A 72089-nucleotide genomic window follows, 5' to 3' on the forward strand; every position below is an offset into this window, starting at 1 on the left:
CTGTGTTTCCAACAAGCATTTAATAGTGTTAAGATCATTAAGAACTGCTACAGCAAGTGTGTTCACCCTTTTAAGAGTCATCTTTAAGCCAAGATGCTTTTGAAAAACCTAGGCCAGAATGTGTGTGAAACAAGTGTACGTATGCAGCTTTACCATTTTTCTTAGTACATATTCACACAGGATAGTGGATATTCATTATATGGGAACCACATCAAATTAATGTTTTTTTTTGTTTGTTTTTTTTTCCAACTTTTCCCATGTAATTTTAGTCCTAACTGAATATGCCTGAAGAGACAATTGTGCATTTTATCCTACCAGTATGCTAATAAGTGAGGAAACAGGTACTGTTCAGGGTTTATTATTTATAGTGTTGACCATCTGTTATGCTTAACATAATTAAGCATTTTCCCAGAATTCTTACAATTGTTACAGTTACCAAGCGGTATATATTTTGACTTATTACATGTTTTCAAGAGCTCAACTCTCAACAAGTAGGCAGCCAATTGCAATAAATAATTAAGGTATTTCTAAGCCATTTTGCTGTATTAAGTCTGTTTTTACATAGCATTGAGAAAGTGGCATGCAAATATGTGGGTTCCACTGGCCAGTTTGTTACCTTGAAAAGCTAAGTAGGTAAAGATGGCCTGTTTTTCAAAAGTTCAAGTTAATATTTTAAACAAAATTACTTGTATTTTCATAAAAAAGAAAAGAGCCCAGAGCCCTACATATTCAGCACTTAGTAACACTCCTTTTTTCTTGCAAAAGGCTTCTAGTACTGTGAGATTGTTTTTATTTTCTCCAACATACCTTTATGATTGTTGGAAAAAAGTTTAAAATTCATCCTTCCACAAGACTTGTTTCCAAAATTCATTAGGCTTTTGTTTAGATGTTGCTTAGAAAACTGATTGATTTTGTGAGGAAACAGGAAAAGTTCATTTTGGTAATTTACTCTAAAAGAGTCCAGAACTGGACCCCCACTAATTACATTACAAACTGAGGAAACAGCTACTTGAAAATGCATTGCTATCTTTTTATTAACTTTCCCTGAGACCTAAGCAGCCATTCAGAGAAGCCCATGGCTGCTGCCTGTTGGGGTATTTAAGGAGTCAGGAGTATTTAGTAATCATTGAAAAAAAGAAAGCATTGCATCACCTGGCCTCACCTAACAAGAATTGTATGATATAAGGTATGATACCGTAGTAAAAGCGATCTTAAATCTCTATTGGTGCTTCTCTCTTTTTTTTCTTTTTTTTCTCTTCCTCAAATTGTATAAAAAAACACTTGTCTTGCTAAAATGTAGAAGACTCTACGTAGTTTCATGTTTAACAGCTCTTCAGATCTCCTACTCTTTCACAATAACAGTTTCTCCGGAGAAGCTCAAAGTTTTGCATGCCAGTGTATATAGAAGTTCCTCAAAGCCACTTCAAGGTGGCGCCAAGCTTTTTCCTAGCTACAAACATTCCCCTATCAGCTTTGTGCAGTCTGAGTGGATGATTAAAATGACTTTTTAATGACTCGTACTGTGGTTATAAGTTTAAAAAGTACATGCAATAGAAGTATGGAACCAATTTTCCTACTTTAATAAAATTTTAATTAAATTTAAGTTGAAACTTTAAACCCTAAATGTAAACGTATAGATAGTTAATGTAGCAACATAGCAAAATATGATCTAATGAGCCCTTTTAACATCATATTTCTATATATGTGATGTACGGTATGTGCCTTCAGTGATCTTGCCCTCCCCTCTTTATTAATATGAATGTTAAGTCTCCATGTGGCCTTGATGCCCCATATTTTGTGCATTTAGATTGAGTGCTTGGCTTAGCAGCACCTTTATCCCCTGCAAGGGTTTGCATGACTGGTGACACATAAATGACCTTATGTACAGTGAATTATCCTATGCCCTTCAGAAATTCATCAAGATTTAGGATAGCCCATTATAGAAAGAAGTTTAGCCTTTAAATTGATTTAGTTGTGTTTTGTAATTTGTAGATTTTTTTCTCCAAAATAATCATTTATTCAGGGATAATAACTTGTGCAATGAAGATGTTATGGGACTGTTTTTGTAGATATGTGGTTACTATGCATCCATTGTCTTGGTTAGAATCGAATACCGTTGTTATGTACATAGAATAGTTTTTTTTTTTTTTAAATAAAGAAATCTCACTTGATGTAGAACTGTCCAGATGTACAACCGTATGCCTTGCACTCAGCTCAGAATCACTTTTTTTTTTTATTATTATGATATTTTTCATTATTTTCTTGTGCCATGTAAAAAGCTGTGTCTTTATAAAAGTTGAGTCAAAGTTTCCATTTTATTGTAGCATGTGTGTGTTACATTCAATTTGGTGGCATATTAACTTTGCTATATTTGTTACAAAGCCTCACTCCTCAGCCAGAGCACACAACATTTAGTTCTGGAGGTTTGAGTGGGTTTGAATGGAATAGCATTTAACTCTTTAACTGGGAAATTTTGATTCTTTACTTGTTCGGCAGTCTAGGATGAATGAAAAATACCAACAGTCTTGGGCTGGTCCTAAGAATGTGTTGTGAAATTCTGTTGTATTTTTGTCCTGTATATTTACCAGTTGGGGCATGTTGAATGAATTAATTTGGTAATCTAGTGTTGTAGTTTACATATGTTTACCGTGTATTACAGTATTTACAAAACACACTAATTTAACCCATTGCATTTAATCAGTTACTGTATTGTTAAAGATTTCATTTTTCCCTCTCTTGATTGCAAACAACATTGCTTGTGGAAAAGGGATATTCTGAGCTCTTTAATAGTAATAAAATGACACAGACACATTGTTTTGTGTGATTTGTTTGATTTCCCATTTTCCCATGTAATTTGTAAGCATGTAACAATTGAAGAAATGTTGTGGTTATGCATCCATTAGCTTGGTTAGAATACGAATACAGTTGTAATGTATGTAGACATTTCTTTTTGGGTGTATTACTGTCCAGATATACTACCATATGCCTTGCACTTTTTTCTGATATTCTTCATTTTTTTTTTTGTGATGCCCTGTAAAAAGCTGTGTTGTCATAATAATAGAGTCAAAACATTTCAGTTTCATTGTCGGTTATGTTTAATTTGGCAATGCATTAACCTCACTAAATATGCTACAAAGCCGTACTACTTCGCCAGAACACGCATTTAACGAAAGTTCTGGAGGTTTGAGCTGAATAGTAGAACAGATGTTGGATCAGGTTTGACACTAGTGGTATGTATGACTCTTTGGCAGAGCTTTCTGGCTCTACTTTGAAGTAGGGTTTAGTAATTATTATTTAAGACTTGTAAACATCCAAAGCCCATGGAGGGTGTGGGACAAATTATTTCTTTTTGCCATCAGTGTATACAATATAGTTGCTACAGTAAGAGCTGGCATCCTAGGTTCCATTTACACTGTATTGTCAGTGCATTAGGTATCACTAACAATTTTATTAAGGACATCTATTATGTAGATGCAATTGCTGACCCAGTGTATCAGACCTGCTTTACATCTTTGCACTGGTATGATCTGTACAGGTTAATTTTTTTCACACTTACTATTACACAAACATTTTTGTGATGCGTATTGTTGGTGTACTATAAAAAATACAGCTCAATTAATCCAAGAACAATTTAATTTAGTCATTATCTAGCCCTTCAGCGTGGGCCAGTTTCGCACCACGGGATCACTGTTGGCTGGATATATCTGGTTGGCAGACTATTCTTAACCCAGCAGTGACACTGAGGTGCTTAAAAAAACTCTAGCAATGCTGCTGACCCTAATACATTCTATCACAACATACAGTATACTACCATGCTAATGATAAGAACTGGTCAGCAGTGGTGCTATGGTGGTCAGGATGCAATAAAAGAGGTGGAGGGGCAAATCAGTTGTGCAGCACTAGAACAGAATCATGCTTTACTATGCAAGTACTCTGTATTTGGACTACAAAAAAAGTAATTCCAAACAGAGTCTACTTTTGCATTCAGACCAACCTTAATTCTTAATGGCAAGGGTTATACATAACCTCCATTGTGGGTCATCTTGCATGCACAGCATGTTTAAAGTCTATCTATAAACATCTGACATATTTTGGTCGGAGGGATTTGTGAGTGCCACTTCGAAAGTTACAGTTTGTGTCTCTTGAGGTAGGCCATGGTGACTTTTATATGATTTGGATCCTTAGCCTGGTATTGCTTGCTCTATATCACCTCCTACAGCCAGGGAGTGTAATATGCCATTTGAGCCATCCCTAAAGGACATGCTTTATACATGTATTTCTGGAGAAGAAAAATACAGAACCATAACTGAAAGTGAAAGAAGCATGTGACTGACAGAATTAAATAATAATTATTCTGTGTTGTCCTGCCTGCTTCACCAATAGTATATAGTGCAGTAGCAGGGTGTTGAGTGGCAACAGTAGAGATGCCATCAATTATATTACAGTAAGCAGAATGTTTGGCTATATTTAAATGGCCTTTGCCAGAGAAGATACTCAGCCTCCTGGTGATTGAAGCAGCCACTGCATGCAATAGATGTGTAACAAAGTCCATACAGTATCGCTGCTATGCATTATGGTGCCCTAAAAAGGGGGAATGTGGGAAAAAAAGCATTGTTATTTCAATATGAAACTGAAACTTATGCAAATATAGTTATGTCTGATTGTCTCATTTTAAACAGTCGAGCAGAGGGACATATCAAGGGAAAAAAAGGAGGGCACTGTATGTATCTGTGTGTGTTATGTGTTCTTATTGGGTAAGAGGGTAGAGTTATGGTAACTGGTGCCAAATAATGTTACATAAGTAACATAAAGTAACATAAAAATATTTTTGCAAATATGTACAGACAGTAAATGTATGTTCACAAAATGCACTTTTTATGGTAGATGTAGTATGTCTATGGTACCTGGATAAAATTTGGATATGGATAAAATACATTCCTTCTCCTCTCATTAGAGGTGTTCAGTGAGGCATATTACACTTCACTTTTTTGTTTCTTACAGTAATAATAATAATAATAATAATAACATAAGAAAAAGTCATACTTAAACAAATTTTAAGAGTAATGATTTTTTAAAGGAATAAATACTATTCATTTATCATTCCTCTTAATATTTGTTTGACCATTATTAGCCATAGCCATATTTGAACACGTTTAATGTCGAGCATAATGTATGGAATCATACATACCAAGTTGCCATAACATTCTGATGCCTGTGCCTATACCAGTGTCAGGTGAATGACACCCTTGTCCACAGGGGCTTAAATGTCCGAGGCTAAGATATCCCATATAACATTCTCCACCCTGGCATCACATCAGCCGCCGCTGAGTGGCTATTGCAGACGATGTGACGTCACTCCCGAGCTTCACTTTCAGCTCCTTTCCTGCTGCATCACAACATAGAGCACTAGGCTCGGATAGCACCCCTAATTCTTTTTAGTTTTAGTAGGACGTGTTCTATATCCTCAACTGCTATATTAACGGACTGAAAAAGAACGCGTAACACCCTGTGAACAGGGAGTGTCTGCAAGGGTTGGTTTGTGTGTCTAAGTAACGACGTCCGAATCGCTGGGATATGGCCAGGCCAGAGCAGGTCCTGCTTCTAGAACCTCAACACGAACTGAAATTCCGAGGTAAGACACCCACTCGGGGCAGGGCGAGGACTGTGATAACCCGTGGGCCCCGCATGCAGGTCTTCATGTGTCTAGAAAGGAGCAAAGACAGGAAAACGTTTTTGCATGGGAGAGGTAGGGGGGGGATATGAGATGGCGTTCACGATAGGCCTCAAATTCTCTAGCTAATAGATGGGGGGGGGCACCGCGAATGTCGCCTGTTCTTTAGCTAGCTTGCTCGCTTGATTGCTAGGTTGACATCAAATGTCCTTCACTGCAGAGAATGAGCGATAGTCAACAGGCTATTTAGAGCTTACAACAGTTGGTTTCACAGCTAGTGCTAGCTAGCTTGCTGGCTATATATATAGCTACATGTCTATTAAGGAGGAGCGCTAGCTAGCTAGCTGACGTTACTAGGCCTCTCCCCTCAAACGCCTAACCTAATTCTAATAACGCAATCTCGTAATATGTGTTGGATAAACTAAGATAGCGGGTCTTCCCTTAGACAATTACAGTTAAGTCTCGTAATTTAGCAAGTTACGGATCACATCTAGTTAGTTGCATGACAAACACGCAAGTTAACTGTTTACCAGTTTTGCTGTGCCATTTACCAACATAATAATAAACTTAAAGCTAAAGCTTAATGATCAGCTCTCACCTTGCTGCATCTGCCACTGGTGTCTAGCACTAGAGGAGCTGGTTTCACAACTTAAGTTATAACTTAACGACATTGTCTAAGTCGCAGTAGATACTGGCTAGTTTTTTAGTCATTTTGAAATGGGCACAGATTTCGTGTGTGAAAATACAAAATACCGATACAAGCCCAAAGTTAGTTGGCCGTGGTAATGTTCGTCTTCTCGTCATTGCCACGCCTAAAGCTAGTGGTAAACTGACGTGCTTGAGAGGTACCACTGAATACGCACTGAGAGCGAGCAGTGCAACGGTACCATTATGTAAACCCTTAAACAGACACGCGAGAGTGTTCAATAAAGGAGACCTGCAGTAACGTCTATGCACAACACCAAATCTTCATGCCAAGGTAAGCTATTTGCTTACCTTGCATTGGATAGCCCGTGTTGCTTTGTATCCTTAGATGGCTTCCCCAGGATTTCCCCCCTGGTTCACTTGGGCCTGGTTAAATTTAATAAAATGGCAATTGGAACATAAAATGCAAATGCATAAATTCAATGCAGCAAGTGTTTCTGCAGCAAATGTGGGGCAGCATTTCAACATGGTCAATAAATGTGCAATGACTGTCTTATGTACTTACAGTATGGCATTTAGGCCTAGTAATAAATATCAGCATTTATTATTGCACCTCTACTAGTAAAAACAGCATTGTATGGAAAGATTTGTGTAGACAGCTGCACCATGTTCAGTTGAATAAAAATGCTGAGTTTTTAAAAGGTTGTTTGTTGTAAGGGGCCGGTCTGATTTTCTTATAAATAATTACTATTGCTTTTCAATTAAGCAAAAGTATTTTTTTCTCAGATTACTTGATTAATCAATGGAATAATTGCTAGAATATGTGATTACTAAAATAATTGATGGCTGAAGCCCTTGCCTGTATTTCTATAAATGGATTGATTGAGGAACTAACTGCAGGGTCCTGTGACCGGAGGGCCTTGCACAACACTGCATAGGATTCGACCATATGATTTTGTTAAAAATTGGCCAATTGGTGGATATCAATACATAGCCAATCAATTCTTCCTTCAATAGCCAAATGGCTTTTTTTGTGGCACAATACCTACATGCCAAGGGGTTCATGTTTTCGGTCTGTCTCTGAATCTTAATTCAAATGTTCCCAGCAATTAGGAAGCACCTCTCTGTGTCTCTGCTTCCTGTGTTGACTTCTTGCAATAGCTCGTATTTCTCATTGTGCCATAATATCCTTGAATCTCATGTCTTTAGACTAAAAGTAATGCAATATATGTTTTACTAGTATATGAAGGATTCTCCTTCTTATGATGATGATTATTATTATTATTATTATTATTATTATTATTTTGAAGAATAATAATAATAATATACATTATTTGGAACTTCCTCTCTTACATTTTGTTGATTGACAACATTAGCCATTACCCTATTTCATAGCAGTAGCCAGTTTTGTGTAGCAGCGGTCTGGCAGTTAAGTGCAACAATGGCCAAATAGCAATAATTGATCTATTAGGATGAATGAGAAAGGGAAGTAGCAGACACTTTGGGTTACAATTAAAAACTTGCGTCTTGTAAAGAAGGAACAGCAATACGTTTTCCGTCTTCAGTTTTGAGTGTTTGCAGTTTCTGTGAGTGAGGGAGCTCTGAAATGTGACAAATGTTGATTGTTGTAACATGCTACAGTTCCTTGATTACCTTTTGAACAGATTATACTTTTTGGAAGTGTTTTAAGGTTAATTATACTCCTACTCAAGTAGATTTGTGGCTTTATTCAAACATGTCTTCGATAGCTCTGTTCACCAATCATGAGCATTTTACACACATCTTCAAACAAAGTCCTATTTATACTGTAAACTACACGTACTGTAGCCATTAACAGAGCAGTGGGTTTAGTCGTAGAACTACAGATTTTGGCTCAAATAGCAGCAATGGCTCAAATAGCAGACGGTGCAGTAGAAAGAGAGCACCCCTGTCCTCATATATGTTCTCTACAGGCTACCACAACCAGTGCCCTGTCTGCTCTGTCTTCCTAAAGTGGACCTTTATGCATTTGAATGTTAAGAACTTAACAATAAACATGGAAAACATGGGAAAACATGTTGCAGTATGTTATGGGTTAGGTTAAAGGGGTGTGATTGAGTAAGCAGCTAACAGTAGTAGGGATGGAGATAACTGGAGAGTATCATGCACTAATGTTAAAAGTTGTTTCTTTAGCTATGGTGCATTAGTAATGTTAATAGTGAACGCTGAGCATGAAATCATAAATTTGCAATTGTGATGTTCATGCCTTAACTTGCTCTCGCTGTGTCCAAATGTTTGCGGACACCACTTTTAATGAATGCATTCAGCAATTTTAATTGTTCAATTGCACATACACTGTTTGTCTAGCCACTGTAAAGAGGTATTGCCATTAGAATACCATTGTACAGTGGCCAAAAAAATAGCCATGGTGAAAATTAGAAGTGATTTAATCATAAATTATCTTTAGAAATATGTGGACAAAACCCAGAACTGACACCCTAGCAAGTATTCCATCTCTTCATCATGCTTAATCATTTAAGAACAAAAACAACCAGTGACAGCTTTGCATTTTTAATGCAGCTGTTTTTCTTTTCAGGTTAGCTTAATGGAATGGCCACTCTTTTAGTGAAGGATCAGATGTGTTAGAAAATGATATTATTGTCAGCATGAATGGGCTTGGCTCTGTAAAATAAGGTAGAACAGTAAACCTTTCAGTTCGCAATGTATAGCCAGGTATATTTTACAAGAGAGTGCCTTGAATGAATTCAGTTTGGCAGAAAGGTGGTACACGGGATCTGTGGTGGACCATGTGCATGTGTTCATTCACAGCAGAGCAGTATCTATTGCTCAAATGTCTCGCAACATTGGTTAAGCCAGTTATTGGATTTTTAATTTTTTTTCGCCCGGTTTTCCACTTTTAAGATGTTTAGTTTGAAACTTAAAGCTCTCCTTTAAATTCTGTCAGAATTGATTATGAATGGACCAATTGAAATGGTCCAGAATTACTTGGAATATCTCCTGATTTGGATGTACAAGGTTTCTGCCTTCTAGCAACTGCAATCAGGTAGATAAGGACAACTAAATTCACCTTTTAAAAATGGATATTAATTTAAAATTTATTTCAAAATAAATAAATGAATGACTCATTATTTTTAAACAGTTTAGAAGGCTAACAGTAGTCAGTATTCCTTATTAAATTAGAATGGCATGTATACTGTGGCAAAAAGTATGTTAACCCTTTGGAATTTTATGATTTGCTGCATTAATTTGTCATAAAATATGCTCTGAACCTCATCCAAGTCAAGTGTATTGACAAGTATAATGGGCCTAAAATAATAACACAAAAAAAGTGATCTTAATTGAACACACTCATTCAACGTTCAAAGTGGTAGTGGTAAAAGTATGTGAACCCTTAAGTTAATGATCTCAGTAAAGTTAAGTAGTAAATTTAGTCAGAAGTTGGCATACCTAGAGTCTTGGAATTCGGAGGTGTGGACTAGAGATACTTTGACTGATTAAAAAAATATATATATTCTACAAAAAAAACTTTGAGTTTGCTCTGCACAAGAAGGATACGTGTATGTGAGCCGTGCCTCGCCAAAATGAGCTAATAGAGACTCTACCATCAAATAATGATTCACGTAAAGCTGAAAAGGGTTACAAAGTGATTTCAAAGGCTTTAGAAATTCACCAGTCTACAGTGAGTCAAACATCCTTTGCCAAGAAGTGGGTGCCCAGTCAAAATGACCCCAAGAGCAAAACAGAGACTCATCAATGAGGTAAAGAAACAACCCCAAGTGACCGCCAAAGATCACTGGTACAGGCGAACATCTGTGTTGATAAACTTGCAATCTGTAAAACCTTGAACAAGCAGAGTGTCTATTGCAGGACACAACGAAGGAAGCCGCTGCTTACTAAAAAGAACATTGCTGCACGCCTGAAGTTTGCGAAATAGCACATTGACACTCCACAACGCTACTGGCAAAATATTTTGTGGACAGATAAAACTAAGATTGAACGATTTGGAAAGAGGCACTGCACGTTGCCATGAAAATATCATGCCAACTGTAAAGTATAGTGGAGGGACCTGCTTTGCTGGATAGCTTACAATCATTGAGAGGAAGCTGAATTCCCAAGTTTCTAAAAAAATCTACAGGTTAATGTGTCTGTATGTCAGCTGAAACTTAGAAGTTGGGTAATGCAACTGGACAATGACCCAAAATAGTGGCGCAAGTCATGGCTTATTTATGACTTATGAAAAACAAAGTCCGCATTTTGGAGTGGCCAAGTCAGATCCCAGATCTTAATCCTATAGAAATGCTATGGATTGACTTGAAGAGAGCCGTACACATCCAGTTCTGACAGGAAGAATGGGCTGAAATAGATATCTATCTGATGTCAGTTAGCCATAAGAGTCTCTGTTCATAAAATAATAGAAGTGAAATAATACACAAGATGACCCTAGCAATATCATTTCACATCCTGCCTTATCGCATTTAAACTCATTAAACTTGTAAACTGTTGTTCCAGTGCCCCTCTTCCAAACCATGCCATACTGCTAGGGCAAGGCAGCATTCCTAGCCTTTGCACCTCAGTGATTAAAACCTCATAAACCAATAGTGGACACCTTACATGAGGCACCAAACCAACTACCAAAACCGCAACTTTAATTTACGTGGCAAAAAAGGCTTACCTAATACTGTTATTAGCCTTCCTTGCCAACCCCTCACTCAGTGCTGCGCTATACCATCTACCTAAACTCTTAACAGGTTTCTCCAGGACAGAGTGTACACTTCTCCCTCTGTAGATGTACATCAGCTGATGCTTTTAGGTTCAGTGGGGTGTCCTGAATCAAAAGGGAAATACTACTAGTGACTAGTCCTAGTTTCTGGTGCTGAAGCAGATGTCGGACTGTGCATAGGGATAGTGTGTGATTTGAAGCTTAATATTTTGTTAAATAAAAGTTCACAAATGTACCCAGTTCAGTTAAAGTGGAGCTTGTAGTATATGGTAATGTTGTGTGGTAATGCTCCTGCCCTGCTTTGATTTGGGTAAATAAGTGAATGATTGACAGATTTTTATGCTAGCGATAAATTTACTTAAATTTACTTAAAATACTTGACTCTTTTTAAAGTCACATTCAAATAACGACAAAAGGTAAACATGAATTCCATATTCATCTAAAATACATCCTCACTGGCATGTGATTAAAACTATTAGTGAAATATTACAAAAAACATCTGCAACAGAAAGACATTAGACACCACATCCAGCAGTTATGTAGAACACATCTACACTACCAAACGTTTTAGAACACCCTCCATTTTTTCAGTTGTCCACTGTCAGTGTTGCATGGCCCACGCAAGCATGCCTTATTTGTTTTGCCATCTTAGCGTTGATTTTCTTACTGCCACTCTACCTGTCAAACCTGCAGCTCCAAGTCTTCTCTTCACAGTAGAAACTGAGACTTGGTCCAGTGTTAAGATGTGCTACCAGGTGTTGTCATGTAAGCTGCCTATTGCACAAAGTGTTGACTCTCAGAAACCCTCTAATGATGTCTTCTGTGGATGTGAATCTGCCAGACCTCTTCCTGTACCAGACAGGTGTAGGAAACTGTCCTCACAACATTTTCTGATTTTATTTCGATAAATGGGTTGTAAAAGAGAAATTGTTTACATTAGCTGTCAAAGCCTCATTTGCTTATATTGCAACAGACTAGCTGTAAGTTGTTAACCAATGACCTCCCTAAAATGTTTCCTAAAAAGGCCATTTTTCCTGAATTTTGCCCTATTGGCGGTGCTGAAATACTAAATATGAAAAAATTGCATACTGACATTTTTGTCCATTCTATCGTTGCATTACAAACCGTGTAGTTAGATCGCTGATGTTTAGTTGGTAAGGAATCATGAAAAATGTATTTAAATATTTTATATAGCAGCTCTACAGAAATCCAGTGATAATATACAACCAACTACACACAAAACCCCTGTGAAGCAAATTGAAGGAAGCAGTGGCAAGGAAAAGCTCCCTTAAAGCCCCATCCTTGTTTGGTCAGCTGTTTTTGGTCAAAACTACTTATTTGTTGTTGATTTAAAAAGTCCTGTACCACCATAAGACATCAGATGTATTGATCTAATCAAAGTAGTGATGCTAAGAATGAAAGTAATGATGATTTAATGATGACAAATGGGACAACATAATATTGACCTTTTTCTGTGAAAAAGCCAAAATAAGTCAATATTACCCACCTATTGAGCGGGAATAGAGCAACATCCTCCCTTTTCATGTTTTACAAAGTTGGGGTGGGGGGGGGGGGCTCTCCTTTGTCTCCTTTGCCCTCACCTGATGCAAGAAGTATTTGCTCAGCTTCGGTTCCTCAGATCCTTTCCTTTTCAGTTGTTTTTCTGCCAATTTCTCCTTGACATTGCGTGAGAACTCTACAGTCAGTTTGAGCACCTGGACATTCATGTGGGTAGTTGTGTGTGTGTGTGTTCATGCAAACATTGCACAGACACATTTGTATGATATCTGTCTATTGTACTAATTGTCTCTGCATCTTATCTTATTTTGGCTGTTGTCCCACATCCTTATCTATTACTGCACTGATGATTTAGCCCAATTGTTAGAGTAAGTGTTTTTTTTGTGCTGTACAGCACTGTAATAATAAAAGGACGAAGTTGAATTGAATATGAGCAAACATTGGTACACCTGCTCATTCAGTGTTTTTTCTGAAATCTTGGACATTAAAGTCTATTGACAATACTTCTCTACTGGGGCTAGACAAGCTGTCTGTGCAACTTAAAGTACCTGAATGTGTTTATTAAAAGGGGTTTCCACAAACATCTGGATATAGTGTATCTAAGGGGAGCTTTAATTACCTAAAGCTACATTTTTTTTTTTTTTTATATTAAAAAGAGTTTTCAGCCTAGAGTAGGAAGATTAGGAATGTAGGAAGAGTAGGAAGGAGTCCCGTTATCTGGACTGTTATTTCAGAGTTGGGGGCTTTATAAGAAGGCATTTTCTCCTTGCTGAAGACCTCTGAATTATGGGAACTAGTAATAGGCCAGCACCATGTGCGCTAAGTAATCACGATGGCTCATAATAAGAAATGAGATCTTGCAGGTACTCTGGAGCAAACCCATGTAGGGCCTTATGTCAGTAGAAGAATTCTTTTTCTTTTTCTTTTTTTTTTTTTAAATGGGTGTTTCCTTTTGAGACACCCTGTAATGTTCCAGAAATAATTGTGATAAACGACTGTTTTGGAAACAAAAAAGTTGTATGCTGCTGATAATCATTATATGCAGTACCCCACCTCCACCTTGCTGGCGTCTGAGTCGGAGTGGAGCTCTCTGCCCTTTACTGATCCAGCCTTGGGCCCATCCATCTGGCCCATCAAGAGTCACTCGCATTTCATCAGTCCATAAAACCTTAGAAAAATCAGTCTTAAGATATTTCTTGGCCCAGTCTTGATCTTATGTTTCTTGTTCAAAGGTGGTCGTTTTTCAGCCTTCCTTACCTTGGCCATGTCCCTGAGTATCGCACACCTTGTGCTTTTTGATACACCAGTAACGTTGCAGCTCTGAAATATGGCAAACTGGTGGCAAATGGCATCTTGGCAGCTTTACGCTTGATTTTCCTCAATTCATGGGCAGTTATTTTGTATATTATATTATGATGATCATATCACATTACTAGCCATTTAAGAACATTCCATTTCTTTTTCCTTAAGAAGCTCACATTGCTCATGTTGCTTTCTGTGTGTTTTGGGTGATTCTCTTGTCTGTACTGTGATCCGGGTCTGAAACACTTTTAATCAAACCAATGGCAGCAGTGTCAAGGGGAAAAACTCCCTTAGATCAAGAGGAAGAAACCTTGAGTAAAAACTTCAGCACCAGATAGCAGAACAGATAACAAGAAAGCAGCAGAAAGTCTAGCTCATTTGGTTCTTGGGCAAAATATTAAAATTGTTTGGTATGGTTTGTAACTTGGTTTTTAAGGTAGTTTAAAATGTTTACGTTTAGTTAACACTGCATGATTCAATTAGTGTGACACCCCCACTGTGAATGAAATTATGAATATATTATAATTGCTTGTTTTTGCCTTTTGAATTAAATGTATTTCAATGATTCACTTATTTCACGCTCATTATATTTTTCCATCCTGGTGCCACAGCTTTCGTACAGATGCATTAAGCCACATTGTGCTGAGAGTGCTTGGATCTTGCGTTTACAACTTTATTTGTAAAATTGATGTATTGATTGTGGTGTAGAGAGATTTTCTATTCATCTGTTTAAATGTGGTGCATAGTACAATTACAAGTAATACAGTTTGCTAGCAATGTTGATTTTTTTAATTTTATTTATTTTTTATTTTCAAGAATTTATATTAAAAAGTAGGAACTTTGTTTGACACATGGTCATGGGTAAATATGTACTGCACTGTGAGCAACCTGCCAGTAGTATTAGCTTTGTACACATGATGGTTTTTGTTTCTAGCAAAAAAGACAAGTTGTAGGGTTAAGCAAGAAGTATGTATATTATATATGTATACAATAATCACCTAAGAGTTTGATTGGGAGGACAATTTCTGAACTTGGTTTTCAATAGTATCTTATTATTCCATATCTGTTTTAGGTCCATTTACAGATGTGGTGACCACAACCCTAAAGCTTGCTAACCCCACAGACAGAAATGTATGCTTTAAAGTGAAGACGACTGCCCCACGCCGCTACTGTGTGCGGCCAAACAGTGGAGTGATTGATGCTGGAACCTCCATTAATGTATCAGGTAAATGCTTAATAACTTGACCTTGCACTCAATTGCACTCCTGTTGCACTCCTGTTGTATAGCTAAGTGACTTCAGTTTGGTTTAAACCAAATATCCAGATCAAAGGATCAAAATTTGATCATATCTGCCGATGACCAGATAATTGTTGCACAATAAGCATATCCATTTGGCAGATTCAAACTAGTCGCATAGTAATATACAGTATTCACACACTGGAGCAACAAAATTTCTGTTTACTCAACCCCTTAAATTGATAACACACCAACGTGAAATGGACAACCTTAAACTAATTAATGTATATATTGTAACAAAAACCTAAATGCCTTAATCTTAACTACATTTCAATTGAATTTAACTGAAATTTTAGTGTATCAGTAGCTGGCTGATATCAGCAGAAAGTGCTGGATCAGATATCCGGGGGAAGAAAAAGTTAATCTGATCTAATCCTGTACCAAAGCCTGAAATAGCATACACAGTGATGTCATGTTAGTTGTGTATCTTGAGTTTGAATAGTTTGAACATGATGGCCTATTTTTTTAAACTTTGCAAGGAGTTCACCCCAAATCACATTTCTGTTGATGATTTTTATTGTTTTATAATGATTCTTTTATGGGAACTTTTAGTCAAAGGACAAATTTTATATTTTTAATTCCGTTATTGTAGCATATTCGTAATTCGCTATAATTTTCACAATACCATGCACATACAAACTTTTACTCACTAAAAGCTAAAAGTGTCTGGGTAGAACTTGCACTTGTTAAATGTAGTTAAGCCTATAGATACCTATATATTGTGTATTTTACATACGGTTGCATGCACTAATCAATCTGTGTGTAATATTTGTAGCCAGCAAGTCTCTTCTTTCTTGTAGTTGAAGTTTTTGCCACTCTTATTTGCAGAAGTCTTTTAGTTTTTGTATATTTTTGGGTGACCTTGCACGTACAGCGTGTTTGTCTGTCTATATTTGTGATCATTAGGTCAGGGGGCTGTGGGAGCCATTTCAAAAGCTTCAGGTTGCATCACTTAATGTGACATTATCCTGTTGTAGAAGTCACTCTTTCAGCCTTTTAGCAGATGACATGATATCCCTTTGTCTACAGTGACTGGTTATTTCTCAGTAACACTCTAGTAAACAAATACAGACACAGAATAATTAGATATAGGGCAGCCAAATTACCCCAGCTTTAGATAAGTTAGATCAAACTAATCTTGATGTTAGATGGCTAAGAAAGAAGTCCTTCTTTGTAAGACAGGCCTATGAGCATTTCTGTTTACAGTGTCGTCTATAACGTTTGGGACAGAGACACAGTTTGCCTTGATATGCCCTTTTGCTGAGTTTAAAACTTGAAATCAAACTAGTTAAAGTGACGTAAGATTTTGTGGCAATGGATATCCACGCATCACGTTACAGCTATCCATTTTCTTTAGTAAGTCCATGACTTTGGTCTGTTTGTAGAGTGTGAGGACCACTGTCAGTAAAATATCTTTGAAATGAGATGCTGCATCTCTGCTCCAAAGTGCGCATCAAGACTTACCTGGTCTTCTTAGTGGGACTTGCACATCGAACTTTGACCCCCCCCCCCCCCCCCCCCCCCAGTGATGGTTCAGTGCGAAAATGTGTCCCGTTATACCCCTAATGTAAACAAGTGTATGTGTGAGCATTTCATTGTTCTTGGATGTTCCAGTCCAGAATGTGCAGCATTGTTTTGCAAGTCAAAGTCACCAAAAGATGGCTGCGAATGATTAGAACAAAGTTAGAGGGGATTTCGGAGGAGCCTGTCTTAAACCTTAGACAGCACAGAGAGAAGTCTATTCTTCATTCATGAGAATATTGAATTGTGAATCAAACTGTAGGCTGAGTATTATTGTGATCCATTTAAGTGTCAGTGAGCTTCCCGTATTAAGCTACATGAAGATTCGGGTGGCTGTTTAGGTGGTTTTATTTCATTTTAAAAGTGTTTAAAAGTATTTTCTGTGTGTTTGCAGTGATGCTGCAGCCATTTGATTATGACCCCAACGAGAAGAGCAAACACAAATTTATGGTGCAATCTTTAATTGCTCCACCTGACATGACTGACATGGAGGGAGTGGTGAGTACTGATTTAGAAAAATATTTCTTTTCTCTATAGAATAGAAAGAAGCTATTTACATTGTTGTTACACCCCTATAACTCTTAAAGTAAAACTCAGTATACCAGTCCTTTTTCACAGACAAAGTCCTTGAAGACAGGAGTTAGGGTTTTTTTGTATGTTTGTTTGATTTTTTTGCATATAGTGGTCATACCCTATAGGCTGTGGTAAAAAGAAAATATGGTACAATATCCCTGCTCAACTACTGATTAAATTCAGATAGTAAATTTAGATACAGGTCATTTCAGCAAGGCCTGAAAACTCTTAACACATGTAGCTTTTGTGTAGGATATACATTGGAATGTGAGGGGGTAGATCAAGAAAATAGGTCTAGCCATAGTACTCAATAATCACATTTATTTAGTACCACATTTACAATATTAACCCAATGTGAATGTGTAAAGCAGACATGGGAGTAAGCTTCACACATGCATATCTCAAGTCTTGAACCTTGAAGTCTCAAGCAAGTTACTGTGGTAAGAAGTCAGGTTGAGTACCTGCTTCAGTTTTCAATTTCGCTGCCAGTACTGTTGCATGTAAAAAAAAAAAATAATAGAACACCCCATTAAACCTTTGTCTTTTTAAACATATTTAGACATAGAGGTGTATATTTGAATAATATTAAGAGATAATAATATAATATAACTTTTGTAGTGACATATAAAGTTGTATATGTGTTTGATTTTTGATCTGCATACCTTGCATATCGTTGTACGATCATTGACAACATAATCCTTGAATCCAAACTTTGTTTTGAAGAGCTGCTTCTATGATAAGAGCTGCTTTTGTATTTGGCCTTTGCTGGTCTGCCATATTTGCAACAGACAGAAATCACCAAATCAAAAAGTCCTTGAATTTGCAACTTGAGTCCACCACCTTCAGTGTAAAGTACAATGAAGACTAATTTATTAGCAAGTCCTTCTTGACCATCATCTTTTTTTCCCCTACTTATCCTGTTCGTGAGCAGTGGAAGGAGGCCAAGCCAGAGGAGCTGATGGACTCAAAGCTGCGGTGTGTCTTTGACATGCCGATCGAGAATGAGAAAACGGTAGTGCTACTGATATTCTTACTCATGTCATTTTTGTAATTTATTTTTCTAAAATACATAACTTTTCTAGTAAGATTTAGAATTGGGATGTTGTTGTTGATGGTAATAATGTGTGTGTGTTTTTTTTTTTATTGTGGGTGCATGGCTGTATCAACAGCATGAAATCGACAGCAATAAGATGATGTCCTCTAGTCTTTTGAAATCCGAGTCGTCCACGTTGTCCATGAAGTCAATGGTGTCCAGTCTGGATGATGGGGAGGTGAAGAGGATTATGGAGGAGTGTAAGAGACTTCAGATGGAGGTGCAACGACTACGGGAAGAAAACAAACAGATTAGGGTAAGTATTGTGTTAGTAAACATGGTCTGAAAGTCAGAATGGCAAAGGGTTGCAGATGGATTTTTTGTATTTATTTTTTCCTCCCCCTCTCACTATTTCTTACTGTATCGTCACAGCAGGAAGATGACGGCCTGCGAATGAGGAAGAGTACAGTGATGGCAGCTCAGCACTCTTCATCTTCATCAGTTGCAGTGAAGGAGGAAGGCTTGAGCATCAGGGTGATTGCTCTTATTGTGCTCTTCTTTGTCATTGGTGTCATTGTTGGCAAGTTACTCTTGTAAAGGTTAAGAAGGGAGCAGCAACAGCATGCATTGTGGATGAAACATACAAACAAAACAAAAAAAAACGGATGCAGATTTTTTTTCTCAATTGGAATGCCATATCATCTTGGTAGTGTTCAAAGGTAAAATTAAAGGAAATCATTAACAGGAGAAATTCATTTCATCTCATGTGCAAATAGACCTCCAGAAGGACGAGAAGAACGCTGACTCCGTTCTTGCCATTAAAATTATAGACCTCATTCTGGCCTACCTCTAAAATTATTTCAGACACAATTTAAAACACATGATTTGAAAAAGCCAGTTTAAGCTGTTCTAGTGAGTTTTCTAACCCCAGATGTCCAACTAAGTTAAACTGCATTTGGGTGAATGTTGTTTATTTGATCATTTTTTTAATGTTTTTGTTTTCCATTGAGGACAACTACAAGCTCATTATCTGTAGAAACACTAAAAGCTCTATGAAGTGTTGTGTATGCATCTGTCCTTGAATACAGACCTCTTTTATGAAGTAATTTAAGTACGTCAGGAGAGAGGTTTGGAGTAAGCGCAGGGCTAATGTTACAAAAACGAAGAAAAAAACAACGCTTCCAGTGTTGAGCTTTGCACAGACCGAATTCCCTGTTGTTACAATCAAGGCAGTGTTACATGTAATATTTCTTTTGCTTCTTTCTTTTGAAAGTCAATAGATGCTTGATCGCATGTCACCAACAAGAGCAAAAAAAAAAGTGTTTTACTTTGCTTCATTGAGCTGCATTTGTAACTGAAATTTTGCCTCATTCAGCCCTTCAGCACTGCTCAGTGTCATTTATACTACATGTGAACTTAAATGTGATATTTATGTTTTTATTTGTTTTAGCTATATTATTATAATGCAGCTACCCTGCCTAAACTCTGGCAAAGTTCTAGGTTCAAAATAACGGATAACTCTAGTTGAGGACCTTGCCTTGCGATGCTCTTCAGAAAACCCATCCGACCAACAGCTGACCCACCCTCAGTCTTTTCTCCAATCTCATGTGCAATACTGGGTAAATCAAATTGCAGTTTTGTGCCACAGCATTTAAAACAACTCTGCTCCCTAATGGCCTGTCCCATGTACTGCTCATGTGTTGTCAAGCCATGCCATCTTGGTTCAGACAAATGCATGGCTCAAATTTGCCTTGTGAGTTATTTGTATTGTATGTTATACACTGGTTGATCCTGCTGCATTAGGCTGTAAAGACCTAACTGTTCTCTACCATTTTACTCACCCCATTGTTTTTCTTTCATGCCCTGTTTTGTTTTGATGATTTTTGAATTAAGTTATGAATAAAGATTTTATTGCACAGCACTGTTTCTATGAAAGAAATGCACTGCATCTGTAATTTTCCCTAGTATCTTCCCATGAAACCTTAGTTCTCTCCCCTTTTCACAGTATTTGAGACATAAATGATGACATCTACAACAGAAAAAGAAAGAAAAACACTACAAGGGACCATTTTGTGACATCAGGATGCTTTTGTCTCTTTTTTTTTTGTGTGTGTGTGGGGGGTTTCCCATTAATCTTTTTTAATCCCCTGAAGGCTATACTTTCAGTATGCCATCTCATTTCTACAACTGATTACTAAGAACAGAGGAGCTAAAAACTTTAACAGTTTGTTTTGCAAGATGTTCAGGGAGTAGTAGTAGTAGTAGTAAGTTGTAATGGATTTATGACTGCAGTTTACTATAGAACTATGGCATAGGATGGCTTCGGAGGTTAATAAGCCAGTAAACTGGCTCGGGAAAACTGAGAAGATAAAAAAGAAAAACAAAACAACCTGTCCTTGTGCCCCGAACCTTCACTATGATATAAACCGGAAGGTGAACATTTTGTATGTATATAAATAGTTAAGTCTATCTAAGATGAAAATGATTGATATTCCTAGTTAAGTAGTCTATTATGGTGTAAAAAGAAACTCCCAACTTTGTTGGACTATGTAGCATCTTAATAAATTCAATCAATAAAGCCCCAGATCTAACTCTTGATTGTGATGTTCTTTATTTATTCAAGCAATAAGTGCAAGGATGGAAATATTGAGAAGCCTGGTAAAACCGATGGCAATTGTCTGACAAGACTCACTTGGAGGCTACAATGTTTCACCAATAGAGCCCATATCAGTAGGCCATGCCATGTTGACTTGTGCTTTCATAGCAGCAAAAACAAAATGGTCCTCATAGTTGCATTTGTACCTTTATAGTAGTACAGCTTACTAATTTAATACCAGAGAAAACCTGTTTGAGAAACAGCGCCCTGGCCAGGCCCTATTACTCACCCCTGTCTGAGTGCCTATTATCGCTGTGGTCGCTGTTTTTCCAAAAGGAATTTGTGCAGTATATGGGTAGCAGTAAAATAGGAATAAGTCTCTCTGGAAAAGTTCTTAGAGGCATGCTTTTTTATGGCTGGGAAAGAAAGTCAGATCTAAAGTGACAAAATCTCGACTCATTCTCCTTTAAGGCCAAAGTCAGCCATCATGGACAAATTTCCCTGTAAGCATTATTGTTGTTTTTTTGTCAGCCCAGCAAATTTGAGGATTGGGAGCCGCACAAAACCAGACGACTCTTCGGAGTTTCTTTATGGACAATGAGAAGATACACTGTCCAAATGTTTGTGGACACCTCTTTTTTTAACACTAAGATCTCCATACCCAGTATAATTCAACCAAGTACTTCTACATAACAGTTCTACATAACCCAAAACCAGCATTTCAAGGTCATTTACTGCCTTCAACTCAAGCCACTGGCGCTGTTTAAAAACACTACTTATACAACTCTAAAAACGGGACAATCTTAACCCTCATTTGAAATTCTCTATCTTGGGACATGGAAGTAATAATTTTGTGCGTCTTGAATACAAGGCAGGACTTAAGACTTTAATTATCTGTAATATGCTATTAAACAGTAAGCTTTTGAGATTGAGAGAATGCATGCTTTCTCAACCCTCTGGTACTAAGAAGCCCATCCTATGACCCCCTGGAGAAGGAGGGAAGAAATGTACTTGTGTATTTCAGTATCATTTGTTAAAGTTTGACAAGGCAGAGTACACCAACATTAAAACATCGTTTTTAAACAGTTACACCTGGAATAAAAAGTATCCCAGAAGGCACAATATATCGAACAGTGAACAGGCTCCAACTGCAAAAGACCATATCTGGATCCACGTCTGTCAGCCAAGACCAGAAAGCTGAGGCTGCACTGGGCACAGACTCACCAAGCCTGCGTAATCACTTAAATACCATAGCCTGTTTCGGTATTGTTGCTTTGAGGTCACGGTTTGCCCATTGTCTGATGGCAACATAAATATAAAAATGAATTGTTCAGGGTGAAGTGTTTTTCAGTGACCTTCATAGTCCTTTATGGTAAAACAGATTCTTAGCATGAAAGTGCTCCTGAAAGATCTGCAGGACTATGTGTGACACAAGCATGCCAATATGGCCCATAATGTCAAAGGAATGTTATTGTGGAATCCATGTCTTGATGAACTGTTGATGCTGTTCTGAGAATAAAAGGAGGCCCTACCAAGTATTAGTGTAGCATTTCTATATGGTTTTACCAAACAGTTGCTATTTCATAGATTTAACCACTTTCTTTGTAATTATAACAAATAAGCGTTGTCCACAACCTTTAAGATGTGTAAATGTGTTTTTATGTAAATGTGTGTAGCAGTTTAAAGACATTTAGTGCCCCATTTCATGCAAATTGAATGTCTAATAGGCTATTATTATTATTTTATTATATGAAGACATACATAAAAATAATATATAATATAATATATATAATATAATAAAAAATATACTAGTGCATCTAAAAATAATAATATTGTGAGTAAAAAGTTATTTAATTCAAAAAGATAAACTGTAATATTTTACAGGTAAAGTGAAAATTTTCAAGTCTTTTTTGTTTTGTTTTTGATCAGTGTGACTTATAGTTCAGAAATCCAGTATCTCAAATTATTAGAATATTTCATTTGGGGGTTATTTACTATTTAAACAGTATAAATACAGTGTATCTCTCAGTCAGTTCAGCACACGCAACCAAAGGCATCAAAAGTATTCACATTCATTACTCAGATAGAAGTGTAGATACTAGGGTTTAAAAAGACTTCTTTAAAAGTTGAAGTATCAACTTAAGCTTTTTACTCCTTAAAGTACTTAATTACTTTAAGTATAAAAGTAAAATGTATGTCAGGAACAAATGCCAAAAGTTTAGGCCATGCCACAGGGGCCTACAGTGCACTACCCCATCTCCCCAAAAAACTTTTCTAAAAGCCATAATGACTATAATGTTATATTAAAATGTTAATGTTAAAAAATGTTGGGATGCATTAGTCTACCTGTTTCAGCTGCATATATATGCATTGCAAATGAATGCATTTTAGTAATATTATATATATTAAAGGATCATCTATGTGTACTACTGAGCATTAACATGTGTTTCATGGAGCAGTCATCAGTATTGTAATGGTTCAGAGGCATGTTATCAATAACCTTTATTGGGATTTAAATGTGGTGTTTGGTTGGGACATTTCACTCGAGTTCTCTTGAGTCTCTGCCACAGACATCTTCATACTAGGCTACATACTTCTGCTATGTCCTTGCTGGAGTGTGACGTGACATGTGCAGGTGCGATGGATCACTTACAAACCAATAGGGTGGCAGAATGGTATATGTTTATACTCCTTATCCAACCACAATTAAATTCACACTTTCTGGATGGTGCGATTTATCTGGATAGGTTTTTTTTTTTTTTAAGATGACAAGCCGGAAGAAGAAGGCACTTGACAAAACAAAACATGTATTGGTCAATCTCAGACAGCTTTATTTAATTTTACAATTACAAGGTTTCTAAGCCGAAGATGGTTACATTTTTCTCAGTCTTGCTACTGAAACTGATGTGACATTTAAAAAGAATGTTTAAAAGCATGTCAACTAATTCCTTTGATTTTCCCTCAAGAAAGTGTTTCTTTTAAATGAATGTCAAAGGCTACATGTTTAATTTGTAATTTATATTTATTACAAAAAAAGCACTATATATGCCTGCATGTTGTATTTTTCTAAAAGATGCAACACCTTTTTTTTTTTTTCAAGAAGACCCAAACCTGAAATGTATCATTTTTTTCATCATGTAATTTATTAAACACATTGATAAATGATGAAGCAAACATAATTGAAAAAAAGTTATTTATCATAATTTTTTAACAAATAATTAAGTAATGAACATTGGGTTTTTGGGTTTGTTTGCTAGCTACTTTCTAAATACATTCTAATATTTGGTTGTTGCACAACTAAGGTTGCAAAATTGAAAGTTGGGAATGTTCCATGGGAATTAACTGGAATAAACTAGTAATTTGCAATGTTACAGATTAGCCTTTAACAGGGACCTTATATGTAGTTTAATTCCTCCCCTGCAGTGGTCATTCCTCCATCACATGCACAGATCATTTCTATAATCAGCCACAATACAGCCACAATATTGCATTCTGATCCCATCCAGTCAAGTTTGGATCAGAATACTGGGCCAAAATATTTAATATATGACATTACAGCTGGTAGTGCTTGGTTGTGAATCTACAGCTTGTGTAATTTTAACTGTAACTGTTTAAAAAGGTGAATAGTATTACATTGACTAATATTCACACTAATAAATCAATAAACCAGAGGACTCTACTCACCCCTGTTACTGGCACTCATATAAAGATTAACAGGACTGAATGTAACAGGAAAACATAAAAAAAACATATTATCTAAGAATTAATTTAGGTAATAGTACATAGTCATAATTACAATATGATCAAATATACAGAACAAAAAAGGAGGGAACTTACTTTTGGTCTTCCCCTGGCCTTCAGAAGATCGAACTGATGCACCTTCCTGTTGAACATGTGACTTGTGGAATATTCCTGTTTTTAGATGGGGTAATGTGTTATGGTAACAGAGTGAAATCTAGGGACATAACTAAAATGTGTATTTTAACTTCAATGAAGTCACACAACAACGCAAAACAAATTACATCTCTGAAGGATTTTAATAAATTCATGGTAAAGTGTATAGTTAGATAACAATATGCTATTTCTAAGTCTTCTAGGTAGTTTTTATTAATGTTTTAATTATATATCTTAAATTTGCAATTAGGTCAATGTACAAGACACTATGCTTAATAATAAAATGTATTTTACAATTATTTTTTGTGCACATTTATACATTGTGTCCATCAGTTTTGCTAGACCTGTTATGTCTAGAGGGTGTGCTACCCTGAAACACCAGCAACCACAGCTGCCATCAGATGGGTGATAGACCACGTGAAAGAAACTTGGCAAGCCTATGTCAGACTGACAGCTTCCCAGCATTCACTCAAGTCTCATTCTCTTCACGTGTTGTGGGAAAAGCTGTCTAGAAGTCAAAAGCACATTGAAATACTGCAACAACGTCATCATAACAGCAACTTTTGTCTCAGTTGAAACAGTTGAAAACAATCCTCGACTCTGCGCTCTCAGGTATGCTGCTTTATCCTCTAAACGTGTGTGATTTAATCCTCAGTTTTTATTCTCAACACTTGTGAATGAGGTTGCTATCAAAGCTGTTGCAAAACACTAACTCTAACACTAACTGACAGCTGACTAAACCAGATGACTTGGCTGACTATCTGACACATACTAATAAACTGTTTTATTCTATATCTCTCCAAAATTTAAACATATGTTCACTAGGTGAAAATGAATTGTGTAATTGAAAATAAAATATAGTTGTGTAATTGTGGTGCTCTTACCAATACTTGTCCTTAACTAGTCATAAATATATAAAATACATATAGTCAATATACTCCAAACAGCTGATGTTCATTATTGCAGTACAACAATCTACAAATAAATGCATCATGTTAAAAAAAATAGTAAATTAATAATGGTACACCAACATAACATAATTTGACAGGTTTGTTTCAAGCAACATTGTGTATTAGCACAGGTTTTCAGAGTCTTGAGAAAAGCAGACCTCTGTGGTGGTTTGCTTAGAGCATTTGACTATGCAAAAGCCTTAACTTTAAATGAGCTCAGAAAAGACTGTATTTGGTTTACAGTGAGGCACCGAATTGGCACACACATAATCAACATGTCTAGCCATCATGTTAGCATAGACATAACTACATGTTTTGCATTGTAATAAGAACAGTTAATGCTGCTGTCCTGTCGGTGCAGTGTGCAGTTTTTTAGTCTAGCACAGATACCCGCTTTGTGCATTTTCACTTCCTCGCACACCACTCTTGACATCCCTTCCCTGGCCAGTAGGAGTCACAAGGCCTTACCGGTGTAAAAATGCTATGAACACACAAACGTGTTGAAGGTGTTACATTCCAGACTAGGACAAAAATACTGGTGAATGGAAATATTGGGGGCTTAAATGTTAAGACTGTTATGAAACAGTAAAGAGTTTTGGACTTGTTTTATAGCCCTCTTTTGCTTGTGCAGAATTTACATTTGAATGAGGAGACAATAGTGTTTGAGGGTCACAGTATGTCACTACACTGATATAGTGTAGTGGATAACAACACTGCTTTACCTGTAGCAGACTGGGTTTCAGTTCTCTGGCTGGGCAAGCACACAATGTTGCACTAATAAGAATGCTACACACTTAACACTATATTTGCCTGTATACATTTGCATATCTCATACGCTGTTAGATTTAAAGTATAAGATCCTTACTTTTTATTTAGGTTCTTCAGTTTGAAACTGTGGAGCAGCCTCCTAAGGTGCTGTGAGGAACCTTCAAGCAAAGCTTTTTAGAAGAAAAAAGTTGTTGGCTCCTCAAAGCACATCGAGAGGTTGCTCCACAGTTTCAGACTGAAGAACCTCCAAAGGTAAGGATCTTATACTTTAACTTTAACAGTGTACTAGACATGGACAAGATATTATATATGAGCAGTTTAGGCTTGAGGCAGATGATATGCAAGTGTAAAGTTTTAAGATTATATTTAAATAGAGAGAGAGAGAATTAGATTATTTGGCCGGTGGCAGAGGAGAGTTCCAGAGTCAATGAGCAAATCTAGAAAATGCTTAGTCACCAAAGCCTTGGAGGTTAGATGGAGGAACGGTGAGTAGTCCAGCTATAGACCTGAGACCTGAGAAAGTGATAGGCTTTGTAGGGAAGCGGTATAAAGATAAGACAGGTAACCAGCAGCAAGATTGTAAAAGGCTTTATAGGTAAGTAGAAGAATTTTGACTTGTATGTGATATTTATCCAGAAGCCAGGGCACATATGTTGATGTGAGAAGTGAGGTTATGGGCAACTGTCAGGTCCGCGTCGCCGCGCCCACCACAGGCTTCATGTTCTAGGACTTTTATGTTGACACCCGTTTATGTACGTCGCCATGTTTGTTCAGGTGTTGTTCATTCACGTTCATGTTTCGATTCGGGTCACCTGAGAGCTGGGGTACAAAAGGGGAGCAAACGCGAAGGTCTGGGCCGAGAATTACTCTTGCGACGCCAAGCGTTATGTTGGTCCCCGGTCACGAGACTTCCAAGAGAGTCTAGTGTTCTGTAGTATCCGCTCTAGAGGAGCCGTTCATGTTCAGAGGGAGTTCGCTATCTGGTTCACCGGTTGGTCACCAGTGAGATTCGGCGTGCCCTTCCCTCATAGTCAAGTAAGTTTATCAGCGCCTGACGAGCGCGGTTTGGTTTCCTGCATCTGTCTTCCTCCCTCCGTTAAGTTGGCCCGCCTAGCTTTGCTCCCTGGCTACCTACCAGCCTCAGGTGGCCTTCAGGTTTAACCCATGTTATTTTGTCACGTTTGTCTTGTTTCTCCTTCTCTGTTATTGCTGCACTCTTGTGTTTTTCCCTGTTTTGTTAATAAATCATGCATCGCACCGTCCCTGCGAGTGTTCACCCGTCATTGTCTAGCCTAGCCAGCATGACAGCAACAGATTTCTGGACCAGCTGGAGCTTGTGAATACAGGAAGAGTTGATGCAGGCTAGAACGAAGCTTCAGTAATTCAAACGGCTGGAAATTAAGGGAAAGATTAGAGTTTCAATTATTCTGGATATGACCATCAGCCAGATCAAGCCATGTCAATATCCGTTCTATGTACTGAACTCTCCTAAATTACTATGCCAAGATTATTAGTTTTTCACTATATAACATCTTTAATAACATAATACGTTCACTACTTCCTTCAACATCTTATAATCTGAACGTTTCTAAAAAGGTACAGAATCAAATTTGCCACCTTATGTCCCTTGTGGTCGAAAGTATAGCATGCTAGTTGGTAGCTACTTTTTTTCCCCCTCCTGGTCTCAGGAAAGTTAAAGAAAAAATAAAAATATTCATATCAATATTGGTCATTTATAAATGAATCTGTCATTTATCATTATCCTATCATGAAACATTGTTTTAATGAGCTTTGGCTTGGTGTAACTGGTTATGTAAATAGGCAATGGAATAACTGCATGTAAGCAAACAAATGATCTGTCATGAATAGTTGGTCCCTCACAAAGGTCCAGGATACGACACTCAACTTCAACATGAACAGACAGGGATAAACTGCTGTAGCCTGAACAGGCAAATATATGTTGAAGATTTGTTTTTGGAGCTTAGTTCTCGTGTATAGACTGGGAGTGGTATTTTGAAATTTAAACAGTGTCTACATACTACCCAGTACGCAAAAGATAGGCCCCACTGCCCTTTCCAACCCTTGGCCTTCACTACACTTGTTCTCATCAGAAGGCGTTACCTCATAGTATTCACAGCAACCACTGCCAACATTGCAAGATTTAATGGGAACAATGTGCTGTTTTTTGGATTTCGCTCATATTTTTACACTCTCCCTTCATTTTCTCTTCCTTCTCTACCAGCATGTCATTAAAAAAAAGGAAGCTTTGTGGTTTCTGTGCTAAAAAAAAAAGTCAAAAGGCAAATAGATGAGGCAAATGAAATATGACAATCTATAAAAAGAAATCACAAACAAAATAGTGACACTTTTACCAGCATTATTTTATGATTTTAGCACTGAAATATAACAAACTTCAAAATCTGTTCTTTCCCAGCTTTTTTTGCTATTTTACATTCAGTTGCATGAAACAGTTCAAGCTTCTCTGGCTTAATTGTAAGTGAAAGAAAACACAACCTCTGCAGCAAACATAAATTGATCTTTGATTAACTGTTTACACTTTACAATACTGTTTTATAGGTAAATATGTTGGGGCTAGGCAGGAACTGGTAAATAGTGCTGCATAACACCTAAATCACTACTATTAAATACCAAGGAGTACTGATTAAGTACTCAGTAATAGTGAACCAAATATTATAGTTGCTTACTATTAACTAAACAATAATTACTGAGTCTTACACTACTGGATAATTTATTACTGATCATCTTCAAATAACTACTCATTAATTACTGGTCACATCAACATCAACTGCTCAGCTGAAAACTCCTGAGTGAGAACTATAGATCTCACTGACACCAACAATTCAATGTCTAATGTTTATCAGTGCTAATACGAAAGACATCCTTGAAGGAAGCCAGTGACCCCACACCCTCTAAGCAGCAACCTTGCTAAAAGTATCTGACTACCTACTATTTTAGAGAGAGAAATGAGCTGTTTAAAGGTAGTAGTTTTTTACTACGGATGGTGGCACAGTTGTTGCAGGTAAGGAGAATCTGATGTTGTAATGGGGAAGGCAAAGACGGAAAGACAAAATGAGACCAGATGCAGTTCTGACAAACAGAAGAGTGCAAGGGAGTAAGCCCAACTGCAACGATGCTCACAGTGAGCTGCTGAATCCAGGAAGGGGGAGAATAAGACAATTTGGGAGGAAATGATGCACAAGGGTAGGGATGACTGAAAGAGGAGAAGACTGGGAAAAGTGAAGAGGGGTTGAAGTGAGCTAAGAAGAGTTGAGCTGAATCGAATGGAGTCGAGCTGAGTGGAACTGAGGGGAAAGCAAAGCCGAGATGACTTGAGTTGGGATGAATGGAGCAGGGCGGATGGGGAGCTGAGCAGATCTGCAGCGAGCTGATTTAGGTAGAGGTGAATGAAGGGGAAACATGGGTTAAACCGAGGAGAATTCAGTTGCATTGAAGTCATTTAAGGTGAGCTAAAAGTGAAAAAGTGAGTACAAGCAAGATTAGCGGAGCGGAGTCGGATTGTGCAAAGCAATAATTAAGTACAATCTGAATACAATCAAATTGAGCTGAGGTAAAATGGTTTGAATAAAGCAGAGCGTGGTGGCAGAGAATCAAATGGAGCTGAATCGGGTAAAATTGAGGCGAACGAGTTGAGTTGAAATGATTCGTGTTGAGTAGAGTAGAATGAAATTTAAAATGAGTTAAAATGTGTACCAGGCTTTCTCTTACTCTTGTGATTGTGTGTGTGTTTGTGAAAAGGAGCTATTTCTTGTAAAATCCACCTTTAGTATGACAGGAGGAAGCATACAATGCCTGAGAAGCTTATTCATAATGCATGTGCAGAGGGAGAGACTAGTGACCCAGGCGTGGGAAAGTAACCTGGGTTTATTAATTATTTATTCAAAAATAAGGCACTCTCTGGTTCATAAATAATGGTGGATACTGTCTCTGATCATTATTATAAAATGGTATGTATTGTCCTTGCTTTGTATACAATGGTGTACACTCAAGTAGTTTAGAAACAAACATGGAAAAATGTAATCCTGCTTGTAATCACTCTGTTTTTAAAATGTACCTGTGACTTAATTACTTTTTCACTGTAGTAGTTACTGCACAGATACTATTCTTACATTTTATGAAGCCATTACATGTATGCCGTTACTTCCAGACCCTGCCTACATATATCATATTTAAGATCTACCTTAATTTTTTTTGGATAATTATTCTGTTTTCAGTGCCTTGATTGACTGTGGCACATCTACTTCTGGAATTGATTTTTAGTGAAATCTTTTCTTTCAGCTACCTGTGCAATGTTTATGTGCCAATGTCTGCTACACAACCCCCAAAAACATAATTCATCTACCCGGCTGTTTTCCAATCTGCAAAGGATTTTTTTCATCAAGTCCTGCTTCATTTTTTCTTCCAAATATACCATGGGTGATTATATGTTCTAAAATGTATATGTTGTAATTCATCCGTCCATTTTTCTCATTCAAAATACTTCTAGTTTCTCTAAGATGTATTGTGCACTTCAGATACTGACTGCAGTGAGGTTAAAGGTAAGGTTCCTTCTTACATGTAGATTATGTATGTTCTAGCATGTTATGGATTTTGGGCCCCATGAAAATATACTACACTGGGATCCACAACTCTAACGATTCTGACAAAATAAACTTTACACCTTAAAAATACATTTTTAATGCCCCCTGTCAGTCACAGGCCCTTAGAATCATCCTACCCTCCCTTAAGTGTAATTGTATTGTAAAGGTATTCTCTTACCTACAGGATTATTATTACAGGAATAAATAATGCTGTGTCATTGTAACATGTTTTTGCCAGTAAAATCTTTACACTTACAAAATCAGAAACCGAGGTGCCTAGGTTCCATAACCATCTAATGCATCCTAAGATCATGTACAGAAAACGGTCTCTAGTCAGCTGTTTGGATGCTCTTTCTTTTTTTTTGTTCCATTCCCTACATTTTGGCAGCATGGTAGTTTTTGTGAATGGTAAGATGTGTATCATGTATTTCTCTGTTGCATCCAAACAGCTTTACAGAATTACAGTGTAAATGACCTATGACAGACATGTTTAGATAATGTTAATAACTGAAAAAGATCTATATGTACACTTTGATCAAAAAAACCCTGCTTCCCCTTTACAAAATAGTGCAATATGTAGAGAGCTTTAAACAGTTGTACATGTTCTAGATAGAGAGTTTTGTAGCACATAAAAAACATAAAGCTTACTTATTCAAAAGTGGGCTAACATTTAAACAACACAAATGAATGGGAATGTAAGCTTCCACATTAAATATTATAGTGGCTAGTTTGTTTATTTGATTTTTCACTGGAGCTTCAATTCTAAAGGAAGTTTATACCTCACCAATTACTCCAGAAAGTTGTTACATTTATATCCATACATTTGTTCATTTGTATAGATATCAGCAACAGGAACTACATTAGTAAGAGTACTAAACAACTGTATTAGATTTGTGATAAGTGTGACAATTTAAGCATGCAGTTTGCTTCACATTAACCTTATAGGTCTGGTGGACCTTGATGGAACTATTCCATCAATTTAACACAAAATGTACTTGTATATAGCAGAAACACAGATTCAGTAGAGACATCAATGAAATGACAAAGACTGATTGCTGTGTATGTGCAGAGTTGACTTCTGGCCTTTTTACGGTACTCTGGGGACTGTAGAGTGGTGGTACAGGTGCCCTTGCACTGCATTGGACCATGGGAGTCTGAAAGGATGTAGGTCTTTTCAGTGGTCGATCAGGGCTGCTTCCATCTGTAGGCCTTTCTCCGATGAACAGCAAAGGTTGGCCTTTGTGATTCTTCTCCATTTTAAACAGCTCATATTCTTTGTGTGGAAGTAAAATGCCCAGCACACTGCAGCCTGCGGTCCATGTTACATCCTGCTCCACCCCCAGCTCCCACCCTCCTGTCTTCCCACAGCTTTCTTTTTCTGAGGAATTTAACACTTGCAATAGTGTTCGCTCAAATACTGTCACTTTGGCATGTGTCACTTTGAAGACCAGCTCTGTGGCTCCTCTTACTTTAGCAGAAGATGTCTTGTGAGCATAGTGCCCCAATGCCACAAGTGTAAAAGTACGCTGGTTACACTTGGGGTCAGAGTAGTGATTGTAGGTGCCCTCCCAGCTGTGATGCTTCTCGGTGAACGTGAACTGTCGAGTGAGGAAAAGCACGGCTGGACGGGCTTCACAGCGCTGACTCACCCAGTAGCCATTTAAATTCAGAGGAATAGCCCAGGATGGAGGTAAAATTGGAGGGTGCTGTTCAGAGGAGCGGTATACCAAGGCACACACTGGGCATGGGTGAAAATGATGCTGTAGAGAGAGATTTTTTTATTGTACATTTTCTCCATTGTTTATTTTGATAGGCAGTATACACTGACTGCCACAAGATATGTGTGTGTTAGTAGCTATAATTGGCTAAAGATATAATTGCAAATTTTTACCTACTTTTTTAAAAATGTATTTCGTTTCTTTTTCTCTAGACCAACATTAATTTTACATAGATTTTAACCCACAGTACAATTTATTTGTTTAAAATCACTGCTCATATTAATAGCATTTATTTTTAATATATAGATTTTGAAAGTGTTTGGCCACCCTTGGCCGTTTTTTATTTAAAAAATAATTTTATCATGAGATTAGAGAACCATTTCCTGTATGACCTGTTGCCTTTATATTGTATTTATAATTTTCTGTAAAATGGGAAAAAAATAAGCAAGTGTGTGAAAAAACAAGTATACCCCTAATTCAATAGCTTGTAGAAGCACCTTCTAGAAGTAATGACTTTTGTGATTGTACATTAGTCTCTCATATCATTCTGGAGGAATGGAACATTGAGGTTTGTGGAGATTCATTCATGCACAGGACCCACCACAGAATTTGAGTTGGGTTGAGGTCTGCACTTTGACTGGGCCATTGCAACACCTTGATTATTTTCTTTTTGGCCATTCAGTTGTTGATTTGCTGGTGCACTTTGGATCATTGTCTGGCCAAGCTTTAGCTATTGGATAGATGGCCTCACAGTTTACTCAAGAATACTTTGGTATACAGAGGAGTACATGGTTGACTGCCACATGCCTAGGTCCTGTGGCTGTAAAACAAGCCTAAATCATCACCATCTCGCTTGACATTTGGTATGAGGTGATTGTGCTAATATGCTGTGCGTTTGTGCGGTATGGCCAAACATCTCCACAATTTCTGATGACTCTCCTCCTTGGTTAACAATTGCATGTTCCAGACCAGCTCCAGATTTCTGTTTTAATAGAGGTGGTCACACTTGCTTTTGATCAATTAATTAAAGGCGTTTGATTAGCAGCATCTGCATTTTACTTACCCTTGTAATTCTTATAGAAACAGTAAGGGTATAGTTCATTTTACACGCATTGCTTTTCCATTTTGGCTTAATTTCTGTTAAATAAATGCACAGTGTTTTAGTCCTGAAATATAAAACCATGTCATTCAAAAAGGGTATTTTGTTTTTTCACATGTATGGCAGTGGCATGAGAAAGAAGATCACAACATTTCTATTGTGTTTGCCTCTGGACTTTGACTTGGCAGTTACATTTCTTCTGCTTTAAAGGTTTAGTTGTAGACTTACTTGTGTGCTTAGGTTGTTGTCTTGCTCCATTACCCATTCATAGTTACACCATATTGCCAAAAGTATTCAATCACCCATCCAAATCACAGTGTTCTGGTGTTCCAATCAATTCCATGGCCACAGATGTATAAAACCAAGCTCATAGGTATGCAGACTACAACAACTACAACATTTGTGATAGAATGAGACAGGACAGGATGCCACCTGTGCAACAAGTCCAGTCGTGAAATTTCCTCGCTACTAAATATTCCACAGTCAACTATCTGTGGTATTATAACAAAGTTGAAGCTTTTGGGACGACAGCAACTCTGCCTTGAAGTGGTAGGCCACGTAAAATGATTGAGTGGGGTCAGTGGATGCTGAGGCACATTGTGCACAGAGGTTGCCAAATTTCTGCAAAGTCAGTCGTTACAGACCTCCAAACTTCATGTGGCCTTCAGATTAGCTCAAGAACAGTGTGTGAGAATGGGTTTCCATGGCCGAGCAGCTGCGTCCAAGCCTTATATCACCAAGCGCAATGCAAAGCGTCGGATGCGTCGGATGGTGTCTGGAGTGACTCTTCACCGTCTAGTGATCCGATTGAGTCTGGGTTGCCAGAAGAACGGTACTTGTCTGACTGCACTGTGCCAAGTGTAAAGTTTGGTGTTTTTTTTTACTCTTATTTATAGATAGAGTATAGAGTTGGGTTCTGCCCCATAGTTCCAGTGAAAGGAACTCTTAATGTTCAGCATACCAAATCAGCATACCAAGAGATTTTGGACAATTTCATGCTCCCAACTTTGCGGGAACAGTTTGGGGATGGCCCCTTCCTGTTCCAACATGACTCCGCACCAGTGCACAAAGCAAGGTCCATAAAAACATAGATGAGCGAGTTTGGTGTAGAAGAACTTGACTGGCCTGCACAGAGTCCTGCCCTTAAGACCTTTGGGACGAATTAGAGAGGAGACTATGAGACATCTGAAAGAATAGTCAAAAATTCCCACAAACATACTAAACACCTAAACCTTGTGGAAAGCCTTCCCAGTAGAGTTGAAGCTGTCATAGCTGCAAAGGGTAGTCAGACATCATATTAAACCCTATGGATTAAGAATGGGATGTCACTCAAGTTCATATTCTAGCAAAGCAGGCTAGAGAATACTTTTGGCAATATAGTGTGTGTTTTCTGAATATATAGGTCCATTGTTGCCTGTCCAAGATGCCCTCTTCCCACAGCCCCAAACCATGATACTGCCAATTCTATGCTACATTGTTGGGAGGAAGATCTTGTGTTGGAATTCAGTGTTTTTGTTGTTTTTTTTTCTTTCAAACATATTTTTTTATTTAAATCAGAAAGTTTGAGAGAGGCCTCTTGGTACAAATATTATTGCATTATTTTGCTCTGATTGTTTAAGTAAGCTCACTTTGTGTAAGAACCATATCTGTTCACAGTTCAGGTCAAATTTCTACATAAATACAGAAGACTAACACAAATGTCTGGGCATTCTACATGGTCCATACTGTACACCCCCCTTGGCAAGTATCACAGCTTGTAAATGCTTTTTGAAATCACCTAAAGGTCTTTGCTCATTCTCCCTTTCTAGTTATGTTAGATTCTTGAGCTGTCTTGCATGCCCTGCTCTTTTGAAGTCTATCCACAAGCTCAGCTCACCTTTGAGACTTTGGTAAATGTTATCTGAGAGTTCAAATCTGTTAGGTTGCCCAAACCTTTGCATGGTGCTCCTTTCTTTTTTCACTCTAATATTATACAGAAAAGGCTAATACATTAATCTCCATAACTATCCACAGTAACAGGAACTTCGACAAGGGGCACCCGACCAACTTTTGCATGTGACCAAAGGTAAAAATTATCATCCTCATCCTCATGGATGGTAAACCTTCCTATGAGTGGCCGACCTACCAAAATTTCACCATGTCACTCCATTTGTGATTAATGGCTCTCACTGTGGTTTGCTGGAGTCCCAGATCCTTAAGGATTGCTTTGCAAGCCTTTCCAGGCTTTGTTTTATGTCTGTATTTGATTATTTTCAGAACATGGCATCAAGCTGCTTTTTGAGACTTTCTAGTCTGTTTCACAATGCTTAACTAGTTCTATATAAATTATGTTTTGATTCACATCTGGCAGTAATCATGCCTGAGTGAAGTTAAACAGAATTGTATCGGTTTTCGAGTAAGTCTTTATTGTTAGTAAATGGAATGATCATTTAATCATTTGTCTTTATATTATATTATAATTAGTAATCTCAAACTGTGTCAAATATGGATAATAGAAGAAACTGGGAAGGGGGGAATATAATGGGAATATAATATAATGTCTTTTTATAGTGATATTATTTATTGATAACCATTTCTCAAATATCAATGAATAATGTTAATTTTATTTAATTAAATTTTTTTTACAGCTCTCACCTTTGAGTGGTGGCTGAATTCTGGACTTATTTTTGGCTAATTCTTGGAAAATTGTAGCTAGAAAACAACAGGTGTTAAGTGGGCCAAAAGAAAGTGGCAGATGTGGAGAGAAGCGTGCTATCTGGGTGAATTTTACAAAAAAACTTGACTATATACAGAGACAAAACTATTTGACCAAGGATGCCCAAACCAAACTGTTTTGTTTTTTGGACACCTATAATATTGTTAAAAACTTGATTTCAGTGTTTCCAAACCTCTGAACAATCTTTGTATATATACTGAATAAAAACCAAGTTTGTTTACTTCAATTGTTTTTTTTTATACTACAAATATAACTTTATTGTACTTTATTGTAGTCAAAAATGACTTTACTGTGTATAATAAATAAATAATTGTATATAATCTCCATGTAACATTTACACAATATTTCATAGCTAATTTTATTGCCCTTTTGTCAGTCTAATGAGAAACTAATCTGAGAAGCTAAAGGGCTCGTTTGATGTTTTATGTAATGTAATGTAATGTAATGCACTAGAAAAATGTAACTCTCCAGAAGGTGCATTTAGTTTGCTTTACAAAGATAATCTCGGCAACTTAGCCTTTGGTTTATTGTTTGTGTAAAAGTGTTGATTGGAGAAGTGAAGGCAAGTGAAGAGTGAAGCCACCTTTTGGTAACGACTAGTTTAAAATAGCACAATTTAGTTGTTTACATGCATACGTACACAGCTATGGAAAGTAATGTTTCAAACATTTGCAAATGGAATATCTATGGTATTACTCTTACCATGGAGTTTTGTAAAGGCTCCTGATATCCTGTTGGTCTGTAGTGGACCCTCTGATTCCAGTCTGTATGGATATCCCCAAGGAATAGCTCTTTGAATGGCAGACCGTGAGGATGATTCTGGGTCTCCATTCTTAAAAGCTCCAGCTCCATCATGGAAAAATGCAGAGCACTCAGGCAGTTTTTCGCAGTCTTTGTATTGAAGAGCTCATACAGGTGGTGAGAAACAATGTGAACTCCAGGCCCAAGGCCCAGGCAGGATGAGGGCAGATTGATGGCAAGGCGATGGGCAGTCCGCTGGTTGTGAATTACCAAAGTAACCTTATGGAGGGTATGCTCTGCCTCAGTTGCTCCACGTGTGATCCAGGAGGCTTGGCGCAATCGCACTTTACCCTGGATCAGTAGAGAGTAAGCTGGGACATGGCAGTCAGAGTCAGAGTAGTAGTGCTGCAAGGCTTTGAAAAGCCGCAAAGGGCTCGGATAAAAGGTGTAAGAACGAGTAAGGAACTCTGGGCCAGGCCTGACTTCGCACCTTAGAGAAAAAAGAAATGTGTAGTTAAGTCTAAATTGAATTTTATGTCACACTTGGATGCTGTACTGCCCTAAGTGCCAGTTTCTAACTGAAAAATACACAATATTGGTATTGTAGACACTTATAAATGTACTGCATTTTAGTCAACCACCTGACCTGTACTGTGGCATCTGGCACCAGCCCTGTTGCCAGTTGTCCTTTTGTGGACCACTGTATGCCAAAAAAAACCCAAGATCTGTCTGATGTTTTGGAGATGCTCTGACCCAGTAGTCTAACCATAACAATTTGGACTTTGTCAGAGTGTTTTTAAGCCCACCCGTATGCCACCCATATGGCCCTAATGTTATGGCTGTGGCTGGTGTATTCTACATAATATAAAACTCAACAGAAGGAGCTGGTACCTTCCAGGTGCAGTATCCTAAATAGAAAATAGAATTAGCACCATTCCATTGTTTAGTTTATCGTATTTTAGTTTTTTGTACAATTCACATTTTTACCTGGATGAGACCCAGTGACCGTCTAGCTGTGGTGGCATGGTGGTTTTGATTCTGGAACCATCCTGCAGCTGATGAAGATGAGTTTGACACTGTGCCTCCCAAAGTAGCTTAGAAGTAATGTTCGGAGATGAAGGGAGGTGGCCAGTGGACATACCCCAAAGGTTGTTGTCTTTGACACACCCAACTGTGGAGAAGTGAAAATATTTTAAATTCTGGTACAGTGAGACCAAATCCATATTTACACACTTCTCCCAACCTGCTTAAACTGCAAACGGAGTGCCTTGTGCAAACTCATTGATGTAGTTTACAGAGATGAATGATTTACAGTCCGAAATAAATCGTCACTCTTTAGCTGTGGGCAGTCTAAAAGTTCTTGGCTGACATGTGGGACAAGCAGAAAATGGTTACGTTTTTGCCAAACCATTTCTTTTTAGACTTTATGTGTATAATGCAAATTGTAAATGTAAATACAAATTTGTAAATACAGATTCATGAATGAATTCAAATTCAAAAGTCACATAAACAGCACACATCAAAGCCTTAATTTTACCACCAGCGATTAAAAGCACCAGGAGGAGAGTTTTCACCCCTGTGTTCTTTTCAGTTAAAAACAGGACTCCAGGTCCGGTGTACATAGTTCCAAACGTTTCATATTTCTGTAAGTAATGAAAAATGATGGGAACTATTAAGGCCATATATAGATCTGAACCCCATTCTGACCACATGTGGTGGGGGGGTTTAGGGAGGGTGAGGTGGGCCAGAGGTTTGGCTTGTCACTTCAATCACACAGCATCTGTAACTCACATATCCACTTTTTATGTATGTTTTAACGGGAGCGGAACGGAAATGTGGAAATGTGGTGTCAGCTTGCAAATATATCATCATTTTTGTTGTTGTTTGACCTTTTTTCCAAGCAAAAAGCAAATACTGTTCCACTGACTGAAATCAGTCAGCATGCAAGCAGTCATCTCTGTTTGGGCAGTAAATCTACTGCATGTAGGCATGACCACAGAGCTGTCATAGAGTGAGAAGCACTTTGCATATATGTTGGAGAAGACTGACAGGTTGAGAGAGATTGGTTCTGAACTGTGCTTTTGTTACCATCTTTCACAGAGTGGGGTTTGCTGTTGTACAGAAGTCCCATATATAGGCCTACACGTAGAATCATGGGGGTTAGAGTTTTGTCTGTGCTTCAAGAGAATAAATAGTTTGCTGCAAACATCCCTAAATGTATAAACCCATGTAAGAACCAAATATATTATTATGTATTCTTAGTGTATACCACATAACCGGCTGCAATATATTTTCAGTAATTGTTTTTTTGAATGAAAAGGCTTTCAGAAAGAGCAAAGTTACAGATCATACTACCTCAATACTACCTATCAGTATGCTGTATATTTTTATTTTCTTATTATATCTATTATGGATGGCCACTTATGCCGCTGAGATAAAGAAGAAAGAAATGTGTGCAATAATCCTCCACGATGATCTGCTTTCCCCTCACCCTACAGAGTCAAGTGGAACGAACTTTAGATAACATCAGTTTTCCCAATCAAGTGGCAAACAACTGAATGATAGCTTAGAGACAGAGTGAGATGAGAAAAGAAATAAGAAAAATAGATGAAAAGAACAGCTCTTGTCCCCTTACATTCCTTTTAAACGGTTCTGACTGGATAATTATAGAGCATTTATTGAGCATGTCAGAAAGAGCCGCCAGCTGTTTGTTCCCTAAATGTGGAAATGATTTCCTTATGATGTTTGGAAATGATCCAGTCTCTGCAGCACTGGAGGATTTTTCTTGAACTTGAGAAGAGTGTGATGCTTACTGTAAATACAACTGGATGTACAGACAGACATTTAGGGGTTTTGGTCTTACTGTAGGTTTCTCAATGGTGATTGTTGAATGGCTGTTTTTTTCCTTCTCTACAGGCCAGTTTCATTTCATTTGTATGAGCTTTACAGCAACAGTTTTCCTGGCTGCAAATTATGTCCATGAGTGAGAACAACAACAACAAATAAACTTAGTAATGAAGCATTTGCATGGGTATGTTGATCCAAACATGGACATCTGTATAGCTTACTTTTTTCACACAATAAGTAAGTAGCATTACAGCATGATAACCAATACCGATGGTCATGGAAGAATGTGTGCTCTCTTTCTCTCACATGCACACCCACGCACAGACGTCTGTCTGTCTGTCATGTTTCTCTTCTTTCCCTCTCTCTCTGTGAGTTTGTCTGCTGGCCTGAGATGCTTCTGATTTAGTGCCAAAGTAACCTACCTGTACCTAAATTCACCCATACTTACACTGGAGTCATTGATTCAAGGAAAGTGCAACATTTGCAGAGGCTTCAGAGGAGAAATTGTATTTATTTGGTTTTGTTTGCAGTTGTGGTTTTGATAGCTTCCCTCCATTGTGTGTCACAGTGTAGAACGTAGTAAAGTAAAAGTATTTATGCTCTCTCCCCATGTACATCTCTTTGTGCTTTTCTCTTCATGTTTTGTACACTTCTTTAACGTTCTCTCTACAGCTTGTAATCCCTGAGGTGTCCTAAGCAAACACAAAGTGAAATTACATGATTGCTCCTAAGATACAAGAAGCCTTGTAATGTGGTTTTAAGTTGTAGCCTCTAGATTTGTGGAGATCTTTTCGCCTTATGTGGAACCTTTCTCCCACCCGCTTCTCTCTTGATTGCAGCTCCTTGATGACAACATGTTTACACCTCATTTACTTCAAATGGAGATCAGATTCCTTTGCATTACACACGGTATGTCTTCCTCTCTCTCTCTCTCTCTCTCTCTCTCTCTCTCTCTCTCTCTCTCTCTCTCTCTCTCTCTCTGAAAGAATGCACCAGTTTCATCATGTAAAATAAATTCTAAAAAAAACAGTATTGTTTTTTTTTCATTTAATAGTTTACATTTAAAGATTGGTTTCAGACAGTGGTTTATTTTGTGCTGTGTATAAACCCAGCTGCTAGATTGCAGTGCTATATTCTCTCTTTAGATTCCACTGTTCTGATTGCAAAAAGTACTTTTCTTTTTCTCAGATTTTATGAATATGGTGGTATGTTATTTTTTTGTTTTGTTTTATACAATGACAGTTTTTCTAAAATTTGACTTAAAAAAACATTGCTTACAATATCTCTATATCAATATATCACAGCCATTTGAATCATAACTCCTGTATTGTGAGACATGTCTTCTTGCCATTTCTTGCCAATATGTAGCCCTAGTTCCATCGAGTCTCATAATCTCCTGGCTTCCATGCCACTCTCAGTTTCCGCTCCAGTATCTACCAATTAAAAAATATCTTCCCCAACCCTAGCCAGCAAAACACATGTACATGTTCTAACATGTTAGATCATTACTACATTGAACACCTTAACCAGAAACCAAACTCCATGGCTGGAACTAAATTCAGCTCTTGTTTTTTTTTTTTTTTTTACATGACATAAAGGTTCTTTAGTAATTTATTACCAGATCTTTGAGTCACATTACAACAACATTTACTAAGCAGACAAAAGCTGAGAATACCACAGCATTAAGAAAGAATGCAAATACATTACCAGAAATGTAACATGCAAACCACTGCATTAACTGCAAACCAAATACATTTTAAAAGATTGCATTTCAAAATGATACATTTAACTGAAACCTAGTAAGTTTCAAAAACGCAGCATTTCAATAACGCCACGTTAACTGAAACCAAATACATTTTAAAAATGCAACATTTCAAAAACACTGCATTAACTGAAATCAAATACACTTTAAAAACATTGCCAAAACACTACATTTCAAAATGCTGCATTTCAAATGCTGCATTACAAACGCGGCATTAACTCAAAAACATTTGAGCATTGTGCTGCTGAAAATGAGTGAATGGCTAATGCCACTCTGTAGAGATGCCAATGAGGTATCAATCACTAGATCTTTGTTCACATTCAAAACAGATGTTTCAACAACAGTAATAATAAATAAGTAAAAGCACAGATTTAAGCCTGGCTTTGTTGTGTGTTTAATAAATATGAAGGTTAATGATCTTTACAACTCTTACTCTCATTCATTCATTGATTAGTACAAATACATTTTAGGACAGCAGAGTGGCCACTTTCTGCTGTTAGATTAGGACCTGAACCCTTGCTGAACATTTTTAACACAATGTTGATCTTTTTTTTTCACGTCCCATAAGAGGGTCATTATTAGGGATCTAATTTGAGATCAAGGTAAACTTTCTAAAGAAGGCTATGGAGGTTGTTTGGTTGTTTGGAGTCCAGTTGACTGGGACCCCTGTCACTGGCTTTTATTAGAAGTATGCTTTGAGTCAACATTAAGTTACAGTACAGAGAGAAATATTTTGTAATTGTCCATGGTAATCAACTATATTCTATAGATGCCATATTTGAATCCAGTATTAAACATGTACGTATTGGTTGGGTGTACATGTATCTGCCAGAGCTCTTTGTACTTTTGGGGGAAAGTTGTTGGCCATTTCTAGTTCTAAAAACCACAACACTGCACAACATTTAATTGGTTCTTGGCTAGAGTATATTTCTTTGTGGAAGTTGTTTAAACTACAGTAACACTCCAAATAAAACATTTTACACCTTTATGTTTAAGAATGTGCAACAGATAGAGATTGGGTGGAAAAATGCTGGATTACTGAGGTTCTCAGACAGACTCCATGATACATTTGACTTCTCATCATACATGGTAGTCTCAGTCAGATGTTTCAGTTTGGAGACTGATTGTGCAATTCATATTTAATCCTCTGTGTGAAACTGAAATCTGTGTGCCTGATTTGCACTGTCGTCAAACTAATCATGTTTGACAGACCTTTTTTCCCCCTTGATATATTCTGGCACCTTGCTCACAAGGAACATCAGAGTAAATGGGTCCTTTCAAATGATTCGTATCACTGAATAATGGGAAGAGAAAATAGAGAAACATTGCTGAGATTGAGTTTGGCTGTTGGTGTGAAGGGGAGGAGAGTTATGATGGGAGTTCTGTGTTAATACTGGACTCCTCTGCTGCTTTTTCTCAATATTGTGGCATGCTTTCTTATATAGTTGCTCGTCTTTGAAACAAGTGGTGACACAAAGTTTCTGCCAACTGCAACACAGTCATTCATTTTGGTATTTGGCGGTACACAAAACTTGTAGTTACAGGCCAGATCCATTGTTGTAATTATTCAACTTTTGTGCAACCTTGAAGGAGTGTGCTGTCATGTTAAAAAGAGACTGTGCTCACAGACACACACATGCTCGCATAGTTTTTATGTATTGGGTGGGGGCATATATCATCACTGTCAGAACAAAACATTCTGTCTAAATGTCAGTTGTATGTAAACATTTAGAACTCCTTGTTCCAGTGAATGTATTATTCATTTTAACTTCTTATTTATTTCGTATTATCACTTATTATTAAGTTAAAATAAATTAACAAAATGAATGAACAAAAAAAAATTATTGAGCGTGACCAAACCTTTGCATGTGACTATATGTATCAGCATGGGCAAAACGTCAGAGACCAATATACCTTTATTTAATTAATAGCCCTTAAGTACAATTACTTATTTTTCATGGAAAAATAGCAAACACAAACAGGTATTTATATTCAAACAGAAGACTAAACAACTACAGTCATGGCCAGATGTTTACATACACACATCATGAAAATGTCGTAGCAATACTGGGACTTCACTCTTTAGTTTGAACTGTTATTTTTCAATAATATTTAAATGACCCACAATGGCCCACAACCTTTTAGCAGAATTCAAGGGCCATCTGGCCAAATGTTTCATGTAGTCAAGGGTGCCCAAATTGTTGCATTTGACTGTACACACACACACACAAACACACACACACACAGTTAAATTGCATGTAAGATTAATTATACCAAATAATGAGATCTGTGTAAGGAGAGTGCCATTTCTAATTGACAGGGTCTCCTTTTCAGTCTCAGCTGTTTGACACTGACAGAAAAAAATGTCCTTTCTCTCCTTTATCACTTTAATCATACATGACTGGACGCTTCAGAAGAAAGTCACTAATGCTATATGAAAGGAAGAGCTCATAAATGGTGTTGGTCTGTTATTCTAATCATTATTATAATGGTGGCTTTAGTTCCAGGGCCATGCTCTCAAATTAAACAGAGGCCTCCTTTCCACTGAGGGCTGTGAACAAAAACACTCTTCATGTTATGAAGTAGCTTACTAAATACACCAAAAGATTTCTAGATTTTATGAAACATACATTTCAAAATACCAGACCAGAACTGTTTCTGCACAGAGCAGAATTGTGGTGTAAAATGTAAGATACAATGTTAGCAAGTAAAATCTAACTTTGATGCAGTTTTCTTGAAAATCAAATGTCAGAATTTTCTGCACATTAGCTAATCAAGCCCTGGATAGCTTTTTTAATAAGTATGGTCTGCTGCATTCTATTTCTTTCTACACACTAAAAACAGGGCTGCTTTGTACTGGTACAATACCATGAAAAAAAAAACCATATTTAGCCATTGATCACATTATAAGCACTACTAATTTGTCTACTTCTAAATACATGCCAAAGGTTACAAAAGAAAACAAGCAGCACAATGGAGTCATATTACCTTTACTGTAAAAGAATTTGAAGATTTGTTTGGATTCCATTATCAATGTGTGTTTCTTGGCTGCTCTTGTGATCTTAGGCCATCTTTCACACATCAATGATTAGCCTTCTACGCTTCAGTGTCTTTCAATAAATCTTTGGGTGAGTGGATTTTTAAAAGATAATTAAAACCATGCAAGTACTTGTGGGTTTGTTCGTTCCATATATTGAACTAAATAAAGCATACACAGGCCAATATACCATTTATTTTCCTTATTTTAATTTTTTCCACATATATCTTCAGCTGACATTTGTGATCTATGAGCAACAGGTAACAGATGAAGTGATGTTATCTTCCAAGAACTGCCAATTTATACACATAAAACAAGGTAAGACTGCCTTTAAAAGGACAACCAGATGACAGAGAGAGAAAAAGAGCGAAAGAGAGTGATTGCCAACTCACCTTGCCAGAAACACACCATCCAAAGTAGCTCCAGCAGGTGAATATGTGCTCCTCCAGACATTATTAAAGAGTAAGTCCAAGCTTCAAAAATGTTCCTGTCAGTCAGCAATACATGCAATACACATTAGCCTCCTCATAGAAGTCAGTGATCAAAGTAAATGATATAATCCACTTTGTCTTCTGTGGTCTTCGTAAAATGCTTGCAAAAGTCCTTCTCTGCACACTTCTGTATTTTCTTTTACTTTAAACCAGCACACTTTCCTCCTCTTTCTCTCTCTCTCTCTCTCTCTCTCTCTCTCTCCACCTCCCTCCCACACATACACTCACTCTCACTGTGTCTCAGTCTCTATGAGATAAAGCAGTACAGTGTTTGTGACTGCTTCATCTGCAATCTAATGCACATAGAAGATTGAGAGTAAGTGAGAGAGAAGGAGGAGTGCAGGGGTAAAAGAGAGAGGGAGAGAAAAAAGAGGAGGGGACTCATAACCTCTAAAATGTAACTCTCTAGGGAACATTTACAACATGTTGCAGAGGTGTTTTAGTTAGTGGGGTCATGACTGTATCTGCACTGCAAAAAACTTGAATCAAATTAAAACTTGCTATTTTGATTAGGAATTTGATTACTTTGATCACTGTAAAATGAATATTTGATTACTGTAAAATGAACAAATTTCTTTACTTGTTTACAATATACTGACTTCCTAAAGGGTGTGCTGGGATCAAAGCAAGTCTTCACCGCACATGCTGAAAAGCACCATTTGTTTCATATCAATTAGCTTACTTCAGTGTTAAGGGGACGCAATGCAGGGTTTCTTTCCAACCAAACGTGAGCAAACAAACGTGACCAAATGAATAAACAAGAGGCATCAGCTGTGCTCGAGGTTGTTTGAAGAGAATGGATTAGTAAAAAGAAGTGACTCTTGGATTCTGAGCCCTCTCTAAAACATGACCAAAAATGTAAAAAAAAAAAAATCCTGAAATCTGAAATGGCTTTGACAACAAGTCAAGGTGTGTGTTTAGTTTTTTTCCTTAGAGTGATGCTGCACTACCATTACAAAAATACTCAAACATATCTGTTTACCTTAAATGATGACAATAAATCTCTGTGGTATTATGTTCAAGACCACCTTGCTGCCCTTGCAAACAAAATGCAGTTTGTGTACAGATGAGATGGCCAATACAAGTAGAACTAATATCAAATATGAGACTTTGTGTGGTGTGTTTCCGCGCATTTTCAGGACAAAACTATGTTTTGACTTTGTAAGAAAACCACAAAAACAGCAGTAGAGTAGTCAAGATTATCTTTAAATTTAGACGTTGGACAGTTATTACATTTGAATACTTATTTACAGTAGCTACACAGTTCACAGTTTCCACTGTCATTGACAAATGCCAGTTAAGTGGAGCGGTGGAATTTAAAGCATGATCTGTAGGACCAGAAAACTCTTAGAAAGAACTGCTCATTTGCTGACCAGATAGTCAAAGCAACCCCCCATATGACATCTCAGTACAGTGTTCTTGGGGCTAAATGTCTCACCTTTGCTCCTCCACACATACCTCAGGTCAGTGTAGAGAAACAAGTCAACCTTTATCTTATCTAACCATGAGACATTCCTCCAGAAGTGTCCATGTCCATCAGGTCAACTCTGAACTGTAGTCAAATTTGGAGGTGTTTATTTTGGAGCAAAGAATGATTTCTTAAACAGCAGCCTTTTATTCCACTGGCTTGACTGTAGGCAGTGATGCTGGTGTTCCATCAGATTCCAGTTCAATATTCTTGGTTGTTCTTGGGTTGTTCCTGACCATCCAAACAAACTTCCTCTTAGCTGAGAGTGACACTTTGGGGTTCTTCCAGTCTTTGGTAAAGTGGCTACAACTTCCATAAACTAACTGATGGTCTTGGAATCTGCGGTCATTTATAAATGAATAGATATAAAAGCTAGTCCGCATGAGTTTGATCAACTGTGAGATAACGTTACAGCTGTGCAGAAGCAGTTAAGGTCCATGTAGACCTTTGCACCCTCGTACCCAGATGCAGAGAGTTTAAGCGATAATGCACTTCCCAATGTTCACGGCAACTGACCTGTCCGATCCTAAACATTTGGAATGCTGCCATTTTTCTATACTGTGGGGGGCTCTCTCATCAGATTTATTATTTCTGCCTCTTTGGGCGTAGACAGAAATACATTTTTGGGTGGGCCTGTAATCTTTTATTATCCTCTGACCAAGAATGTGTCTCTCTGCTGTTTTTCCTCAATATCAGTGCAGCATGACTCTATAGACTACTCTATGCTGCTAGGTACACTGGGAAACCTGATTGGGAGCACAGGATTAGCACCGTCTTAGTTTAAATGTTGCCTGACTGAACGCTGTTGGTGTATAAATGTTATGGTGAAGCATCTGTACATGCAAAAGTAAATTACAGTGCCCCATAAGGTTCTGTTTCAGGGCCATACAGTATGTGCTGGATACTGTTATCTGCAAAGATGGCATCAGCTTCCATTAAAACACAGATGACACCAAACCAGAAGATGCACTTCATCTTAAGATTTAGGATTAAGATTCAAATGGTTTCCGCCTGCTCAGCTTTTGTATTAAAAAAAGAGATTCTCTTACTTGGCCCAAAAGTTATTATTTTGATCTGTCCTTTAATGCACATATAGACAATATTACTAGAATAGCTTTTCTTCATTTTCAAAATATTACTCAACTAAGAAAGCCATGTTTCATACGTGACACTTAAAAATGGAATTATCACCTCAAGGTTGAACGACTATAATAGCTGCCAGGTTGTCAACAACCTTCTATACAAGCTCTAGTTTGTCCTTACAATGAATAGACAAAATAAAAATACACTGTCGGTAATCAGTTTTGTATTGATTGCAAAATTCTGTTCCTGAAAACAAACCATTGTGACTTTGGGTTTCTTATTAGTACCTAGAATTGTGAAAGCTACCGCAGGGAGACGAGCTTTTTTGTTCGAAGCTCCCAAGCCTTTAAATCTTTCTTTAAATCACTCTTAATCAATCAGTCTTAATCATTAAACTGCACAATAGAGAGCTGGTATTCTTTGCTCCTTGGCTCCCCCTATAGGTGATTAGTGTAATTGACTTTTGTAAAAAATGGCACTTGTGCATTGTACAAGATGCAAGATACAGAACAGGCATCAGAAAGGGTTGAAGCATGTACACTGTGGCAGTAAAGTAAGACTTGGGTTATGCAGCATTATGCCATACTTGTAAACAAAGTATTGTGCGGTCTACTGCACACAGTGCTGTAGCCAGCATGTTGAGCCTGGAAAAGCAGTGACAAAGACATTATTCTGCTTACTACAAGTCAGTAGAGCATCAAAATGATTTTGAAACAGCCAAATGCCATTTGTTCATTTTAATCTAGGCTAAAAATGTACTTATAGTTTCTCTGATGGATATAAGCAGATGGACAAAGGCATGTTGTCCTGCTCATGCTCAGTTAAGTATGTTGACTGTGGAACAGAGGGATTCTAATGTCTCAGAGAACCCTCACTTCTGTGCTTCCTTTTGGCTCTCAGTTTTTTTTTTTTAGCTAGGCTGTTATAGCAAGGGTCCTTACAAATTTTATCCAGTTACCTCAAACTAAATCAAACTCTTTTTGCAGAGCTGTACTGCCTTCCTGTCTGGTTTGATGCTGGTTTAAGATCAGCGTTGATCCAATGTGCAAAGCCTTCTTTTTTTCTCCTTTTTTCTCTCCATTGATGCCTATTTATTAATTTATCTTTTGATCATGGGGAGATTGGGGATCAGAGTGTGCTCATTGCTCACTCTCATTGTGTTACTCTGTTTTGGTGCTTACAATATGAAACATATCTTTTTTTCCCCCTCCTTTTTAAAAGACAAATACCGCAGCAGTTCCAAACCATTGGAGGATAGTGAGTGGCAAGCGTCCAAGCTGCAAGAGGCCTAGCCAAGCCTGAGTAGCAGGGAGGATTGCCGGGTCTGGCAGGGAACAAAAGCACGATCATGCCCCTATTCTGGAGATAAAGTTCCAGCCTCTAATCATCACACATTCACATCCCTCTTTCCCATCTGCCAGCTGTCCCACTAAACATAAACAAAAATGTACCTATAAACGATGAACCATCAAAAACATTTGTTGTTTTATGTCTGGCCTTTAGCCAGCTTAAACTGCTGGCTTATTATTCAGCAATTCAGTACTAATACAGATTATTACAAATCTAAGCCCCTATACATATTAATAAAAATTTATATTATAAATTAGATTTTGGAAGAATGGCAGGTATCATTTTACGTTGACAGTGCATTTTAGATGCTCATTTGTCATTTGACTAACATTGAACTAAATGTATCTTAAATGCATTGTCTACCAACCCTAACCCTAAAATACCCTTTTAGGGATTGAGTTAGATTTAAGAAAAATTTAATAAAATGTATTCATTTCTTAATGAGCCTAAAATTAAAATATTAAATAATATTTCTATGATATTTATTTAGACTGCAGTGTCTACAGCCTTTGTAACTCCATTTGTCATATGTCTATAGTTTTTTTGTTACAGAACATTTTTGTTAGATATGTTTCTAATTGTCTGTTAAGGTGATGTGTGTTGATTGACTGTTGATTATATGTGGATGCTACAGGCTGGGAGTTTCAGAATTATTCAAAACCAAATTTGAATTTTTAAAAGCTGATGCGGTTTATACATACTGTATGTATACATACTAATGTATACATGATACATTATTACTTTACTAAGAAACCAAAATGTAATTGTATTAACTTCATAACCCTTCACTGAAAATGCAGGACAAACAAATACCGCTTTTATCTTGTGGTGCGTGTGCTTGTTTGGTGTGAAATAACATCTGCATCTGGTGTGAAATGAGAGTCCTGTTTATATGATAGTGAGGCAATATAAATATGATTGACAACTGCTAGATTTACATTATGGCAAATGCTTCAAAAGGTTTGCTTGGGACAGCAACAATATGTATATAATGTTTTTTTTTGCAGTCATGCTCTTGTGACTGACACTTACAGTGCAGGGTTTTTAGTCATTTGAACTTTTTTTTATTTTATTTTATGGATTACAAATGATATATATAATGTAATATATAATTACAAATATATCCATATAATATTGTAAACTCATACAATCAAACACTAACTTTCCAAAATACTCACGACCAACCTACCACCATAGAGACAATGTGTTGTAACCTATTCCTCTATTTCTCTGTCCTAACCATTATCTGTGTCTCTTTTCTCTCCGGCTGGAAATAGCAAAGGTACACTGACCAATTGTGCTTTCGCAAGATGTCATCTATTTCTTTGACTTATGAACACACATGTGCACACACACACACTTGCAGCCATAAAAGTGCCAGATTCTGCCAAAGAAACAGTCACTCATACCAATGCATAAGAAAATATATAATTGTGTGTGTGTGTGTGTGTGTGTGTGTGTGTGTGTGTGTGTGTGTGTGTGTGTTTGAGACACACTAAAAATATGCTGTTCAGCCATGTCATGTTTATGCCAGTCCCTGTTGTTGTCACGAAGGCGTCTCAGACTTGCATCGTCTGCTTAATCCTGCAACCGTAATGAATAATGAGCAACAACATTGCTACATTTCATACTTTCTTTATGTCCCTCCCCTCTCTCTGTCTGTCACTTTGTCTAATTTTAATCAAATAAACATTTAGAAATGATACAATCTTGACTGACACAAATCCAGGACTCATTGTCAGAACAAGAATGGGTCAGAATGGGATCTCAACAACAATTTTCGATTCCACCTCACCCTTGAGACCAAGACTACACCACTAGAAAAATCCATAAACCATAGTCCACAGATCAAAACAAATGCGTACACTGCAACCCTGGAGGTATATGTAATAGTCTTCATGGGGGAGCCTTGGTGACAACAAAGAACAAAGTATATCATTATGTCACATTTATTTATATTGCGCTTTTAACAACAGATGTCACAAAGCAGCTTAGCAGCTATGCAGGTTAGAGCCCCAAATGAGCTAGCCAGTGTGAAAGTGGCAAGGTTCATAACAGTAGATGAGGTTTTGACTGGTGGTGTACTGTTCTACTATATAAAACCTGTACAAATACGCCCTTCGTAGAAGAGTCAAAATCTAAACATGCCTGATGCATTTTGAAAACATGTGAACTGATGCATTCACTCACACTTTCAAATTTTTGAAGCATACCCCATACCACCTGTAAAACAAGTTGAAGATAAATAGAAACTGGCTTCTACAGTGGGATAATGATCCTAAATAAAGTTCAAGATATTCAATGACTATTCAGGAAGTGCAAGCCGTGGCCCTTGCAGTCCTCTCACCCTAAACTGTCAGGTTCCGTCCCTTCCTCTTGTTCTTGTGTCTGTCCCAGTCTGTGTTTCATTGTCTTGGTCACCATGTGTCTTTAAGCACATGGCTCTAGTTGTTTTAGGCTGCATCTCTGTCTCTGCCTTAGTCCTTGCCTTTATTGTTCCCAGATGTTCTCCATTGTAGTCCTATCCCCTTGTTATCCCTTTCAGGTGCATATTATGAGTCTATAAGTGTATATCTAGTCTTGTGTTTGTTCCAGTGTTTGTCTTGGCTTAAAGTTTGTTTGAGTTTTTGAGTTTACAAGTGTGAGTACTTGAGTGTATTTTAATTTTATTGTCTATTCTTTCCAGAGCTGCAAATGGATATAGAAAGTTTTCTGAGGCTTCCATAGAGAGCTTGAGTTTGAGTGGGACTCTTTGACAGGTGGAGAATGGTGATGCCAAATAATTATAAAATATATAATGAAGGTCCCATGAAGTTGTGTCTATGGTGTTACCATGTAAGAATGATTGCTTGTTTTAGGCTGAAAATCACACTGATTACTGACTTGACTTTTTTTTACCTATTTCATGAAGATCTAAGGAAAATGCACTTTTTTCAGTTATCAAAATGTTTTTGCATTTGTCTCATGAAATCATCCAAAGCTTTTAGTTACACTCACTGGAGTCCTGCTATATTCTTAGGAAATTGTAAAAATACAAATTTGATTCAGTTACATAATGTAAGTAGTGAGTGAGTATGCCACGATTTGGTATTGATGTCATGTAGCAGCATTTTGTAAAATGCATTTTTCAGGGAAATTGTCACTAGTGTGTTGTTGCCTTCCTTCAGTAAAAAAAATCCTATGTATAGATAAAAGGTATTAAAGCTGTTTATCAAGGTTTTTGGCATTAAAAAGCACTCATATTGTTGCTGATAAATTTTCCTTATCATTGTCAACTATCCTTTAAACACAGAGTACTTGTATGAAAGGAAACAAAGCTGTGCCTGAGATATTGGCAGCAAAAAGGATGATATGTTTAAACTGTTATGGTCTGTTACTAACTGCTGTCATTAAGTTTGACATAATCTAAAACTATATTCATAAATGTTTATTGAACTTTGCTACACTTGAGGTAAGATTTTAAGTATTACATTTATGTTATAACTGTTTTTATGTATACGTCTCAAAAGCATTCCTTAGATGGAAGACCAAAGGGAAAGATATGTAACATTGTCTTGAATATGCTTTGGATTTTTATCATTAATCTCTGTAGAATACCTCGGTGTCACAAAGCCCTTAAATCTGTGATGGTCTGTTTGATTCTCTCTTTTTTTACCTTCCCTCCACAGGCAGTTTGAGGAGCTAGTGATACGGCCTGTTTAATGAGCATTCAAGGCCATAGCAGCTCATCAATATAGCATGTATGGGTCATTCCACACATGACCCATACATGTCTAATCACATTATATATTTCTGTGGAGAGAACAAAAAACTTTTCATGCACTCATGCACAGTGTAATGGCAAAGTTTTCCAAACATTTTAGTACAATTCTGTGGTGCTCAGATAAATTGAGCAATGCTGAAAGCAGTGCAGTGTGGTTTTAGAACCCCTTGATGTTTTAGATACTTGTAAATCTTCCAACTAAACATCTTCAGATATACATTTTACAGTGACTCTGGAAGACTAATGCATCCATAGTCTTAGTAGAGGGTGCTTTTAGCTATTGCCCTAAAGCATGAGTCATTTTGATAGCATGTTGACTGTTAATGGGGAGTGTGCCATTTCTGTCATTGCCACTCCTGGCCCAGAATGCCTGCTAATGTAACTTTGGTGAAGCATGCATGAGACCTCTCATGAAAACCGTATTCCACTGTGTAACTCTAGTCATGTTTGTGTAAAATCATGTAATAATATTTTACCCTGTCAGTCAACAATGCTTTTTTCATTTCAGTTTGTCAATAAATGCACATGTAGAGCCTGTAGATCTATGAAAGTATGATTGAAAGTTGAAAGTTGCCAATCAGTAGCCCAGCAAATTCACCTCAAGGTCAGATCGTACAGTACTTGGTCTGACCTTGAAGTTACAAAAAACCCCAAGAGCTAAATTTGAGACAGCTTAAATTTCTGAACAAGTTTGATCAAAGTTTGACCATATTGCACAGTGCCTCATTTGGCGAAAACCAAACACAGCATATTAGCTCAAACGCCTAATACCAACTGTCAAGCATAGTGGTAGAGGGGTGATTCATTTTGGCTTGTTTTGCAGCCACAGGACCTGGGAATCTTGCCGTCATTGAGTCAATCATAAACTCTTCTGTATACTAAAGTGTTTTGGAGTCAAATCTGAGGCCATCTATCCAACAGCTAAAGCTTGGGTCATGAGTCATGAGTCAAAACTGAGTCATGCAACAAGACAATGATCCCAAGCACACCAACAAATCAGAATGGCTGAAGTCCAGACCTCAACCCAGTTGTAATACTGTCCTTAAGAGAGTTGTGCATAAATGAATGCCTGTGTGAAACGCTTGTTAAATAACAAGACATTCTTAACAACAACAACAACAAAAAAAAAACACTTAGAACTTTTGGGGAAACTCACCCCTGACTAGTGTTGGAAATTGAGAACTGGTTCCCCGCAGGAATTGCATCAATAGACATTCCCCACAAAGATTGCCTAATACTGTGAATTTGGTACTAGGAAAGACCAAAGTCCTTATAGGCAAGTCTGTTCTCTCGACAACAACACTGTTTCTTGTCACACAAGACCAGACTCACATCTCTAAATGGGGAAAGAAAATATTTGAAACTGAAGGTCAGAAAACCATTTCAAAAACATTTAAAATTACAGATAAAATCTGACAAAAAAAAAAATTCAGCTCAGTAATGCACCAAATAAATGGATTCGGCTTGTTCTGGCTACTGCATTTAAACATTGGAGGGGTTTTCCCACTAGCATCACAACATCGTCTCTGTGCTATTTGCAGTGTAAGACACAGACCTTCTGTTCATGTTTCAACCAGTGAACGGTCTTTCCATCATAACATGTCTGAAATCCAGGGCCTAGGCAAGACGCTGTTGAAAATCATGTGACCTTTTAACCATTTTTAATTTGTGCTAAGAGACTTTTGGGACACCAAGTCATAGTTGACAACATAGGTCAATATATTAATGTACATCCTTTAACAAATCAGTGATCAAGTGTTTATTAAGGCTAAGCTAAAAGACAAAATGCCTTTGTGGTCAGATATTGAACACCAGTCTGTTGTGGCTGTGAGAGAAACAAGACAAGACAAGCCTACAAAGCTTAACAAGCTGTTATGCACACACATAGGTAGTAAATGAAGTTTTCCTCCATGAATGGGCTGGGGCAACTCGCCATTAGCCTTGTTTTAAGATAGACATTTTCTTTTTTTGATGTTGTCTGAGATTTAGCAGTGTTGTATGCGATGTAGCCTCCCTCTCAGATGTAGCTCTCCCTAATTTCTTTCTTGTGTTTGGAGAAAAGTCCAACTTTTTTAGATTAGTAGTAGTCTTCATAGTTTTGTACATCTTCATAACTCAAAGTGTGAGACTTCATAGCCATGTGCATCTTTCTTACTCAAAAAATGAAATTAGTGAATGTGTTTGGGGAGGGGGGCATTTTCTTTTGACTTGTGTTCTCAGCTGTTTTTGGTTGGTAGGGGAGGTTTTAATTTACTTTTCATTGAGTAATTAAGTTTTAAATCCATTAAAAAACCCAAAATAATCCAACTAAAAAAACAAAACCAAAACCAAAAGGTTTTTGCATGAAATACAGTATCTCTTGACCTCATCAAACTCCTAGAGAAGCAGCTCACAGGTCAAAATAAATCAGTGTATAGTGCACAGACTCATGTTGAAGCCCATCCATAAATCAGTTGCCTGTCATTCACTTAGGACAGAAATTCAGAAACTAACCCCAGCATTTCACCTAATGTTGCAGTTCTCCAGTGTGGACTGGTATTAACAAATGGCAGTTCAGGGAAACTGGAGGTTAAGATGAGATGTGGAAGAACAAAACAACTCTAAGACAGAACTGCTCATACTGCCAAGAACTTGAAGGAATGTTTAGCTGACTCAAGAGGGTGGTGCACTGTTTCACAGTGCAGTATTGCTTGCACAAACGATCTTCATGGAAGAGTCATAAGAAGGAAACCTTATCTGCAACCTCAGCACAAAACTCAGTGTTTAAAGTATGCTACAGAACAATAAGACAAGCTTGACGAGATCTGGAAAGTGCTGTGGGCTGTCAAAACTAAACTATATGGGTACAGATTGCAATAAAAGGAACTGAAATACTTTGCTGGCTGCAAAAAAAGAGTTTGCAGGCTGTTTGTAATTCTGCAAATGTTACCAAGTTACTAAGTACTGGCCAAAACTGCTAAAATTCGCCATTGATGATTTTAATTTGTTATGCAAGGCTGTGCCTAACAGTGTCTAAGTATGTGTTGAAAATATTTTGCTTTATTCCTATTTATCTTATTCTGTGATTGTAAGATATTGGAAAAATGTATTTACATATTAAATGGTGTATATAAGGTTAATAAGTATTTAGGCATTGACTTTGTCCCTGTACAACTTGAATTTGAAATGAAGTCATCAAGATCTTAGGCATTTTTAAATGTAATGACAAATTAAGGAGATAATCCCAAGAATTTGTATTTGGTAGCTTTTCATACGAACTCTCAACATGTGGCCCAAAGAGGGGTACAATTTGGCACATTCTTAAAAAAAGGAATGCACTGTACTTCATAAAAAGGCTGAGAAAACTTGCCATGCCAGGAAAAAGTCCCAGGAAAGTCTACAGGTGCACAGTTCGGGGCACTCAACATCAGGGACAGCCTCTTTACACTTCCACTGTCAGGCAGATGCAACAGAAGTGTAAAGTCCAGGACTTCCAGATTTATAAACACAACACACACTCACACATTATTATTAATCTTTACTCAACTATAATCAAACCACTGGTAACACTTAAGAAGAGGAATTAAGTAGAGGCATTGTTATGGCATGTCTGCCAATGGGATGTATACTTTCTGCTATACTTCAGTTTTATACTGCTAGAATTTAATTCCTAAATGATTAAAGCAATGTTGATAAAAAAGATGAAAGTCTACACTTTCAGTGATTTTTGTCCATTTCTGCAGTTCTGTGTGGAATGATATCAGGACACATTTAAACATTTTGAGCACAGATACAGGTACTGTACATAAAGCTAATGCCATGTATTACACTTGTGTTTTGTAGATGCTTTTATGCTTCATTTCTTGGACTTATTTGGTGGTAGACATGATATTTCTGGACAGAATGTAATGGCGGGAGGAGGTCAGGTGAGGCAGACAGCAGCTATGTGGCAGCAGATCAGAGCGACAAGTAAAATACCAGCAATTGCTCTCATTTCATACCTGCTGACAGCTGTTTGGCAAAGAGTGAGCACAAGAGGACAAGGGTATATGAAAAGGATGAATGGAGGGTCATGCTTTTTATTTACCCTAGAAATCATTTTAATGGCATATCAACTCATACAGTGTTAAAAGAATGTTAGCAGGTTACATACAATTCCAGAAAGTGCTGCTGTGTCCGAGAAAAACATTTTTAAAAATTGAATAACCCTTTCAACCCTTTCATAAACTTTCATTAATCTTTAAGGCCTGCAAACCAGTGTTTAATATAACCACAAACACATTTTTATGGTACTCATCATGTATGATGCTTTGTGTTATTATTAACAACTTTGTTCCTCAGTGAGCAAAACCCCACACCCATCTCTTGATAGAGTCCTGCAGGTTTACTCATTTGAAACTGGCCTATACTGTATTACTGTGACATCCAGTTCACATTACCCATCATAAACTGAGTCCTACTCTGTTCTATCTTAATACCTCACTTCACCCAACACACAAAAATGACCTTGCATTAACAAAAATAATAATTTAGCCGTTTAATTTCTTTAGGATGCTTAATTTCTAGACCTGTGTATGGTTTGCTAAGTAGTCTCTTGTCTCAGACTCAAGATTCCATTGTAACTTGAATCACACTGAATTTACAATGCTGGCTGCTTTGCAGTTTTCTGTACTGTAGAGAAAGGACAACCAAGGGCAGCTTAGTAATAATTTACAGGCATGTCCTTACCTCAGGGATGTATAGCAATGATATGGGACATAATGCAGGGAAACAATTACAAAACAATTAAGGAGTCAATAAAAGCCATGGTGCAAAATAAATCCCTTGTCAGGTTGGTTTACATAGTCTGTATGGAGAATAAGCTGCTGAAATAATCATGACAGTACCAGTGGGTGAACAAGTTTAGGAGTGAATATGCATGTGCCCTATTCATGAGGTATACCTCAATGAAAAGATAGGGTTGTCCAGATTTATTGTTGTGCCCCGATCAGATGTGTGTACCTTGATGCTAGGTATTGGCCAATACTGATCTAATTTTATTTTTGTATTTTTATAAATAATACAGCAACCCACTTAAGAGGTGTTAATAATTAATACTGACGTATATATTATATGTAAGCACTTTATTTTAAGTACATTTAAAGTAAGTTTTCAACTTGCAAGAGCAAATTAAAAACAAAGCATCTGAGTTGGATTGGGCTTAAAATGGGCAATGGCATTTCATTGAAGCCCAGTTCACTCAATATACCATAGGCGAATAAATTGACCTTGACCTAAATTGAACTCCACATATTCAAAGGTTGATCTTACACATCTTTACACATAGTGTTTATCTCAACTATTATGATTTTATTTTGTTCAGCTTAAGTTACCCCAAATTAATAAAACATTTTCTTCATTTTAGGTAGTGCCTATAAGTATTACAGTGCAGTAACAGAAATCTCAACCGGAGTGCCCAAACATTTGCATGCTACTGTAGTTTAAACAGTAAATCTGCTAACTATAATAGCTAATCCAGCTGATGTTTAAGATAAACACATTGTTTAAAAAAATAGCCAGATTCTCTTGCTAGCTATAAAGCCACAGACAAATCAACAATTACAAATTATTTGGAAATCTTTCAAACACAGTAAGTCCATACAGTGGCTTGCAAATTTTTGGGCCCCCTGATTAATATTTCTGTTAATTTTAAAAGCCAATGTCACGCCCGCGCCTGCCCCAGGGGCGGTCTCGGGCCGCGGCTCACAGGCGATCAAGAACTCCCTATTACGGTCATGTCCTCGCCAGAGTAGTTAAAAATTACTTTTTAAAAATATTTTAAGATTCTTTTTTATTATTAAAAATAACAGGAAGGAAAACAATCCATATCCAAAAAGTATTCCTGATCAAACTGCAATTTGTTAGTGTAAACGTGTTCACATTTTCTACAGAAAACACACTTTTCTATAGCATGAGTACTATTAATTGTCACATTATTGTAACATAATGAAAAACAACCAAAAGTAATTAATTATGTAATGTTTTATTTTATTCTAGTATTTTAAATTCAGAAAATAAATATGACATGTGCTAAAAAAATAGTTGGGAGCATGAAATTGACCAAAATCTCTTGGTATGCTAAAGCATTAAAACTAAGGGGCGGAACCCAGCTCCTGAAAAACAACCCCACACCTTAATCCCCCCTCCACCAAACTTTACACTTGGCACAACGCAATCAGACAAGTACTGTTCTCCACCAACTCTTCAGTCCAGTGGTAGCGTGCTTTATACCACTGCATCCGGTTTGAATTGCGCTTGGTGATGTAAGGCTTGTAAGGCCCACTTAATGCAGCTCTCTTTGCACTGTTCAAATGCTTTGCTAATCTGAAGGTCACATGAAGTTTGGAGGTCTGTAGTGATTGACTTTGCAGAAAGTTGGAGACCTCTGCGCACAATGCGCCTCAGCATCTGCTGACCACACTCATTTTATGTGGCCTATCACTTCGTGGCTGAGTTGCTGTTGTTCCCAATCACTTCCACTTTATTATAATACCACTAACAGTTAACTGTGGAATATTTAGTAGCGTGGAAGTTTCATGGACTGGTTTCACAGTACTATGCTGGACTTCATTCATTGGAATTGATTGTAACACCTGAATTCAATTATTTAGATGGGTGAGTGAATACTTTTGCGATATAGTGTGTGTATATATGTATGCGTCTGTGTTTAGGGCCTTGGAACAATAATTTAATTTAATGATGATTAGAATTTGCGACTATAATACAATCTTGAGGAGATAATGTCTAGAAGCCAGTGATTCTTCATAAACTGTAAAAACTTGGACACTAGGAGGGGTAATTAAGTGATAATGTTGTTTGTTGACTACAGCTCAGCGTTTAACAGTATTGTCCCCTTCTTTGGGTTTAATCACTGCGTGACTGGATCTCCAACTTCCTGACAGACAGACCACAAGCAATGCAGGTAACCAAACACCCTCACCCTCAACACTGGAGTACCCACAGGTTGTGTCCTGAGCCCCCTGCTATACTCACTGAACACTTATGGTTGTGTGCCAACCTATAGCTCTACCACAATTGTGAAGAAGGCTCCCTAGCGAAGAAGGCTCGTCAGCGTCTCTACCACCTCAGATGCCTATGGGACTTCAGACTGCCTTCCAAGGTGCCTATTAGAAACAAATAGAACTGGCCATCTGCATTCAATTCTCTCTCAGCCGCACACACACACACCTCCCCCTCACACTGCTGTGCATTCTTTAGGGTCTGAACCTTTCCCCTTCTTATCAAGGCCCAGTTACTCTCTCTCCCCCATGCGGGCCAGTAATAGCCCGGATAGGTAGTTGAAGTGATGAGGAATTTCAGTTGATATTTGATCCTCTGCTGCACGGCCCCGCAGCTCAGACATTCTATGGAGCAGAGGGTCTTTCAGAGGCAGAGATGTTCTCAACTCCTGCTACCTTATCAGGGCTGGACCATAAAAGAGAATTAGTGATGTTTTATCAAAGGTAGTAGGTCGTGACCTGCAAAGAAAACAAAAGAACATGTGCCACAAATGATGGAATAACCTGGTCGTTCAGTATATTCAGGTAGTCAGCTGACCTCATTCTTTGGGCACATAACTATGCTGAACGTAGACCTGACCAACTGCAGTACTAGGCATGATGGGTGCATCACTTCAGCTGCCTCTCTTTTTACCCTGATGCGCCCATCACTCGGGAACAGGGTAAAATTAAAAACTGAAAATTACTGTGACTCAAATTTGTATGTATTAAACATCATTAATACACACATACAGTCTGTTATGTTACTCTAGCTATTATAACATGAAATTATATTGATATTCTGTGCTCATTAAGAAAATACATTTGACTTGAATGTCCAGTCGAAGTTTCTGAGATAAAAAAAGGAGCTGTTAACTAAAATGGAGTATGGATAAGACAAAAAATTACTGACAGTGGCTGAGTGTAGGATAATTCATGACTGTGGCAGCAGGTGCGTTGGTTTTTGTCAACCATGTTGATTGTGGTAACATGATTCTTTCTCCTCCACATCATTAATTGTACTTAAATTCTTAGTTGCTGCAATGTATTTTAGCTGCTTCAGTCAGACAATGACAGTGAAGGAACTCTTTTCTATTGTATACAGTAATGGGTAATGGATAAAAATGTATGTAGTCAAACTTTAAAATGCTTATGGAAAACTCATTAGTGGGTCAGTTGTTCACTCTCTGTGTCAAAGCACAAGACAGCCTACTGTTTTCTCTCCGTTTTCTGAGTGGGGTAGTATGGGTGATTTATGGTCAACATAAAAGAAATGTTTATAGAAGCTATGTGCTTATGTGTGTGTTCTGTGTGCTGTGTGACAGGTGCACAGCGTTAGTCTACTTAAGCCAAATATTACCACATACACATAGTTTGTAGTTTTGGCACAGCTAATTTTTAATGTTACATATTTGATTCTATGGAATCAACTGTTCTCCTTCATTTGGATAGATGTTCTTAAACACTTTGTAAAGCTATTTGGTAGAACGTTTGGTAGTCGTTCTCAGTAGTTTTACAATCAGGGGTAAGATTAGGTTTTCAATTAAGGATAAACTTTAGGGTTAGGACAATGACAGTTTAAGGTTTTTATTTGAATTTCATATAATACTGGGCTATCCAAATAAAGTGATAAACTAGAAGAAAACATGATCATCTGTAATCTTCACATTTCTGATAAGTGTCTGCACATATTTTTCATACTTTTCCCTCTTTGCTATGGGATACTGTTCTGTATACTGTGCTGCACAGTTGCTGTACAACATTAAAAGTCTGACCACAGCTCCAAAGTCTAGGCCATGTTTGATAATGCTCAGAGGTACAGTGTAGCTCCAGGAGATGTATTAAATGGGCAACAGATGATGAATGTGCCTGCTGGGGTCAGTGATTTTCGTGTTTGTATGCACATGTATAAATGTGTGCAGGAGTGTGTATTACTGTTAGGCCTTTAGTGGGGTCAACAGAACAGTGAGTGGAGAACCACACAGTGAGAGAGCACTGTTAAGTGAAAGACTAAAAAAAAAAAAAAAGAAAAGTGGTAAATGCACACTTTTTAAGATAGCATATGTCTACAGTACTGGGGCTCATGTCAATAATTGTACATTGTTATTAGAGTGACTATTGTGAGTGGTCTTTTTTAGATTAAATAAACGCTCACCAGACTCTCAGTAACATTTCAAAAACATATCAGTGATGTGGCAACATCTGAACATTCATTAGATTATCAAGAGACCTTTACTGAAGACTTCTTCTGAATTCAGCTGTTCATTACTTTATTTAGAGAATCCAAGTTTAGATGTAGATGTTCACCTGAGGAATCACTGATCATTTAACAGCTCTAATACAGACCATCTCAACAAGATGTTACCTGCTGCTGACACCAGTCTGGAACTGGATATTAACTGGGTTAGACTGAGATTAAGGGGCCAGGGTGAGAGTTGGGATTAGGTTTTGGGTTGATTTTAGGATTACACTAGGACTAGGATGAGGGTTAGGATTAGTGCCAGGATGAAAGTTAGAACTAGGTTTTGGGTTGAGGATAGGGTTAGGACTAGGGCCAGGATGAGGGTTAGGATTAGGTTTTGGGTTGAGGTTAGGGTTAGGATTTGGGCCAGGATGAGGGTTAGGATTAGGTTTTGGGTTGAGGTTAGGGTTATGATTAGGGTTAGTTGTTTCTCAAGCATGTCAGCACATGTTTTTCATACTATTTTCATAATATTTTTGAAATGCTTTATTCCTAACCCCAGCTCAAAATCAAATCAAATCACGTTTATTGTCACATCACATTACAGGTGTAAAGGTGAGTAGGTTGCATAGTCCCTCACAGTAGTACAAACAAAGAACAAAAATACTGAATATTTACACATTATATGTATACTGTACATATACACACATTATACATACTCTCAATTTACAACATTGCACTGGTTTAAAGCAGTTTAAATATACAGGTTTAATATAATCTGAATGTTTACATTATCTACCAAAGGCACTGGATGGGTGTGAGTTCAGGTGTAGTGTGGGTGGGGATAAGTCTTTGCGGGTGCAGTGTGACTGAGCATAGGGTTTCCAGTCGTAAGTGCAAGGTGCAAAGTGTTTTTGCATGTATTGTTTCGTAATATAATACTATTGTGATATAAATATGGTTTAAAGCAGCTGTAGGAATCCGGCATAAAAAAGTCAGTCATAATCATATTTGCTAAAACTATTACTGACGTGCTGACAGTAGTACACGATAAAAAAATCTGGCTCCTCTGGCTCCACCTAGTGCCCCTAGGATTTGCAAGAATCAACCCTGCCTGAATCGAAACAAGCTATCAGAGACAGAAGGAATGTCTGATTACACTGTGCGTGCATGTGCTTTCTCTAATTTGTTTATGCGTAATCAATAAACGATAAAGCTTTCCAAACATGCTGGCAGATTTTTCCAGAAGTGGAAGCAACAAAACCTGAAAGGGTTATAAACTGATGCCAACATTTATGCTTAATATGTATTTACCCTGTCTGATTTATATTGTATTTAATTTTCAAAAACCACAAAGATGGTAATGGTTACAGTAACACAAGTCCACTCCAAGTCCTACCAACTGCACCTTTAAACCTAAAAATGGCTTTGAAGTGCATTAGAGAGATGTTTTGATTATGTCTATCATGCCGGCCTTGTTATTATATCAACAAATCAAGACAGCCCAAAGGAATTTCAGAGGAAATACTTCTTCATAAAGTGAATTGTGCCATAAGGCATGAACATGAAATAAAACTGGCTTTAATTACTAGCCAAGAAGTGCACATCTGCAGGTGTGTAGGCATTCAGCCTTGATTTAAATTATGCAGCTTAGAGGTTTGCACACATCCATAACTAACATTCTTAGATGTGAACTGTGCAGGACATGTTTTGAATCATTATTTACGTTGCTTTCATAAAATGTTACTGCCGCTCATTCTATCAACTGAAGTAAAGCATGGATGGTAGTGATGTCCCAATCAGGTTATTTTGCCCCAATCTAATCCAAGTCTCTGAATGTTGAGTATCAGCTGATACTGATCTGATTACCGTTTTTTAGGTGTATTTTGTGTGTATGGGAAATTGATGTCTGTGTACCAGTAAATGCTTAACTGATACTGATCTCTTTCAATAACATGGTTCATTATGGAACTAACAATGTATTTTCTTATTTTTAAGAGTGTAGATAATTATATTACTAATATGATTGGCAATGAAAACCTGCCAACCACACAAAAGGCATTTTACTTTGCTCATTTAAAGACATTTAAAAAATTGTATTCTGTAAAACTGCTCTTACAGTAATGATCAAACAATCTTTTGTTCTAGGTGTGTTTTGTGTGCATGGGAAATTCATGTCTATGTACCAGTAAGTGCTTCACTTACAGACATTACATTGAGCTTCAAGTGCTGTTCCAGCTGGGCTGGCTGCTAGTCTCCAGCACTAACTCACTGTTCTTTATGTAGCTTGGCAGGGGATAGTCGTGCTAAGGCTGTGTTATAAATTGCAGATATGGTGCAGTAAATTTACCTGTGGACTACCTTTGAGGAGTTGCTCTGAGACACAGGCTAGAGGGGCTCAAGTTTTAAACACAGCACTGCTGGAGTTACCATGTCATGACATTGGTATTGTCTATATATGAAAACTGTTAACTTCAAAAACTTTGTGTGGGAGAGACGTCAAGAGAGTTGTGCTGATTTGTAATTAGAACTAGAGGGTCTAAAATATGATGATCATAAATAGACCTTGCTCGTCCATGTGGAGTTGTACTGACTTGTGTTTAAATAATCAGGCTTGAAATGTATGCCGGGCTCATCGTTTTCACAGAAACCTATTCATAAAATTTACAACACATTAGACATACCTTCAAGGCTGCCATACAATGTAAGGCAGTTGTTAGTTGTAATATCTATTTTAGGTCCAGCTGTGTTTAGACATTGACTGCTGACTCTAGAACTGCTAGTCATGATTGATTTATTTTATGCTAATCACATTTCCTCTTGGTTTGTTTTGCTTATTTTACACCAAATGAAAAAAACAAACACACACAACTGAGAATAGACAGTATAAACACAAGCAAAACCAAATCCACACTGTCTGTCCAGTTTGGAAGTGTGTACAGCAAAATTCCAAAAGAAATTACTTACAGCTTTAACATGTCCTTCTACACTAGGTCTGTGTTCATATGTGCCTTTTAATTTTCACTTAGGACTCGAAAAATCACCCCAAATATTTAGGTCTGTATTGGATATGTATCAGATTTCTGAAAACATTGAATGTCAGATTCAATGTACTTTTTGCTGTTCACACTGCCTCACAGATAACACATCTGGCCACTTTTACCTGCTGTGTGAATGTAGCCATAGAGTCTCTATTTGCCCTTTCGGAAAACCCACTATGCCATCTTAAGGGTCATTCCATAACTTTCTTTTATGAATGGGCTGTGACTAATCTCAGAGCTATTATTAGCCTGATGTTTTCACTGAGGTTAGCATTAGCATATGCTATTTGTGACAATTTGTATGTGCATTGTCATTCATAATCATAGTAATCATGACCCCTTCCGGAACCCCAAGTTTGCTCTAATAATCTTTCATATGTTCGTACATTTCATATTAAGCTATCTATGCTTTTGTGAAGCAAGCCAGTGGGTTTATTTGCTGTTAGTTAAACCCCTTGTAGACGTCATTACCCCATGCTGTTCTCAGGCAGACCTGTTCCGTAGGTTAGTGACCAGTGATCAGGCATTGAGAGCTATGTCACAAGCTTACCTGTGCATTGTATGCTGTAGTTAAACATATGAGATTTAATTGAGAAGCTCATTGAGACAGCTTTAGCAGAATACATTTAGGAGGAAGGGAGACCCATCCATTTCTTTTGTAAATTATAGATAAAAGTCACAGATGAAAGTCCAGGTGAAAAAAATCATAATATAAGATAACTAATATGAATGGTAAGAATAATAAAATTAATGATGGTATTATTGATAACAATGATTTTGGGAAATAGTTAGAATCCAACATAGTCATTAGGATGATAGCAGAGGCAGGTGGGTGGCCTGCTGGTCTGACACAGGTAGCAGGAAAGCTTGGCGGTCAGTCTTCCATCAGGTCAGGATGGATAAGTAGGCAGTCACTAACTAATTTTATAATCAATATGTAATTTAACTGGAAGTCAATCAGTGCTGATAGAACTGGTGTAACAGATGTTCTTGTCTAGCCCTTGTGTTTTCCCTTCCTGTTTCTGTTCCGGTGGTGGCATCCACACCAGTTTCAGTGCAAGTAATGCCAGGCACTTCTGTTACTGCTCTGGCGGTGGTATCTGCTGTGACTGCGATCTCTGGCCCCTCAGCCATTTGCCACTTCTGAGCCTAACTATACATTTGTTTCTGTGCCTGTGTCTGTTCCTGATCTGGTCCCTGTTTTATTGTTTGTTCCAGTGCCTGTCTCAAATTTTGTCTTTGTTCCTGTATCTGTCCCTGTCACAGTCTTGCTCAGTCTTGTCCAGTCGCCTGTCGTGTCACCTGTGCAGTCTCTTTTCGTGCCCAATGTTCAGTCTCAAATTTAGTCTCCAATAATGTCTCCAGTTCAATCTCCCATCTTTCCCAGCCTTTTGTCCATCTCTCATCATCTCCCAGCCTTTTGTCCAGTCTCATGTCCTGTCTCGTTTTTGTCCAGCGTTCAGTCTCCTGTCCAGTCTCTGTTCCAGTCTCTGTTCCAGTCGCCTGTCCAGTCTCTGTCTCTCTGTTGTTAGCTGGTTCTTATTTTGCACTGATTGCCTGCATTTACATCCACCTCCGTCTCCAAGCACCACAACCGTGACAACTGGACTGACATGGTAAAATGTTCTAGTTTTAGTAAGGACGCTGCCTGCAGTATTTTGAACAAGTTGGAATTTACTGACAGAGTGGAGTTTCCTTTGCAAACTTTACAAAATATTCAGTTATGTAGGATTAGATCCACAATAGGGCTGTTCCCCGTAATTCCAACCATGTCTTTTGTAACAATGTTTTATACAATATCAGCCACACCAGGTGACTCACAGGTTGGACTTTATGATATGGGTTGAATTTTTGGTCTAATATTTTTTATTTTATTATTGAAAGTTAGCTGGAATCTGAGGTTCGGTGCCTGCCAGGTTTTTTTTTTTTTTTTTTTGTAAGTTTAGAAATCAAACTCTTTTTATTTTTATTGTTCTCATTCAGCAAGGCCAGATATGCTGAGTGAGTGTTAGTGAGTGCCCTTCTGTTCTCAAAAAGGCTGTCCTTTATTGCTGAGTGGAATACTTCTAGTTTTGTTTCTGCTGTAATTTCTGCTGGAGTCACTGTCTGCACTCTGCTGTACTTTATATATTCTGTCTAGTCACCTCAAACTCAATCTAAAACCTACGTTTTTCTCTCTGCTGAGCTAAACTGCTCTCTTGTCTGGGTTTCTGCTGTTGTGAGATTGACATTGATCAGGTGTTCCTGTTGCCTGCTCTTCAATACTACTCCATCATGAAGCCACCTGCATGTACTATCCACTCTCCGGCCAAGCCAGAGAACCCCACCAGCATGCTCCACTCATCTTCCTGATAAGATTGGTCCTTCTATAGACTCTAAAACCATTACTACTAACATAAACAAATTTACTAAGTTCAGTACATGTTCTGAATCTCTGTAAAGCTGCCCTATGACAATGTCTGTTATAATAACATAAAAAAGTATAAAAACTCTTTATTATCCTTACTCTCATTACTCTCATCTGTATTCAGTATTTAAAAACACATTAGTTGTAGTCACAGGTTGTTGCTTTAGTGAATTAATATCAGTGAAAAAGTTATGAAAGAAAACAGTAATAATCATAATGCAATTTTAGATCTCTTAATTCCTTAACCTGTAGATGGACATGCAAAATTTTCTTTGAGAGGTGGCAGCTTAGTCAAAGGTCAGTCAGATGAGAAAATGTTGCCAGTTGTAACATAAATCAAACTGATTAATTCTAAGCCTCGAGTATGGTAAATCTGAGTTTAATAAAAACAAGTGTCACTAAACGCAGGCAATGATGACATAAGAGGAGCAGGTCAGGTACCAGTCTCTAGTCTGTTAAGCGGGAAGAGATAACTGTCTGACTTCAGTACATTTGGTTCATGTATGTCTCAAGAATGCATTTCAGTAAAGTGCCTGAAATTATAGCAACTACCTAGCAACCATTTAGCAACACCTTAGCAACCACCTAGCAACAGCATAGCAACCAGCTGTTATATCATAAACAACCCACAGCACCCACCATAGCAACCACTAAGAAAAACCCCAGTGTAACCAACTAGGGTAGAACAGCAACCATTGTATAACTGTATAGCAACCACTTTTGACACACACTAATACACACTGCTCCACACACTTTTCCCTTCTGGTATATATTAAATATATATATTTTTTTTTACTTTTTCTTTTTTTTATTGCATATCTACTTTTATCCATGCTAGGTTAAAAGCTAACTCTGATCAACTGGCTTTACTGTCACTACAGCTAGCTAACTCCACTAAGGCAATGGATTTATTACAAGTGCTAAAAGCTTTATCAATTTATCAATAAAACTGTATGTTACCTATAAAGAGAGTGTTGAAAATAATGAACATAATAAAACAGTGTGATGGCATAAGTTGCCTAGAACTTTTTGCCAGGTAATTTCCATCAAATTCTATGGTTGAAAGGGCGGCCAGCAGAGCTTTGGTCAGTAGCTTTATGGCAGACATCAAGTTTTAGTAAAAGAAAAACATGTTAAAGTAGGATGAACATGAAGTTTACTAGTTATTTAGTGTGGTGGCGTCCTCTGACTATGGTCTGTCCTCTAGCTTCACCTACTTCACGATTCCCACTCTGGTTAGAAGTCCTCTCAGATGTAGTGCAGGGTCATCAGTAATACAAGCATTATTGTGTACTTTCATGCTAAAGATCTTTCTACCTGTTGTGTGTAAGGCTTGGAACCGCCAACAGAGGGTGCTGTGTACTCATGATCATGCTGCTGTGATTTTAATGTGTAAAACTTCTGCATTTTAAAAAATCTTTATAACAAATTCCATGGTGGAAGTAAGCCCACTGTAGTGGTACTGTAAAATATGCATCAGGACAACATGTTTCTCAATATCATTTAAAGAGTAAACAGAATGATTATTACTTTTATTAACATCAATGTTATTACTGCTGCTTTTATTAATATTAGTACTATCACCCACTGCTGAGCATATTAAAGCATGCAGCTTGAATAAACTTTATAAAAAATCACTTCCAGTATAATGGAAGTATAGTATATTAACCTTATAGTATTATAGAGAAAAAGATATTAATAGTGTTATCTAATTAAATGAATTGTGCAGCTGATCAAGAGAATCGAGCCCATAACACCCATTATTATCCATGCACTGTGTGAATGTGTTAATAAGGCAAAATATCAAGTCAAAATATTCAGCTGGAAATTAGCACTAGCTGTGAGTGCTGTGGAGAAATTAACCTTTCCAGAGCTCATTAAAACACAGATATGAGAGTGGGTAAAAGAGATGTATGTAAATGTTTCTTTGGAAAGCTAATTAACTGTAAATGCAGATTTATTAGACCCAACTTGGTAAATTGACTTTGTTGTTGAAGTTCCTGTCTCCCATGTCCAGATGGCAGTGCAGCACCACCAGCTTTTTGCTGTCTTTTATCAGTGAGGTAAACTGGTCTGCTGTTTTCCAACACTACAATGAACTTCTGTTTGCTGGATTATGCCACAGTCTTTTATACGATTCACTGCAGTCTAATTATAATGTAGGACTGGAGAATATATTAATACTAGAGGGCCACACACATCCATTTACTCACACCTAGGGACAATTTAGCTTAGGACAAAGCTAAGAAACTGTACCATTTTCAGTATTTTTACTTAGAGAATGTAATAGTACCTCACACTAATAAAAAGAGTGGTGCAATGAAAGCACCACATCTATTAGAGTGAATAATGTTTAAATTAATTTAAAAGTTTTCCTACTCTTTTTAAAAAATTGTCCTTCACTAAAAATGGTTATTCTTCGACATCATATTTCATTTCAGATCTTTTTTTTATATAAATAAAATTATTGTTTTAAGTTGTTGTACTATTACTTTTTACATTATGTAAAAGCATTAAAAAGGGCCTAATGAATGGGTCAGTTAAAGAGTACTTTATTTTCGTCCATGGTAACCTACATTGAAATAGCTGTACACAGTCATAGACAGACAGTGTCATAGACAGTTTATTACATGTATAGTTTCATTAGACAAAATTCAAATGCAAATCACTACCACACCACCCCCCCACCCCCAATCCTCAAACTCTCATATTAAAACTGAACATCAGAGTCACTGTTCGCTTCTCTGGAAGTGAATTATTTTCATAGGGTCAATGCAGTGAAAGCGGAGTAAGTCCATCTATTAAATCGGAGAAAAGGCCGCCATTTTTCTAACCTTCAGAAATCATAATTACATAATTTTAAGCTCTTACATGTAATAAAAGGCTTAAGATCTGCCATTAATTACAGGATGATGAATAGACCAGCTTCACGCAATAGAAAAAAATGTGTCAAATTAGTATGCAGAACAATGCTTTATGTATCAGAAAATTAATCTACACTGGTAATTTGAATTAAAAGTTTTCCAACACAGAATAAGTAGGACAGTTCAGTGGAGAATCATTTTTTAACTATGTGGAATGATTCATTTACTCGTTTTAAAATTACCCTCTCCTACTCCCTTTGTCACTACCAGAGAAAAGCAATTAAAAAAAAGAATTGAGTTTCTTGTGTTTCTTTTTGTCTAAAAAACTGTCAGCTCTGCAGCACTTTGGGAGAAAAGGTAGAATCCAATGAGAGGAGTGTGTGTCCTGTATGGAGATGATTGCCTGCTGTGTGTCCCATTGTGTGGGAGAGAGAATGAGTTTGGCCTCTCAGTACTAATTCCCCTGGATGGAAACCCATGTTTATCTGAGTTATTGTTAGAGAGCAGATGAGTGTATCTGATAACTTGTCAGAGTTATTAAAAATGACGGTCAGTGCAGTGTGAAGCTGCCTGCCGTAGGCCCTGTCTCTATCAGCACTGTGAAGTTGATCTTTTTAGGCGCGAACATCACCCCTGCTGCAAAATTAGCTTTTTTTCCCCAGCTAATCGCTGCTGAGAAAGGCCAGTTTTATATTCATTATAATCATATATTTTAACTTTTGGGAATGTAACCATTACAACTACAATTAAGTCCACAAGTTTAAATAAATATTAATTTGTTATATAAAAAATGCATAGGTGTCACAAATGTACAAATGTACAAAGTTGCACCTCTTTCCCTAGGAAATGTAATTTACACAGTTTAACCTTAAAGCCTATTTTGCACCTTTGAGGGTGAATAAAATGTTTTAATCTATTCATCTCATGTATGCTTGCTTTTATATAACAATGTCACTGTTTTCAGAAAAGTTATCGATACACTGGTTAGCTTACAGTTAGAAGAACGCAGGTTTGGTTCCTGACGTGCCTGTGAACTTCAGCCAGCGCCAGCAGCTCACCTGATTTACTTTGCTTTAATGCAGGATTGATTAGATAAACTGGGTAGAAATGCTACAAATACTGAGAGGTTTAGAAATGGTCAATTTAGCGCTCTTACACAGAGCAATTTCAATGTATTGTTTACTAAGTGTTTTGTATTTTGTATTTGTACAGTATTGTATGTAGTAATTTTGTTAACCACAGCTACATGTTAACTTCCAAAATTGTAATAAAACAAAAACATTAAAGTAAAATAATCCCAACAACAGCAATAATAAACTACAATATTTATGCTAAGGCATTAGTCAAATATTACCACCATCAAGCTCTTCCATATTTTTATAAGGCAGCTGGCTGAA

At 37.4% G+C, this 72089-nt stretch overlaps 3 protein-coding genes across 4 annotated transcripts in view; 2 read left to right on the forward strand and 1 right to left on the reverse strand.

Annotated features, from left to right (window-relative positions):
- Nucleotides 1-2812, forward strand: part of rab22a (RAB22A, member RAS oncogene family) — a 14371-nt gene extending 11559 nt beyond the window's left edge. The window contains exon 7 of the mRNA XM_072683940.1: nt 1-2812. This exon is cut by the window's left edge and continues 905 nt beyond it. The gene's annotated coding sequence lies outside the window, so the exon portion shown is untranslated.
- A 2526-nt stretch (nt 2813-5338) lies between these two features.
- Nucleotides 5339-20196, forward strand: vapb (VAMP (vesicle-associated membrane protein)-associated protein B and C). 2 transcript variants are annotated; one of them, XM_072683942.1, is made up of 6 exons: nt 5339-5632; nt 14929-15081; nt 17069-17172; nt 18179-18259; nt 18417-18596; nt 18716-20196. In XM_072683942.1, exons 1-6 carry the CDS (start codon nt 5575-5577, stop codon nt 18875-18877), a joined length of 738 nt encoding a protein of 245 aa, XP_072540043.1. In that variant the 5' UTR covers nt 5339-5574; the 3' UTR covers nt 18878-20196. The 2 variants fall into 2 exon arrangements, with proteins under 2 accessions (XP_072540043.1, XP_072540042.1); XM_072683941.1 differs by having other exon boundaries at nt 5341-5632; nt 18713-20196.
- Nucleotides 20197-31904: 11708 nt separating this feature from the next.
- apcdd1l (adenomatosis polyposis coli down-regulated 1-like) lies at nt 31905-45480 on the reverse strand. The gene is made up of 4 exons (XM_072682947.1): nt 45420-45480; nt 38369-38552; nt 37343-37871; nt 31905-32867 (listed from the first exon to the last, which is right to left on the reverse strand). Exons 1-4 carry the CDS (start codon nt 45478-45480, stop codon nt 32082-32084), a joined length of 1560 nt encoding a protein of 519 aa, XP_072539048.1. The 3' UTR covers nt 31905-32081.
- Between the last annotated feature and the right edge of the window lie 26609 nt (nt 45481-72089).

The sequence above is a fragment of the Salminus brasiliensis genome, chromosome 7 (assembly GCF_030463535.1).
Source record: "Salminus brasiliensis chromosome 7, fSalBra1.hap2, whole genome shotgun sequence".
In the NCBI taxonomy this organism is placed as follows: Eukaryota; Metazoa; Chordata; class Actinopteri; order Characiformes; family Bryconidae; genus Salminus; species Salminus brasiliensis.

Excerpts from the sequence above, each read along its gene's own strand:
- vapb (XM_072683941.1), top strand. The coding sequence starts at position 5,575 with ATGGCCAGGCCAGAGCAGGTCCTGCTTCTAGAACCTCAACACGAACTG. Across the intron at positions 15,082-17,068 it reads AACCTCCATTAATGTATCAG|TGATGCTGCAGCCATTTGAT; the intron begins GTAAATGCTTAA and ends GTGTGTTTGCAG. Across the intron at positions 18,597-18,712 it reads AAGAAAACAAACAGATTAGG|CAGGAAGATGACGGCCTGCG; the intron begins GTAAGTATTGTG and ends GTATCGTCACAG.
- apcdd1l (XM_072682947.1), bottom strand. The coding sequence starts at position 45,480 with ATGTCTGGAGGAGCACATATTCACCTGCTGGAGCTACTTTGGATGGTG. Across the intron at positions 37,872-38,368 it reads GGTCACTGGGTCTCATCCAG|GTGCGAAGTCAGGCCTGGCC; the intron begins GTAAAAATGTGA and ends TTTTTCTCTAAG. Across the intron at positions 32,868-37,342 it reads AGCCTTTACAAAACTCCATG|CATCATTTTCACCCATGCCC; the intron begins GTAAGAGTAATA and ends CTCTCTCTACAG.